At 50.0% G+C, this 72,089-nt stretch overlaps 2 protein-coding genes across 2 annotated transcripts; both read left to right on the forward strand.

The window, feature by feature from the left end:
- Positions 1–27,827: 27,827 nt before the first annotated feature.
- LOC128723917 (dynein axonemal intermediate chain 3-like) lies at positions 27,828–30,151 on the forward strand. The gene is made up of 2 exons (XM_053817682.1): positions 27,828–29,058; positions 29,127–30,151. Exons 1-2 carry the CDS (start codon positions 27,828–27,830, stop codon positions 30,149–30,151), a joined length of 2,256 nt encoding a protein of 751 aa, XP_053673657.1.
- Positions 30,152–31,579: 1,428 nt separating this feature from the next.
- LOC128723918 (protein Cep78 homolog) lies at positions 31,580–33,310 on the forward strand. The gene is made up of 5 exons (XM_053817683.1): positions 31,580–31,862; positions 31,933–32,123; positions 32,181–32,758; positions 32,818–32,970; positions 33,046–33,310. Exons 1-5 carry the CDS (start codon positions 31,580–31,582, stop codon positions 33,308–33,310), a joined length of 1,470 nt encoding a protein of 489 aa, XP_053673658.1.
- The last annotated feature ends 38,779 nt before the right edge of the window (positions 33,311–72,089 follow it).

Genomic DNA, 72,089 nt, shown 5'->3' on the forward strand with positions numbered 1-72,089 from the left:
CCCTGCGCGTGTGTGGATGCAATAACGAAAACAAAGCAACAACAAGAACAAAGAGGAAAAAAAAACACCCAGAAGAACCAAGCATAACAGGCCAGCGCAGGAATGCGCTCGAATGTAGTTTTGTTTCTACTATTGCCCCCCCAGTTGGGGTTGTGGGGCGGTTGGTCTCGTTTATTCTCACGTGTGCAGATCTGGGGATGACACTACGCGCGCGCTCTACCTGACTACCACTTAACTATTCACTCCCCCACCCCAATGGGGGGGAGGTGGGTTGGGTGGCTGGAGAAAGATGTCAGCAATGTCAGCTTGAGCTGGAAATGGACACGAGCGAAACATGGCCAATTTGGAATCGATTGCTGTGGCGTTTTCTGGGTGTAGGTGGTCGTCCCAAATAGATGCAAACCACCATTCGTTAGTTGATGATGTTTGTTACGAAATCGTAATCGGGTATTGCATGAGTGCATGCATTTTTGACAGCACGCAACATGCAGCCATTTGCATCGACTTGTCAAAACACAGCCTACTTAAACTCTTCTTCAGCAAACGTCAAACGAGTTACTAATGCACCGTCTCACGTGGGTCTCCCGGGAAAATGCGGCCCATACGAAGAAAGACGCCTACTAGATGCAATTGCAAACGATCAATGTTCCCGTTTTCGCTGGCCTGTTGCGAAACAACCCAGTGGAGAAACGCGAACCGGTGGAAAGGAACGACCGCGCAGTGTTATAAATATTGGCCTAGCGCGCGATGTATCGCATTTTTTTTCCTCCCGATTCCACGAGCGAAAGCCTCGAGCAAATGGTGGGGCGGGTATGCGAGCTGGCTTATATACCGGACACCGGAAAACACCGGCACCTCGCACCGGTGCATGATGAACAGCGGTCGGGAGGCATAACGACACGAATTTGCGCATACTGACACGATCGTGCATCGTCCCGGCCCGCCAGGAGCAGCCCGGCCAACGCAGCAGGTGAGTTGAAGCGAGAAGCAGCGCGGGAGAGAGAGAGAGAGAGAGAAAAGAAAAATGAAAGAAAAGTGGCTGCCGTCGACGGTCGTGCCCTTCCAAAACGGGGCCGTAGCTGGATGCCGGAGGATGCCGTGCTCCCGGATCGGTTCATATCACGGTGGCGAATCATTTCAATCTTCCGAAAAGGAGTGACTAGTGGCCGGCTATTGAAATTCAACCCTTGCGAGTTGCAACGAGCCCTTTGGCCGGCCGCAAGGGATGCTTTGTTTTGCCCGGGCGCTGCTTTCAATTGGTGTTTGCAGCATAAAACGCTGATTTGATCCACCGTAACATACTCCGCCTACTGAACCGTGCTTCGTGGGCTCCGTTACGCGTGGCCCTTCATGGGGATGGGTGGTTCCGGAACCCCGGTGTTGCGGTTGCGGATCGTTTGCTTTACTGCTCCCCATTTTCTGCGCCAGCTCCTGGTGCTTTCGTGCCTGTGGGCCGTTTGGGAGCGATTTGTAGCGAAACCGGGACGGACGGAGGTCCACATGTTGATGGGGCTACGAAGGGCTTTGGATCTCAGGGCTAGCAGAGCTTCGTTTAGTGGAATGATTTCCATAAGCTGTCACCGGTTGATCGGGTTGTGGAGTTGATTTCGATCTTTCCGGGCAGTAGGATGGTACGCCTACGGTACTTTTTATATGCTACGTTATTTAGCCATTACTAAAGAAGGTGGGAAGATACGTGAATGTTTTTGAAGCTCAAACACCTTTTCGATTTAAATATGATTAAATGGGCTACAACAGTAGTTTGTGTTTCACAAACAAGTTAAAGTTGCCTTTTTCAGAACCCCCGTAGAGGGCATTCAACTACAACATGGCGGCTTCCATCGATCGACAGCCTATTGAAAGATTCCTTCACGGGCGCATGTCCCTTCCAGGCATGTACCAGAAATCTCATACGTTTGTCAGCCCGTTCGTGCCCTTCCCAGTGGCCCTTTTTACCAACCATTGCGCCCTTCACACGCAGCGATGGCCATCGGCAGCGACCTCCCGCTTCTTCGACCAAAGCTCACTCCTTGCACCGGTGATTATGTAGCTATTTATGCACATGTGGCAGCAAACAGGCGCATCTCAGACTCGCCCGGGTACGCGATCGGTCCGATCGATGTGCGAGCCTTGGGGCGAGGTAAAATATGTGCGCTTCAACGTTGAGTGCCATCAAGCTGTTCGGAATTAACACCGAATCGCTTTATAATAACAACCGTATCTTTTTCGCATCTTTTGCTCACTCTCTCACTCCTGGGGCTAATGGGATCGAAGCCACCCCAAGGGTGATGGGGGCTTCTCTCTCCCTTTTTTCCCAGACTCGCCGTGTAACCGACCTTCGGGACAGGTTTTCTTGTGTGCACACTGTCGACGCGTCGGGCATCTGCATCTCGGCATCTATCGTACAAGATCCTGCAGCTTCTGCGACTTACGCGCCCGAGCCCCCGGGTGATGGTATTTCTCTCTCTCTCTCTTTCGCTCACTCATGTTCCCCACGGAAACACCGATCGCTTGTCGTCGTCCTGTCGATCGGTTCCGTTCTAGGAATGTCCGCGGATCGGGTCGGGGTCGATTTCGGTCGACATTGAACCGCGCCACACAAATCAACCCCTTCGCGAGGATAGCGACCCTTTTCGCGTTGGGTATGCAACCCAACGGCGGCAGATCATCTCGCGTTCCACGAGCAGAAGATCGCGTTGTACGATCGAGTGGCCGTACGGTGGTTTGACGCGTTCGACCCTTCAACCAGGCCTTCTGAACGGATACGGACACTCTACATGCTAATAATGATGGGTTTGAGATCGAGAGAAAGAGAAAGAGCGAGAGACTTCCGCGATCGAGCCCATCCCAAGGTTCGTCAATCGCGGGAGCCATTTTCCCACCGGCCCTTCAGCAAAACAGAAGGTAATGTGCCGTGCGCGATTGGTGGTGATGGGGACAAAACAAAGCGCAGGAAAAATGAAGCCAAAAGAGTAGCATAAATAAATAAGTGACACCGAACGAAACGAAAAACGACACAACCCACCATCAGCCAGGCTGCCTACCATCGAGGGGAGGAGAAAATATACGGAATCGATTGCAATAAATAGCATAAATGCGTGTTTATCGTAACAATGCGATCGGTAAATCTCCTGCCCTTCGCTCCGATATGGCGTTTTTGCTGTCCAGACTCGCGTGGAAATCCCTCCGCCAATGGGCACCGTGTGCGGGAGAGTGGGGATGAATTGTTACAGGGCGCGAGGGTCTGCTGATGTTACACGTCGTCCCGATTCGCGTACGCCTCGAGTCCCCGTCTTGAACCCGCACAATGGCTTACCATACGCGACAGCGAGAAGCCTTCGATTGTTTTAAATAATCCTACCGCTCTGGCCTTCCGCAGGGAGATCGGTGTTGAATTTAATGTTTGCAAAACCTCACAAAACCCACCCCGGGGTTTATTTTCATCGCATCCCGACCACTCGATCAGGGGGGTTTCCTCTAGGACGATCGGTTTTTCTCTCCCACCCCGGAGCTGCCGTGTGTTGAACTGATTTTGTGATCGCGAAAGCTCAAGGCGCTCTGCTTAGCCACCGGGAGCCCACCGAAACAAAACCCGCCCTACCGTGCTTCGGCGATCTGACGGGCGGCAAAGGGACGATCGGCGAATATTTAAAATACCCACCACCACCGATCGATTGTCGATCGCGCGGTCCATGGAAAAAAAGCCGCGGTTCGATGCGACCCGCAACGGCAGCAGCCTCGCAGGAGAATGATGTGTCACGATTTTCGGTATTTCAAGGCGATCGGTAAGGTTTCGAACCGACGGACGGGCTTCCTCGCGATCAAGATGGGAAACAGGGGACCCCAGTCGAACGACGTCGAGGACGACGGCGATCGACGAAAATCGATGGTGCCGCGCCGGTTTCTTGGTGCGGTGTGGTCCTTGTTGGCCGCGCCGGGGTGTGCTTAAATTACAGCAAAATTCTGACCACGGACCCTCGGTGGCGGTGGTGCAATCTGCGAACGTGCGCGAGCGCGCGCTACCAGCATTATTTATGGAACAAAGGGTGCAGTTTGTTCTGAAATGAGGGAGAATTATCTGACCGCGTTGGAGCTTCTGAACTGCACTGTTTTGTTTCGTGCCGTTTGCTGATTTTTTTTTGTCGCTGTTGTTGTTGCCTTCCACTACACGCTTTGTGCTGCTTACCGCATCGAGCGATCGAACGGTCGAAGGGAAAAGGCAAAAAAGGACGATCACACACACAGACACACACGCATACAAAGGAGATCATTACCGGTCTCTCATCCGTGGGGTCCGTGATGCGTACCGTGGCGTACATTGGATGTGGGGAGGATGGGCTGTTTATGCGCGAATTTAACCGACCCTAGCGTGAAGCCCTCCGAAGGACCCTCTGATCGGTGTAGTGCGCGATGGACGACAGCGGTGGACAGCAAAACACACCAAACAACGCGCATTTGCGATGTATCGATTCCCGGGCAGCGTTTGCGCGCGTCGTAAATGGGAATAAATAAAAGATTGTAGACGAAATAAGATTTTTCCAGACCAGGAGTGTGTGAGAGAGAGAGAGAGAGCAACAAAAAATGATACTCCACCACTGGTTCCACACGAGCCCCCGATAAAGAGGGCCTGTTTTACAACGAGCCGGAGGACGCGGTCCAAATGCCCACCGAAAGACGCAGTCCCCAGCGTAATTAACTGGAAAATGTGGTGCTGTTGGCGATTTGGTGCCCAGGTTTTTTTTGTTTTTCTCTTACGGCCTTTGCTTCTGTTGGTCGTGTAGCGTTTTTCATCGTGCGCGAGAGCGCGTGTTTGCTTTGTGGCCGAGTTCGCGGGGAATGTTATCGAAGGTTGTCAAAGTTTTTGAGAGAGAGAGCGAGCATAAAAGGACTTCTGTCTTTGTCAGAACGCTCAACACCTTGCTCCGTGGGAGATCATGGCACCGGTGGTACTTTTTTTAGGTACATTTTCCTGCATGTAATTCGCACATTAATACTGCGAATGTTTTCGAACGAAGCCTTTGCCCCAATTATGACGTTTCGCTTTGTCTTGGTGCATGAGCCCGCGTCCACCCGGGAGCAGTTCCGGACAAATTGAGGACATCCGCGCGGATGCGTATTTACGATAATTAAAATTTATTTCCATTACTTTTTAATGATTTACATAATTATAATTGATGGATAGTTCGAGCGGATGCACGTGGCCCGCTTTCGGTCCGTCAGCACGGCACGGGGGTCGATGAAAAATTACCACGTCCTGACGGAGCGAACGTTACAAATATATTTTAAAACAAAATACATGGCGGCTCGTGATGCGTTTGTGGCTGATGTATGCGCTTTTGGGTAACAATTTATTGCCACTTCATCAAAGCCAAACGAAAAGGGGTGGGTTTTAAGCGCGAGGCAAGATGCTAATTGAGTGATACGATGGTAATTAAAAAATATTGCCATGTTTTACTGACAAACGAGAAACGCTGCAACGCGAGATGATAAGCTGCATCGTTTCAAGCGCTAATTATGAGTGCATTGTTTGGCAAGTTTCATCACCAAGTTAGCGCCACCGGCCGCTAAACATTCCAGCAGAGGTCCTTAAACATCTCCTGCGGGGTAAAACACGCCAAGACTCGTTTAACCTGAGCCTGCGGGTTTTGCGGATGGGTCTCATTATGATCTCCCGGAAACCCGGGATTGACCGGTTCCGTTACCTTCGATGGCAAGTTCCCGCCTAGCGCCCGGAACCGAGCCAAGCAGTGAATGACGATTTTCCTCATCTTGCGTTAATGTCTTCATCATGGTTCCGGCGTGCTTGTAATACCAATTTCCCTCCAACCAACTGCTGCCGGTGAACTCCGGTGTGGCCGAGTGTCGCTAAGCTCGCCAATCACGCGGTACTCCCGCCCGTCTGGTATGTGAAGGGACTGCTCCAAACGGCGTTGATGGTGGTGGATGGATGGACAAAAAAAAAGTCATCCCGCAAGTTCGCCCGAAAGTATTCTGACGAGGCAGCAGAAAAATTCGGAAGCGAACGGAAAGAAAAACACACCCTCACATACACGCTTACACGAGGAGAAAACCAGCCAATGCGAGCAAAACTTCATCATGCACAAGATGTTGACTTTAATCACGTTCATTTAATATGAAGATATTCGCCCGTCCTTCGATCGTAAGGACGAGCCCGGTCTCGGCAGTTCCTTCGCAACACCCATCGCAATCGGTTGACCGTTCGCGCTTGACGGAGTCCGCATTAGACTCCGTGTCTCGTCGTCGTTTCCATTCTCCGTTCGTTGGTCGAATTTCCAAAGTCCTTCCTTTTTTTGCTTCCCATCGAGGAAGAAATCACCGGCGTCGACGTCAGGACACGTTTGATCTCGCGATGGCGCCGGGAAAGATGGCACCATTTCGCCCGATATGTGACCGATCCGGCGAATCGTAGGGAAGGTATCTATTTTGGTCAGCTTTTAATTAGGACCTGAGTTCAGCAGTTCGGGATAAATTGCCTGCACCCTTTGTCCCAGTTTCCCAAACCCACCCACCACGAGATCGTAACACCCTCGATAGCCGTGTGCGGGAAAGTTGTCCTTTAGCATCCCAACCTGCCCACGTTCGGATAGTTTCCATCAACGCCCTGGGAAACGGAAGGACATCCGTACTGAGACCCTCACCGCACACACCTCACATCTGCTGTATCAATATCAACAAAGCCACGTGTGGGACCGATTTTTGCAATCTTCTGCCAAATAGCCAAAAAGGACGCGCTGTTCCAACGGCAAACTTGGCCGGGTTTTGCCGCTTATCGTGGCGTTGGCGATGACCAAACGATGGTGTCATTAACGGTCCCACCCCGGGGGTGGGAGTTTTCTTCACGTAAAGCAATCACGCAAACCAACCGACCCGGAGACGGATAAGCGAGGGCATCAGCAGAAAAGTATCGCGATTGGAACCAGCGGGCGCTGTGGTAATATCAATAATTTCTCTGATTACGGTCAATTTGGCTTGTGACGGTGACGGAATCGGTGATGGGGGAAGATTTGATACACGAGCGGGCGGTTTTCGGTGAGTTTTCGAACCATCCAACCATCTGCTAGCCAGTACGGACGCTTTCCTTCCATATGCCCACGGGTTTTGGAAGTGAATAAGAACCGCCAAGGCCACGTACTAGCTTTCGAGCGACCCTTGGCACCTTTTTAGCCACGCGCGGTCTTCGATTTCGACGAACGACGACGAACGACGACGACGACGATGGTAATTAAAACAACGGCTGAGGTATAAAGTTGATAAACGCAGCTGCTCCGGGGAACTGCAGCGCTGCAGAATGCAAATGGCCCATTGGCCCTTCCCGGTGCCGCCAGTCGGAGACCGGTCCAAACATTCCGTCGGTTTCGCGCCAGCATTTACGACCGCGATGGCGGCGAACGTGATAATTACTACCGGAACTCGGGACTCGGCGGGGAACATCGCTGGTTCGCCGGTCTAGAGGACTGACTCCTTCGGAGATGGTGTGCCGTCGATAATAAGGCGACATTTTCACGGTTGCGCGGTGCCGAGTCTGAAACCACGGCCTACTGCTGCGTGTGCATCGAACATCGAGTCCGAGTCGTAAAAGCGTCACCATCAAAGGAGGCTTCGAAATGGCACACCGTGTGTGTGTGTGTGGTGGCGTCTGTTCCGATCTTCAGTCGCGCAAGGATCGAGGAGGCTTTTCGGACCGATAAACGGAATGAAGTTATCATGCGCACCCGGGTTATTGTATTTATTCGCGCTAATTGATCAACCGGGCTTGGCGACAATTACCCCGAATAAGACGGATTAGCGAGCGGTTGAAATCGATCGTCGGCTTGAGGTTTCTGCTAGTGGCTAATTGGTTAATTACGATTCGGCACATTGCATTTGATAGGAGAATATTGGATGAGTTGAAAATGGTTCGGTCTAATACTTTTAAGCACCAGATAGTTTTTAGTGTAGTTGGAGCTTTTTAATGCTTCCTCAAATGCGTTCCTTTCATCAACATAATTGGTAAAAGCATTGTAAATCAAACATTTTAATAAAATATTTTTCATTCTACCTCCAATTAAGCGTCTCAAAGGATATCATTTATTTTAAAAAGATTTAACATGGGTAAAACAAAGGATTATCATAATTTCTATTACATGATAAAAGGGCTATGTGTTTCAAACCCCCATTAGTGATATCTCTAAGGGTTTTAGTAACAAAATCATCTTGAAAAACAAAACAAAAATGCATATGTGATAGGAGCACCGTACATCAAGTGCACGCTCATGCACCTCAACTATGCAGCAGTGCATCGAATGCATTTATAATAATGTACTGAACGGGTGAGGACGTGACAAGAAGAGCGATGTTTATGTGCGGCTGTATTAATGCTTCCCTTTTTTTTTTGTTTCATCCCCATCTCCCAAAGCAAACTCATACGCTTCCTTCCCACGTTCGATCGGAGTTTGTGCTCCATTATCCCGCCCGAAGCAGCCCGCCGGGCGAAATGTGGCCCCACGGAGCCCGTGAAATTGATTACCGGCACCGCGACCGGACGAAAGGAAAAATCCCGGACCTATCACTATCGACTATCATCAAACTAAAATCAATTCCATGTCTTTGTCTTTTCCATAAATTAAAGCGCTCCGCTGTCGTTCGTCCGCGAGCGTTCCAAGCGAGGCGTCGATCTAAAACCCATCGCAACGGAAGATGAACTTTCCTGGCTGTGCCGGGTTTTGCTGGGAGCTGCGCCTGATGAGCCAAGCCGCCGGTACCGTCGTTCCGGCCGTGTTTTCTCGGTGCGGTGACAGAGCTGGGCAGGGAGAGCAGTTTGTTTGCAGGGCCGATGGCCCACGGGTTCGGACGGTTCACATGGCCCCCGTGACATGCCATCTTTGGACATTATCAGCGTCTAAAGATTCCGCCGTAAATTTTTTCCCCCGTTCCGACGAAATAATGTGCATGTCCGTCCCGCGTGGACGTGGCGGGAAAAAATGGGGAAAACATGCGATGGTGGGATGCGAGAAAAGGAACGAAAAATACGAGCAACAAAAATGAACCTCCCCAGAACAGCACCGCGTGTCCGCTGGTGGGGCCATTTTCCGACACGCGCGGGTGGAACGGAAGCCTGTGACGGTTTTTGCGGAAGAAGACACGGAAGAGCAAGAAATCGCACCCCCAAAGTGACGGGTGCAGGCGACTGCTTTGAAACAATAAATTTTGCGATAGCTCGATAGCTCCCAGGGCCAGTTTATATTGGGTGACGTGGACAAGGACGGCAGAGGGCTACTTTGTATTTTTGGGGGTTGGCTTTCTCGTCCGTTTCGTCCGCGAACGGCTTCCTTGGCGGGTTTTCTCGCCTTTCTTTTGCGCACCACGCGGCATTATGTGGCCATGTTCGTGCGGTGCAGCGGCAGCGGGTTTTTTTTTTTGGATGCAGTCGGAGATTTACGCGAAATCGCATAATGACTTGGAGGGGAATAATTGGCTTTCGAGCGATTACGATTGACGTTGTCTCGAGCGGGTTCTTCACCGTGCGCGAGTCTCATGAGCAGGTTGGGTATTCCATGTTTTTTTTTTGGGGGGTCGAAGTGAGTTAGAGAGTGAAACACAAAAAAAAATAACGCAGAATCCCGATAGTGAACGACATAACTCATGACCGGGCGCATAGCGAAAACGGCGAGCGAAATATCAATATCCGCCCGATTCTCGTCCCGGCCCTTTGTTTTTTCGAATGCCAGCCGAACCGAAAAGATGAAAGATACTCTCGAGGTTTTCCAGCGAAAAAGAGCACCGGACGGGGGATTTGAATTGTTTCAAGCAGCTTCTAACGCTCGGCCCCGAAACACATACGGCCATCGGCGCCCCTGGTACGATACATATTTTTAATTAATTTTTGATTTATTTATGCAACCACGATACGACTCGCAACGCGCGATAGCGAATGTGATCGTTTGGAAATCATTCGCCCCGTATCAGTGGTGGTGGAATTTCCTGGGTGTTTTTTTTTTGCTGGTACATTTGTGCCGTTTTTTTTTTTGAATTTTATTCCAACACCGGCCCAAATCGGTGTGCCCGAATCACGAAAGAAAGTGTGCGAACCGGGGAGGGACGAGCAAAAAGAAACTAATTATTTCATGTCCGTTTGAGGTTTGGCATGGGATAAATTTATTTCGCTCCTTCGAATTCGAAGCGATGGCGGGAATTTGGCGATTTGGTTTTCAGCGATCCTCGAGGCTCGAACGAAGCGGCTCAGACCATAAGAAGGACGGGGTTTTCGCGTGTGCAGCATCCCTTCGTGAGCGGCTGGCACATAATGAGATGAGTGTGGAATTCTCACCGAGCTGAGCGAGCCAGTTGTTGCAGCTGTTCCAGCGTACAAGCTCGATCATGTTTGCTTGCGGAAAGCTAATGGTTTATGTATGTTGCGGCGAGTCAACAAGCGGGAGCCTGCTTGCCGTTTCGTAGGCTTCCCCAGCAGGTGGTACACTGGCCGGTTCGAGAAGCCAATGATGAAGTCTCTTACCAAAATACCTAAGCGAAGGAGCGAACGAGAAACAAAAATGAGATAAACCGTCTCAAAGATTCGTTTCCGTTTCGTGGGACCGAAGGATAAGCCAAAGCGCCGGCTACGGAATCGAAAGAAAAACTCCGCTTGATGTGATGCTGGACGATAAACACGATTATGAGCGGAGGGGGGAAATAAAATCAAAACCCGTCCATTTTCATAAACCGTCCGGCGGTGAATCTATCGGTTGGGCAAATAGGGTAAAAAGCGAGAAAAGCAAACAAAGTTCGTCGATTCGTCGACGAATCGATGCTTTCCATCGGCGCTGGTGCACTTCGAATCGTTACCGCTGTTTTTAAACACAACAAGCGGATCGTCGCAACGAAACGATGACGAAATGAAAGCAGAAACAAAAGACACATAAATATTATTCCACGTTTCATGATTCATTGCTTTCTTCGGCGAAGGGATGGGCGACGATGAGAGCACCCACCGTGCGCGTGGGGGTGAATTTCAAGGAAAACTAACCACCCTCGAAGCACGGCTAGACGGTGAGCGTACGACCGGAAGAACGGTGGAACCGAAAAGCAGACACATTATGCGGATCAAGCTAGCGAATTGCGAGGAAAATGTGAGCGAGTGTGGTTCTGGTTTGAATTTGTAACATTTCCGTGAACTGACCATGCAGCTGGGTGGTCGGGTGGGTCTTTAGAATCGCCAAGCTCCAACCTAATGGTGATCAATGGCTGGTGAGGAATTTCGCAGCCGGTCGATGAACTTGCTGCAAATTCGAGAGAATTGTGTAGCTCATATTTGAGCATTCACCGGAATAGAGCCACTTTCTCCCACGGTCAGCTTGCATGCGCAGGAAACGCGTCAACATAATGATGATAAACCCGGGGATGCAGCAGTAAATTCTCATTCTTCGCTCCATCGCCATTGACGAGATGCATAAACGGGGTTTTCCCAACGAAATTGTATCCATAATGCGGGACTGTAAACATTTTCACCGCAATTTCAGTCTCCGTAAGCGGACAAATGCCAACCCAGCACACGATTATTGTGGTTTTGATGTTAGTCGGGGCCTAGTAAAGATCTGACCCTTCGCAACAGCTCATTCGTGTACTTTGTGTGCGGTTTTTGGACGTAATTTTTGGACGAGCGTACAAGCATTTGCTTCTGACTCTCACCCAGCCAAGGGTTTGCGCGTGAATACATTAAACACGCCACCTTTTGGTACGTGGAATATCAACCTTCAAACTTTTGTTCTGTCAAACCCATTTACGTGTGGCTCGGGAAAAGAGTGAAATAGTGCAACACGTTGCGTGATAGTAGCACGGAAAAACGGTTGAACATGTCGAGCCACTCGAAATATGATAGTGGGGGATGCGTCTATGAACTACAGAACGGTACAATTCCATTATCTAACCTTAAGATGGGATGTACTCGAGATGACTACACTCTGTCGTCGAGTAAAGTGTTGTAAAACAAACAGAGACACTGATTTGAGGTCTCATACTCTTACGCAACGTGTTACACGTAACACCAAAAATCATATTCCCTTCAACAGACGGCGTATTACTTCCAAAAACGAATGTCCTTACGGCGTTGGTGTTCTCTGAATCACACATCCCTTACCACCAGCCAAACGTTGGCAAGCAAAAAGGCACACGCGCTCGCGTTGACTAATGAAATGAAACGCAAACTCTTCGTCAGGTTAAGTTTCATTATTTTGGATTAGAATCCGCCACCGAAATCACGAGACGGTCACGTGGAGACACCATTTGAATCCTGCTCGTCGTTTGTGTTTCTTTCTTTATTTTTTTTTTTTGCTGAAGCGCTCCTTTCTCTTTTTAATTTGCCAGGTTTTAGTTTCCGAATGGCTTAAGTTGGTCGCCCCCTCTCGGGTGGTGAGGAAAGGTCCTTCGTCCGGGATCTGGGGACCGACGGGTCGAACATGTGCTGGATAGGTTTAATGCGGTTGCCGTGTCCTTTCTCGCTGGTGCTGCTGCTGCTGCTGCTCGTGGCTACGAAGACGTGCTGGTGATGGCTCGCACGGAGCATACACAACACGGTTTTTGATGAGTTGTGCCGGCGACTCTAGCTCTGCTTCGTGTATTTTCGAGTGAGAGCGAGAGAGAGAGAGATATTGTGTGGGATGGTGACAAGCAGAAGAAGAAAACCCAACAGCAGGAACAACAGCAACAGCAACAGCAGCAGCAAAAAAAAAGGAGCCAAACCGAGTCCTTGGCGTGCAGTGGAAAACTCGTAAAAAGCTTGCATATGTCAGTGGAGTCGTTGATTCCGGGAACGGTTGAAATGAAACCGTTCCAGGATGCCCTGGCCGCAGGTCGAATGGGAGCTGACACTGGAAAAGCGGACGATGGTGACCGAGGGGAGTCATCACGGCGCTTCCAGTGCTGTCAGGGACGGAGATCGCCGTTGTCCTGTTTTCTGCATAATAGATTCTCATCTCAACTGCGGCAAACTAACAAACACTGACAAGACAGCTTGACGCTCGAAGGAATTCCCGACCGGAGTGCGGGTTCTCTGGCCAGCTGCTCGGTGCCCGGGCTACGGAACTCGCTTCGACCGGGCGTGCTCCAACCGGCACCGGACATGTGGGCTAGCGCAGTGTGACAAATATAAACACTGTCGTATCATTAAGATTTATTTTAAATATTGCCCGCAAAGAACCCGGCCGGGGTTGGTCCACGGGAAAAGCTCGTCGCTTTCCACGCTGCGGCATCGCTGCGAGGACAAACGTGGCTTTCGGGGGCGGCGAAATGAAACAACCGACCGTGAACGATGACGGGAACGATGCCCACAGGACGACGACGGCAACAGAGCGGGAGCGCTAAACAGGAACATAACAAAAACATTACATTTTATACTTATTTTATTTCTCGTCCACCCGGGTTGCCGGTTGGCGAGTTTGAGGTGGAAGCACACGAGAATATGACCGAGACAGACGTGTGGAATCGTCGCTGACTGCGACCGTGTCCATGTGAATTTGACGTTCTTTTATGGCGCGATTGAATGGACGGTATGGTGCTGCTGCTCGTCCTTGGGACGATCGCGAATCGCCTAAGTATGGGGTGGGAAATTTATTCGGTCTGGAATTGAATGGACACCAGGCGTCGCTAGCATGTAGGATGATCGCAAGCGCGCGTGCGAGTTCATTGACTAAAATTTAAATGCACAAGCCAGTCGCGTCCATTTGTGAGGGAATGAAAAAAGAACGAGCAATTGGTGGCGGTTTTCTATTCTTCTTTCCCCAAATAGGTTAACAGGTTGCGATTCGAAAGAGAAGCTTTATGCAGATTCCTTTAGCAACTACATAGAGAATGTTTCCATCACATGCAAAAATGGTTTAATTCGAGCAGCTTTAGATTTAGTTTAGACAGAAGTATAACAGTATGTTTGATGCTTCTGTAGATACTTGCTTTAATTATGATCGTTGACTTGTTCAAGTCAAATTAAATGCAAGGGATCTATTTGAATGTGCTATAAGACTTTGGCAGGAGTTATATTACCACCTCAGTGGAAAGTGATTTACATTCTTGTCGCCAGATTGTCGCCTGATCGCGTAGACCAACACCTTACCACACATGTCACACAACTGCTACAGCCCATGAGCATAACTCAGCATTAACACCGTCCTAGCTTAAGCAGCATAGCTGAAGGAGAGTTTCCCCACATCAGATCATTTCACAGACGCCTTGCAGAGGCCAAAGTGTTGCAAAATAAAACTGGATAACCTTATCGTGCTTTGCCTTTGCTAACGCAACCGATCGCAAATACCGCCCTACCAGAGCTTCGCATATGTGTGAGTGTATGTATTCGTCTCACCAACCGATCGCACCGTCGTCGTTATCGAATTGATCGATGCCGGGCGGAAAAACGGACCAGACGAGTACCAGGAACTACGATCGGCCGACCGATCGGTAGCCCGCGATAAGCTAATGAGGATACGTCGGAATCATGTCATCATCGCACGGGTTTTATCGTGCAAACGAGATCACCGATCACCGAAGGACCTCGTATCGCGGTCCGATACCGCGTAATCGCAAACGTTTTCGCAAATGCGGACACGTTTCACATGAAGTGCCGATGTTTGCTCCCGTAGGCACGTGAAAGTGATACGCGCTCGATCGCGGCCGGTCGATCGGATAACGATCTGGATGGCTATGTAATTGAAACATACCACATGCGAAAGAAAAAAAAAGGTCGATTCGATCGGTGGACACGTGATCGGTGGATAAGCGCCCGTGACTCGAATACTCACGTAATGGAAGCGGGCGAATTCCGGTCATCGTTTGAAACTCGTTGGATGAAAATGTGAGGAAAAGCGAAAAAACATGCGACCAGCACTCAACGCGAAGGGTGAAATACGCATCTTAATCATTCGTGCGTCCCGTTCCACGGTCGAGGTTGATATGATTTGGCGTGAATTACCATTGTTCGGCTGGAAAAATGATCTCATTATACAAGGCCCCAGCTCACGCTCCGACAAGCCACCGATGGGCCTATTTACATTCCTAATTAATGCTTCAACCCCTTCAATCGTACGGTGGGCTACACGATGTTAACGACGACGCCAGGTATTTAATCATCTGTCAAGTCGAACAGCGAAACATGAACGGCGCAAAGTCGCCGTCTGCGTTGATGTGCATCATAATACACATCGCAAAATTAGCATTACGCTGCCGGGTCCCTGTTCTAGTGCGACCGAGAACGAAAGCATTGGAAAAATGCCTCCAACACGCACCGTGCGAGCGAGAATGAGAGGATGTTTATTCACGGCCACGGTTCTGGAGGCTCGACACTCGGATCCTGGATGGATCGTGCCGGCGTTCCATCGATGTTCCGCCGTCAGCAACGTGTTTGCGAATTTCCCTCTGTCCTGGTGCGCTTTTCGCACCTCGAGAATGAGGATGGGGGGGATTCAAACCCGAACAAAAACAAAGCATAAAAAAGCGAGTACAAACGGAGCATTCCTAAACCTGTCAGCCTGTAGCTCGAAAGAAACGAAACCGTCTACCATTGTCACTGGCGTCGTCGTCGTCGTCGTCGTCGTCGTCGTCGTCGTTGTCCTCGGTGTCAGCCTTCGAGAGTGGTTGATTCCGCTCCGGTAAGCGAGAGGGAAAGCCATCTTTGACATGCTAAACAAATTACATTAGAGTGCTGGGAAATCAAAGCCACCGGAAACCAAACATACATACACACACGCGCACGTTCACAACTGCACCGTGTCCTGTGGATTTCTCCGGAGAAAATTGCTGGCCGTCCACGTACCGATGCGCACGATGTGTCGGAACAAAGTTAAGACGAGCCAGGGCCAGGGTTTACACAAAAGGCCCATCACAGTGGCCGGTTTGCGCAACAACGCGGGAGCTAGGGTCGTATGGGTTGCCCTTGGCAAGGCCACACACCGAAACACAACCCGGAATCGCCGCCAGGGCATCGATGACGCCGTCAACCGTCGGAGTTCGTCCTTCTGCATTGCGCTGCGGCGAGCAAAATGGGGTTGCGCCGACGAGCGAGACTGAATTTACATTTTGACAAATGACAAGCAAGATGCAAATCCTAATGATATAGTTAGCCCTTGACAGTCTGTCAATTAATCGTCCTCAATTTACACTGCCGCCTGGATGCCTGATGGCATGGTGCACTCTCTCTCGTCCTGGTAGTCCTCGCGATTCGTCCATTGTTCTGCCATCTTCAGCTCTAGTCGTTCGGTTCACTTGCATCGAACTTAACCGAGAAACAGCGCGAGAAAACACACCCGATAGCATGTGAACCGCGTTGGAATGTGTGGTGTTGAAATCGTCAGGAAGTGGGGCCACAAAAGCTTACGCAGTTCTAAACCACGATCGGGGTTCCCTGTTTGGGCGTCTAATCAACCGAGCAGCCGAGATTTAATGCCTCCGTGATAGAGGCTCCATCGAAACCCATCGGGTCATATTTCCATATATAGTGCGACCGGTTCATAAATCACGCACTTTTTTGTTTTTTTTTTCGGCCGTCATCGTGTCCCGTGCGCCCGTCCTGGTGAATATATCAACGGACCGAAATTAATTTCTGCCCTGCTTTCGGAACCATCGCGCCATCGTCCGGTGGCGCTCTCGTCAGCGTACCGAAGAATGTCTGTGGGAAGCCTCCGAACAGCGCATCCGACCGATAAACAGGCTGCTCTCGATATCAGCGCCTGAACTGCCCCGAAATTCGAAAGATAACCATGGAACGGGACCACATCACGGGTCTGTCCGGGTTTTCGGGGCAATATTTCCTTGCTCCGTGGTGGATGAAAAAGCGTACGAGAGAGAGAGAGACAAAACGAAGCCCCGACGAAACACGGGCGACAGACGGGTCAGCTTAATTAAATATTAACGGTTCGGGCTTAATCAAAAATCCATCTCCAGCACTCAGCCGCGATAGGGGTGCGCGAGCGTTTCGCCAAGGTGCGGCGGATCGAAGATGAAGCGGACACTTTTAAAAATGATCGCACATGTCTGCGGCCCGGGGTCCGGGATTCCTGGCTCGCGCGATGTCTCGTTGGCGCTGGCGAAAGATGAGGCGACAGCGCTGGTCCTGGGTGACAAACCTTCAACCCGTCCATAAATCACGGCATATTATTTCCTGTTCGAAATTGATAAACCACCGCTCGCTTGCGCTGCTAAAGAAAGCCGGCCCGGGAATGGACGAGGCGAGCGCGAGATAACTGCTCCGCATTACGAGACGGAATCTCGACCGCAGATTGGTAACAGGAATGCCATGCCGAGGGGATATATCATGCGCCAGGCGTCCCAGGGCTACTTAAACCGAGCGCCACGTTTATCATTCATTAAAAGGTGATCAGATGCCTGCGCTATCCGGTCGGTCGCTTGGACGGCATCGATCGGACGCCAGGACGCGTGTTCGAGCGAATGTGCACGCCTGTTATCGATACCCGGGACCGTGGTTGTGAGGTTGAAACCGGCCCCGGGCACCAGTGAGGCAGGGGTCGTAAAATGCGAACCATGCGAGGACATAAACACGTGAATAGACTTTTCTCTTGTTCCCGGGGGTTCCAGAGAAGGCTGCTCGTAGGGCGGAAGAACACAACACACACACACACACACACACACACACACACCACAGACACAAAGGCTTTTACCGTCGTCGCTAGATCATAAATGAAATCTATCATTTCTTCCCCGCGGAGTTGAGGAATGCTTCCTTAGTTTCTTTTTATGGCAGAGGAGGTTTCATTATTATTAGTTTTTTTTTGTTATGCCATTCCATTTGAGTCTCTCATTAATGCGCTCATTTGCATGTGGACTTCTTTGCTGCAGAAGTGATGCTGTGATGTCGTTTTGAGAATATTCATGTACAAGCTGGTTTGACTGATTTTATTCTGGTTGATGTTCTTTCAGAGAGATACTGTTTCGTTGAAACCGCGGTCATAGTATTTTATGTCCTAGGTCGTTAATTCGCATATTAATCGAACATTATTCCCAAATAATAATTTGATGTTATAGAATGATAAAAAAGGAAGCAAAATATGTTTGGTAGAACAATGAAGCAAAATGTATAATCTTACATATATAATCGAATGAGATCTGCCACATGCTAACGGATTGCAGCGAAACTATAGCATATCAAGTTGGTTTACGAGTAAAAATATATATTTAAAACTTTACAACAACAATAAAATTTCACAATATCAATTCTAAAATATTAGTACTAATGTTTTTGTGCTTGAAAAGCTTTTGAAACGTATAATAATTATACATCGACGGCTAACTTTCATACTTATAAAAAAGCGAATAAATGTGTTTTAATGCTTATGAAATGACAATTGAATATGACTTAATAAAAGCGTTAGTAATGGATGTTGCTTGTATGTACTTGGATCCAAAAATCATAAAGCATTATCAAATAAAATTAAACAAAATAATTTGAATATGACACGCAGTGGTTAGCGCGTGGACTCGAGTTATTTGGCGCTCTGGAAGACAATAGACAAAGTAAATAACGTCGAGGGACGTGATTGGACCAATCGATCAATCGTTGCACTATGGACTAAAACGTAATTCATCAAAATCAATTATATTAATCGATATAATTTCCCTTGTATTTGTCAAACAAATACGCAAAATTGAATGAAGAACTTTATTTTGATCCCCAAAGATTTATTGCAAACAGTTCTCTTTTTAATTTTTGTGTTTAAAATGAATCTTATGTGCGATCTAAATAATTAAAATCAAATTTTGATCTTAAAATAGACGGCTATCAATAGCCCAAAGTGCAGCTAGGATAAAGCGATCTATAACGAGAGAGAACGCATGCGAATAATCACGCGTTAGAGCAGACGACAATATGTGCTGATAACGCTATATGGTGATAGCTATGAGATTTGCACATACGTCTGAGCGAGAGAGAGCTATAAGAAACCAGTCTACCTCTTTGAAACATGTTGACTGGTATCAATGCCTGGTTTGTTATGTGCTAATAACGCTATATGGTGATAGCCATGAGATTTCCATAACGTGTGAATGAAGGAGAGAGCTATATAATACCAAGCTACCTCGTTGTAACATGTTTACTGTTATCAACGTTTGGGTTTGACTGGTAAAATCGGCTTCGAAATCCTACCGCTCGACGACGTCTTTACGAGTTCGTTGGACCTTTTCTGATCGGGTGAAATTGCGCTTCCTGGGAGTTGTGCGTGATTACAAGTTTTGTTTTGGTTTTTTTTGAAGGAGTTAAAGGAAATTCCATCATTTTAATACAGCGTTCACAGAGTATTGTCGCATGGCTAACGGGACTGGGCCTGATGGTTTGCTGTTCTTAGCTCGTTGTTATTGAAATATTGAAGTTTATGGCCATCAAATTATATTTCCAAAATAAAGAAGCAAATTACATTCTCTACATTAATGGTAATCAAATCGTAGTACATTAACAGTAACCGACCAATAGTATAAAATGCTAGATATGAAATTGGACGAAATTTGCCACAAACTAAATGATTGCGCTGAAACTACAGCATTTCAAGCTAGTTTGCGAAATGAAATACGCGATTAATGCGAAAAAAAAAACAACAGCAACATAGCTTTTGCAATAATGAAGCTCAAGCAAGAATACTCAAGTAACCCATGCTCATCATGCTTTCTGAAATTAAAATTGATTATACAACAATCGTTTTTTCTCACTATGATTGAAAAAAACCTATGAAATTACATTTGGATATGATTTCAAAACTCGTTTTTCTTTGGATAACTGAAAATATTTATTTATAGCTTGGGATTTAAAAGCATAATCAATGAGACATTATAAAGATTAATTTGAATATGAAACGTGGCTGGCACGCAGGCTCGAGTGAATTGGCGCTCTGGAAGACAATAAACAAAGTAAATAACGTCGAGGGACGTGATTGGACCAATCGATCAATCGTTGCACTATGGACGAGGCCTTGATACACCAAGACTGTTTTTATTCAAGGCTGTAATTTCCGTTGATTTCGTTAAACAAACACGCAAAATGGTATAAAATACAATGCAAATATGATGAAGAGATTTATTAGAAACAGTTTACTTCATTGTTTTGTTCGTAAAATGAATCTTAAGTGTGCATTAAAACATTAAAATTCGATTTCTATCCGATTTATTCTCAAGATTTTTGGCCACCAATAGCTCATAGTGCACCAAAAACGATGCGATCACCGGCGATAAAGAAGGCATGCGGATGTTAACGCGTTAGAGCAGGCGACGGTATGTGCTGATAACGCCATGCGGAGATAGTAATGAGATTTGCACATGCATCTGAGCGAGAGACAGATATAAAATACCAGGCTACCTCTTTGAAGCATGTTCTCCTGTTATTAAAGGCAGGTTTTGCCTAACAAAATCGGCTTCGAAATCCTCACGCGAAATGACGTCGTTATGAGGTCGACTTTTCTGATCGAGTGAATTTGGGCGGTTTCGGGAGTGGTGCATGAAAACGCACGAAATGCGAGTTTTGTTCCAATTTTTTGGGGACAACGCTGATTTTAAGGAATTTTGTATTTTAAAGAATATTTAATTACAATTTGATTTGACTTCAAAGTATTTTGTTTGTCGATGTTGATCATATTTAATTGCAGTACCGAATCAAAAAGCATAGCCGATAAAAATAAAAACATTATTTTGAATACGACACGTGGTGACTGGCACGTGAACTCGAACTATTTTGGCGCTATTTGGCTGAAAAACAATAAACTAAGTATATAACGTCGAGGGACGTGATTGGACCACATGATCTTGAGTTGCACTATGGGCCACATCGTCAATCAATAACACTGGTTTTGTTTATCACTCTAATTTCGTTACATTTCGTCAAACAAACACTCGGAATGGTATGAAAAACATTATTTGAATCTTCAAAGATTCATTGCAAACAGTTCTCTTCTTAATTTTTGTGTTTAAAATGAGTTTTATGTGCGATCTAAATAATTAAAATCAAATTTTGATCTTAAAATAGACGACTATCAATAGCCCAAAGTGCTCCTGGGACGAGGCGATCTATAGCGAAAGAGATAGCATAAGGATTGTCGGGCGTTAGAGAAGGCGACGGTATGTGCTGATAACGCTATCAGTAGATAGTAATAAGATTTGCACATGCGTCTGAGCGAGAGACAGATATAAAATACCAGGCTACCTCTTTGAATCATGTTCTCCTGTTATTAAAGGCAGGTTTTGCCTAACAAAATCGACTTCGAAATCCTCACGCGAAATGACGTCGTTACGAGGTCGATCGGGTGAAATTGCTGTTTCGGGAGTCGATTGCGTTGAAACGCGTAAATTGCGAGTTTTGTTATGATTTTTGAAGATCAATGCCGATATTTTGATAGATTATAGAAAAAAGAACTATAAACACGCTTTATTTGCACTTTTTAACGAGGGACTATATAAAAAAATCATTAAATCACATGAAAAAGAACTAGTTCCCATAAGATTTAATGCTGGCATCACGTAGTGGATCCGCATGGTTGGAAGGACTTGCCTCGATTATTTGCTTCTCTAAGCTCTTAAATCATAAAATTTAAATCTATGATCATTAGTTAAATAACACAACATGATATAGGTTTTATACTACTGTAGGTCATTACAATTTAAAACGAATATGATGAAATATAAAACATAGATAGTAAAGGCAGAAAATAATTTGAATTTGTATTTTGATCATGCTCAAAATCATGCACTTTTAAAATAATGAACTACGTATCAAAATTTAATGAGTAAAATAAGAAATTTCATTTCAAACGTTGCAAGAAAATCATTAAAATGAACAAGGGCAGCAAATTATTGCGAGCCACCACTCAAAGCCATCTTCATTGACATTCTTAACTGTTTGCATATGCTTCTTTTAAACGCATACCGTCTTTTAGCGCATCTATTTAACCGGCGTTTCTTCAACGGATGACGAATTAATTCCACCGCTCATAACGCCCTGTTTTAAGAGGAGGAAAAATCCTCAAACCAAACACCGCGCTGCTGTTTGGGAATTGAAAGAAGCTTCACAAACATCTCTCCCCGCTCGTGGCGAAACGACTTCGATTAACATAATCGCCCAGGTGAACATCCAAAGCACCGTTCCTGCCCCCCGGGGAAATGGCTGGCAAGACGGTGAGGGGTTTGCAGGGGGGCAAACGGAATTCTTTCGTTCCAAATTTCGCAGCCATTTCCACGTCCCCTTATGGTCGGCCTTTTCGTGTTTTTGCCAATGATTTCAATTTGCCCACGGGAATGTATGTGGTACTGAGCTCTTCGCTTTGATCAAACCCAGTCGAATTGTTTTTAGTTATTCGCTTTTCATTAACTCCCCCACCCACGACCAGGAAAACCCCCACACCACGCCAACGGGATGAGAAGAAGAAAAATTCAACACACACACGCACGCACACGGCACCCATAAATAGATAGACAGGAATTACCGTGGCACGGAGAAAAGAGCAGTTCATTATGGCAAGGGTTGGTACCGACACCTGCCACGGCGTGTGTGTGTTTCTAGGGATGTCTGAATTTTTTTTTTCTATCACCTCCTGCTTCTTTTCAGTCTTTGCTTTTTTGTTTCTGTCCATCTCCCCTCAACACGGGTGGATTGGATTTTTCCGATACGTTTTCAAAGCCGTTGTCGTGCCATTCAGAAACGCGCAGAGAAACACACGTCGGCCGCCGTTTCCGTTCCGGATAGCCCGGTAGGCGAACCGTCGCCGGTACAGGACCCTTTTGGTCCTTGAAACACCGGTCGCAGAGCAGAGCTGAAGGGTAGGGGCCCTAGTGCGTGGTTGCGGTGCGACGAGCCTTCGATTTCGCTTCACCCCTCTTCAATTAAATTAATTTAGAGCGCATGGAAGTCGCCGGGTGACGTTAACCGCAGAACAAAACAGGGCGCCGGCGAGTGGAATCAGGACGATGAGCTCGTGAGTGTGTGTGTGAGTGTGTGCGTGAAGGAGAAGGACACCCTGGCACAGGTCGCGTGTGTCTTTACATTACGCTCGTTAGGAGCATACATTAGGCATAAAATATCTGCCACCATTACAAGAGGACGACTACCCACCGGTGGGAGGAAAATCTCATTTGGAAGCGTGTCTCCTGATAAACAAAATATCGGTTCTTTCATCCTCCGGCCAGGGGATCGTCCTTGCCAGCGGTTGCCGGCTCCCTAGAGCGACGTTTTCGACGTTCGAGATCTTACTCGGGTTGGTTTTGTGCTGGCGAAGTACCCACGAAACGAAGGACGAACCGGAAGGACTAATCAGGCAGCTCTAGCGGTGGGTTTCGGAAGGTAAAGTTAAAAATTAATTGGATATGATCATAATTGGGCTACATTGGGCGTGATCGGGGATGAAGTTTTGCAGCAGCTCGGTTTCGATGCTAATAAGAAATTACGAACGAATCGTGCAGAGGTAAGCGTGCAACGGTCGGCCGAAGAAGCGGATAATTTACCTTGCGCTTGTGTTGGCGCAGGTTTTGCATGCAATCAAATCAACCTCCACGCCGTGCTTTTGCTGGAATCAATTTCAAAGTTTGCCGATTATCAAACCAGCGTCACTTGGCTTCTGTATAATGCACGCTTAAAGCCGTATTAAACACCCGCGTAATCGTCAAATGCCACAAAGCCAAAGCGTGCGATTCTCACAAGCTCCCAAAAAAAACAAAAACCGCTCGCTTGAACCCGCGCGTCATCGCCCTTCGCGAAGGGTGAAGCGTGGATTGACGGATTCACCCTGACAGTGACATGTTTATTCTCGCACGGCCAAGAGTTCTTAAGCGACGTGATCCTGCTGAGAGGATTTTGGTAGGCGACGGCCCTGGCAGCCGGCTTTCTAATGGCCATCAATCGGTTTCCGGTTGTTTTTGACTCCTATCCAATCAGCAACGCGTCACTCAGAGCAGTCCCGGCGGGACGATAATGGGGCCGTGTTGACGAAGATGAAGTGAGAGAGAGAGAGAGTGAGAGTGAGCCATTTCCTCCCACCGTGGAGGTGGTGGTGGTGGTGGTAAGAAATTAGGATTTCATACGGATGCGTGCGGTGACGCAGCCAAGCGCCCTTGAGGCTTATGTCACCGGCAATAGGTTTTCTCGGCGATCCGTCGTTCCAAACGACGATGACGACTGTCAGCTTCGTTGGACGCGGGTCCTGGCAGGAACCTGCGGAAGGAGAGTCCGCCTGTCTCATCCCCATCAAGACGCTGCATACACGAACAGTGAGTGCCAATAGTCGAACGATGGACGATGTGAGGTGCAAAACGAGATTTCCGCAAGGACAAAAAGGATGTTCGAACGTGTTCGTGTTCTTATTTCCTGCTCTCATTACGCGCAGTCCCATGGGGGCTCGCGGTTTCAGCAAGTAGTGTCTGTTTTTGCAACGAACTGTTGGACAACAAAGCACGCGCCTACACACCCACACACACCCACACAATCACGCCCACAGGATAATGGCGTAGATTAACCGAGTTCCATTGATTCGCTGGCACGGCTCGGCTCATTCACCGTATCCCGATAGCGAAGATGTCCTTGCTGTCAGCGTCACCGCCAGCGATGCGATGTCTGCCTGCCCGCGAGTCCTTGCCCGGACCGGTTTCGTCCCGTCGAGGCGTCCCCGGTCGCCAGGGACCAAACCAGGGCGCAAAACCGCGCACTAGTCAAATCATCAAACGAGCGCGCTTCTCGCACCCCACGGCTGTCCGGCACGAGGGCGTGCGGGATGAATTTGATGTTGATATAAATTAAATAGGGTTGAAGCAGCAGCAGCAGAAGCAGCAGAAGCAGCAGCAGTTCCTCATGCCTGCGCGTGACATTTGAATCACATTTCAATCAATGTGCCGCAGCTGAAGCATTCGATGTCGCCGGGAACCACGCACGGCGGTTACATTCGTCGTCCTTGCGCGGGGGATCGCTTATCTGCGTCCTGTGTGAGTGTGAGTGCGTTTCTTTTTCTCTTGCTTTTGTTGGCTGTGACATCAGTCGCATTTACCTGGAAGGGCAGAGAATGTGCGCAGTTGTGGGATTAGAGTCTGTTGTGCGCTGATAATGACAATTGTGACAGTGACGCGTTTGAATTCGTGTCCTTCGATCCTTCGTTCTGATTTTTAGCTGGCTTAGGTATGCTTTCGCGTACGTAGGGGAATCATTTACAAGAATAATAAAAAACCATTTTTTTTGGCTTGGCTTCGTAAAAGCCACCCGAATGCTACACATTTTGCTGGGTTTTTGGTTGTAATTTTATTCTGTCCGTTTTTTCAACCGCTTTCCGCTTCCCAGCGCGTATGCATTCCTTCAGGTAGCGTATTCCTTTAAATTTACATTTCAATTTAAAACACATCAGCAACGGGCTGCCACGGGCGGGGACACATTTTTTCCCTCCCCACCCACTCGCTCCCCCTTTCAACCCCACCGCCTGGTGGGGATATTCTTTTGCAATCTCGCGACATTGTTTATGCTGTGTCGTAAATTAACTCCCCTCGGGCTTGCGCCCCCAGCAACACATCTGGCTACTCTGGCAGCCCAAACAAAACGAACGCGAATCCAGCACCCAAACGAGAATCCAAGTGCACAACCCAACACCACAGGGCTAGTCATTTGCTCATTTGGACAGCCTGACTGCAAGGGTGCAGGTGTGAGTGGCCCTTCGTGAGACCCCAGCGATCCGGCGATGACAATTCCGCTTTCCCGATGGCACGTCGATTGGTGGAGTGCCGTAGTTCGATTGAGCCAACCGCGGGAGACCATAACTCCGCCAACGCGCGACATCGCTTCGCTTCAGTATCAATCGCTCGAGAACCCTTCAAAAACCCGCTGGCCACCTGCCAGCGGCGTGTGACAAGACATGTGCTGGTTAATTATCATAAAAACACATGAAAACGACACTTCATTCCATCTCGTTTATTATCGGAATGGCTCGTTTTCCGATGACAAATTGTGATAACGCGCCGCGAACGGGCACCGGGCCACAGGGCACGGGGTGGTGGAAGGAGGGCGCCGAGGGAGGGCGGTGGCTCATTTTCCGAGCTGCCACAACACGAACCGGACAGCGCGTTTCATATCAAAGTGCATAAATAAAACGAGAAAAATGGAAAACCGTGTTCGATTGGAAAACAATTGGAAAAATAATGCAAAAAAAAAGAAACACGGGGTTTCGAAGGGGTGGGAAAAAGGGCACACCCGCGAACGCATACACATGTTGTCCGCCGCGAGCGAATGCACCGGGCCAGGCACACGGTGACACTGGAAGCTGGCACTATCGAGGCACCGGTGCACCGGTTCGACGTCAGATTCCGGTCGAACACGGCGCTTCTCACCGGGCTCACGGCTCATTAAAGTCGCCAAATCAATTAGATAAATAATCTACATATCATTAATTAAATTTCATGCCGTCTGATTCGGATTCCTCCGAGTGTAATTGAAACATCAATTTAATGTGTATAATTTATGGTACTTTGATATGCGGTGGCAATCAAAACATGATATTGTGCCTCGAGGAAAATCGGCTTTTGACAACTCGGCCTGCGCGGAAAAAGGCGGAGGAAAATCAGAGACAGGTGGCGGTGGAAAATGGCCACCGAGCACTTGGGAATTGTAATGAGCCTTGGCGGGGAAAAGTTGCATTATTTTAAATATCGCTTGCCTAAAGTGCTCTTTTTGACACTGACTCGATTTTTTTTTTCGCAACCGCATAAAAGCGTATGTAACTTAAGCGAGAGAGCGCGTCAAAGTAGGCTGGTTGGTCGGGAAAACGTGACGTGACGTTAGTTCGTGCTGACTGTCAGCATGGGTGAAATAACGCAAAACGTGGACCTTAAGACGGGGTTTTACGACGAGGAAGATTTTGAAGTCATTTTTGGGTTCGACGACCAAGCGGCTTGGGAGCGTTTGCATTCCTTTCCGAACACGGTCAGATTATTTCTCAGGTATGTCGCGTGAATTGGGTGGAATTGTATGCATTTTTACGGTGCTGTGTGTTCTCTCTCTCTCTCTCTCTCTCTCACCTTTCGGTAGCTCCCATGTGCAGGCCGTGGTTGGAATCGAACTCGGCACAAACACCTCCGAAGAGCACCCGTGGAAGGAAGTTAAAAAGGAGAAGCTTGAAAGATGCCTCGGATTGGGCTCCGAAGAGGAACTGAAGCTGACGGAAGCGCTCCAGAGCCTGGAAACCGGCACGTCCATTATCATCGAGTATCTGCCCGACCAATCGGCGGAGAACGATGCGTTTCTGGTTTACACGGATCTCCGGGAAATCAAGGAAGCCAGCGAGCTCATCCGCAAGCTGGAGCTTTTCGAACGCTTGAAGCAGCGAATGTTGACGGAAAAGCGCTCCCGAAACGCGTGGATCGACGCGGGCACGGAATCGGAAATCGCACGATGGAAACGAACACCGAACGAGCCCGTTCTTAAGATGGAAGTTCAGACCGTGCTGCAGGTTTTGGGGAACAACCAAAAGCTGGCTCCCAGAAACGTGGGTGACGTGCGCGACGGTTACGCCGAGCTGATGCCGTTCAAGTGGAAAACGATCAATATGGTGCGAAAAATCACCACTCAAGGAACGCAAGTCCGGCCGGTGTCCTTCGGTCGCTTTCAGCAAACGGAACTTCCGTTCCCGACAAACGCCGCGACCCAGTATCGGCTCGCAGATGCCGCCGGTGAGTTTGATCCATCGACGATCCTGGCGTCGCTGGAATCCCCGACGGAGGCCATCACAAAAGAGGCCAAATTCAACGAAATAAAGCTCTACGAAAACGACTACGACAACACCGAAGGGCCCGTGCATGCCCACCGTACGCCTGAGGTCAACGAGGTGTTGTCGTTCATGAACCGATCGCTGTGCATCGGACGCAGTGTTTGTGCGATGGATTGGCACTCGGAGCAGTCGGGCATTTTTGTGGCCTCGTACACGTTCGAGACGCTATCGGATCTCGCCACCAGTCTGCAGAAACCCTCGGAACGACCCTTTGGAGATAATCTCAATAGAGCGACGTTCGAAGCTTGCACTGTGCTGCTGTGGAGCTTCGAGGACACGCTCGAACCGCTGCTCGAACTGAAGACGATCCGCGAGGTGACGAGTCTCTCGTTTTGCCCGTACGATGCCAATCTGCTGGTAGGTGGGCTGTCAAACGGCCAGATAGTGCTGTGGGCCGACTTGACCGACGAGATCGAACGAGTAGAGCGAGCCAAAAGGGCCTCTAGTGGGTCGAGTGAATATCGGCGTCAAATTCGCGCGATCATGGAGTACCCGATCGAGGAGAAGATCGATCGGTTGGTGAATCCGGCAGCCGTAAGTTCGCTGCAGCACTCTTCCAGGGGTGCGATCACCAGCATTAAGTGGCTTCCACGAAATCACTACTGCACCACCACAGGACACGTGAAACCGCACGCGGACAAAGAGTTCCGTTTCATGGTGACGGCCTCACTAGACGGGAGTGTGTGCATTTGGGATTTGGATTTCGCAACGCCTGCCCTTCAGAAGCTGTTGGCGTCGGCGAAAGTCAACAAGGCACAGCAAGCCGAAAGGACGATGTACCAGCGCGTGAATAATCTGTTCTTTCCGAACTTCAAGTTGCTTTGTGAGGTGCCTATCATGGCGCTGGTAATCGATGAAGCGATCTATCTTTCGACACCTCTGGACGAGTGTACGACTTTAACAAAGCGTGTTAAGCACCGGCTAGAGCCAGTCCCGATGGCCTGTGAGATGAGCATTATGTTGGGATCGCTCACTGGGCAGATCGTTGAGGCGTCCTGGGAAGGATACGATTTCGAGCAGTGCACAATAGTGACGGATGAGTCGGTGCAAGTAGCTCATGTTCGCGGTTCTATCCACGATGGTCCGATCCTGGCGATGGAACGCAATCCAATCGTCCAGAGCGTGTTCCTATCTATCGGTGGTCACGTGCTGGCTATTTCGAGTCAGGACGACAAGAGTTCGCCGGTGTTCTGGCGAAAGAAGAGCGCAATGGTGACTGCGGCCCGATGGAGTCTCGATCGCGTGTCCGTTTTCTTTATCGGGCTGAGCAACGGTGACTTCGAGATCTGGGATTTGAATCGTAAGTGCTAAGGCTTGGAGTGGGTGTGTTTTTTTGGGAACAAATTTCATCCACCTTTGGCTTTGCAGTGAGAACATTTCGTGCAAGCATTTGCATGAACCTTGGGGCGGAAGCGCTCACGTCCATTTCCCAGCACCGGTTGGCGAGTGCGCGACACTGTTTGGCTGTTGCTGATCATAACGCGAACATTCGCATCTTCGCGATCGCGCCCGGGTTTGTGAACCCCGTACCGAACGAGGAGGAAACGTTCCGTGGCATGATACAGCGAGAGCTTTCGCGCAAGGCTGAGCAGATCGGTTGGTGTAAGGCTTATTACAAGCGGAATGCGGCCGCCATCGAAGCCCAGCTTCAAGCGGAAGCCGAAGCCAGAGAGCTGAAACTGCAGGAGGACGCTGAACGGGTGAAAACTGACGCCACAGAAGGAAAATCGGAAGCCTCGGTGAAGGCAAAGAAAGCGCAAGAACTCGACAAACGGTTGCCGTTGAGCGAACGGTTGGAGCAAAAGTACCAAGCTAAGCATTTCCAAACGTTGCTGCGCCAGTTGATGGCACGCCGAAACGTCAGCCCAGAGCGAATGGCTCGGCAGATGCGTCCGGTAGTGGAACGTCGCCGGTACAATGCCGAAAAGCGCCAAGCCATCGATGCAAACCTCGCGCTTATGGAGGGCGATTTTACGGGCGTACATAAGTTGTTGCGTCCCGCGGAAAAATCCACGGAAAATCGCAGTACGCCTGATCCGAATCGATCAGAGCGCGTGGAAAACCTCCGGCAGCATATCGCCGACTACGGGCGCGTCGAATCGGAAGCTCAGGAAGCGTTACGGACGCATTATCTGCCAACGATGGAGTCATTTACGGAGGTGCTGATGAAGAGCAAAGATCGTCGCGATAGGGTTAGCATCGTCGTCGGGACGAATTTGCACCACTTGCTGGGTTACGAGAACAAGCGAAGCCTTCGTAGGCAAGGCGTAGCTCCAAGGACACTGCTGGAGGATCTTGAACCGATTGGTGAGGACGAGGATGCCGCTAAGGATCCTGATCAGGCTGAAGAAGACGATCAAGCTAATGTAAATCGCAAAAGCGTGAATAATTAGACACGAAGTGAGACTTTTCGGAAGTCTCCCCATGATGGTTGTGTAAAAGATTGTATGATGTGATGGGATAAATTTAAAAACCATAGTAAAATACATTCGACCATTCACTCGCTGGCTCCGAATTGTCCTGCCGCACGACGCGCACTCGAGATAAATTAAAGAGCCCTGGTTGTGCACCGGTACCGTTTCGACATGACAAACATTAAAATAGTGACCGGCGGCATCCACACGCCCATTTGGGGCTCACACATTTCGTGCGGTTTCGAAACCATGCCACAGGATCCGGATCCGGAATCCGGAGCACATGGCCACGGAAGCCCCGGGGAGTGGGCGTGCAAATGAAAAATTGAAACAATTTTTGATGGATGATGCTCGGTAGGATGTCGACATGGCCGCATCAAATTAAGTGAGAGTTAAATATACTGAATATCGTGATTTGTGAGATTTTTCCCGTAGTTTTCCCTCGCCCCTGCGCGGTTGGGATGTGCTGTTTTTGTCGCTGGTTTTTTTTTCTTTGCTAGTGAATGATTCGAAGTGATTAAACCGTGACAGACGAAACCGGTGGGTGGCGCACGCGGACGATAGCAGAGAGTATTTACGGCGAAGCGCTATAGGTTTCGGTGTTGTTGCATGGTTGTTTCTTTTGGTTGAAAAATTTTGGGCTGGTTTATTTTTTCCTCATCTGTTTTGGCGCGTCCAACCGACGGTCGGCCGCTGAGATTGTTGCTTTTCGAGCGTGTCAAAAAAGAATGCCGCTCTCCCATGGGGGTGTGATGGACGGTGCGCTCTAGAGCGATGCACTTCACACGAGAAGGTTCGCAACGGGAAAATCTCTTCGGATCGGAAAACTCGCGCGCGTACCGAGGTGCCACCGCGTGCCGAGGTGGGTGTTTTCGTGTTGGGGCTCGTCTCGCGAGGAACACACCTTGGGGCTTGATTAATGGGTGATAATCAATTTGGAACCCCGGTCCGGCTGAGATGGTCGGTAATTCGTGTCTTGGATGGACGTGTGACGTGTTTACTACGGTTCTATTCTTTAACGCGCGTTCACGATAGATCAGATTGTACATTGCGTGGTGTTTTTGAGCGAGAATCCCGCTTTCAGGGGGTTTAATAGGTGTTATTTTATGTACGGTGACAGGTGTTTTACAGTTCGCTCAAAGACCAAAAAATAAAGAGAATAATGCAGAGTGTATATGTGCTTGTTCGTGTTAGGCGTACAATAATTTCTTACGATGACATGTTAAGCATGCCATGAAGCGTGCTACCGTCATCAAGAACGAAGCCATTGAAAGTGTATGTTTTTTTATACCATCCAAGCACTCGCTGGTCGCATCAGTTTCACTTCCCAGACACTTGTTACCGTTTGCAGAAAAAAAACCCGCAACGACAAACGTGATTCGAGAGGCCATGTCAAACCCGTCAGAAATGTCCACCGAAACGAGCAGCTCCAAAGCAAATGGTACCAACCGGAACGATCGTCGCAACACGCAGCGAACGAAGAACTTTCACCATCGCTATCTGGCCATGTGCCGATCGAAAAACTTCCAACCACTGCCGGAGATCGTGAAGCCGAAGGGCAAGGATGAGTTTCTGGATGTGTACGGCGATCGGTTCAAGGGCTGCGACTGGCAGCTGATCGTGGATGCCCTGCGGGACGACAAATCGCTGCAACATCTGGCCTTGCGGTTGCGAAAAACGTACGCTGAAGGTATGTGCCGCTGACGGGCAGGTGGATGTGCAAAAGCTCGTGGTTCAGAGAAGGATATTTTTCGCTGCAGGAAACGATGGAATCGTGCCTCATTACTTGGGCGATGGACCCGGTGCCGAGCGAACGGCCATCATGAACAAGCGCATGTTTAAACGGCTTATCGACACGTTGGCTGTTTTTCTGAAATCCAACAGAACCATTACGAGCTTCACGCTGGAGGGCTTTCCGTTGGTGGGCGTTCGTTTGACTGCTCTTATAACGGTGGGTATTTGGCCATGCTCGCAAAAGCCATCTGTATGATAATCGTGGCTTTCCCAGGGTCTTCATCTGAACAACTCACTGACGGAACTGAATCTGGCCCGGTGTTCTATCCGCGATGAGGGATGTGAGGCAGTGTGCGCGGAGATCAAGTTCCTTCCGAACCTGCAGGTGTTAAACCTGACCGCCTGTCACCTGACGGCGAAAGGTTGCCAGTCGATCGCGGACGTAGTAAGGTTCCAAAAAATCCAACGCTACGCCTCGAGCTGGGAACGATCGCTACGCTACCGAGACACCGATGGAGATAAGGTGTTGGGGCTGCGGTATCTGTACCTGAGCCACAACCCGACCATCGGAGACTACGGTTTGCTGGAGCTGACGGACGTCCTGAAGGAGGACGCCTGGGTTCGCCAGGTGCACGTGTGCAACTGCGGGCTAACCGATGTTGGGGCACAGTTCCTGATCGAGTGTCTCAATCTGAACGGCACGATCGAGAAGTTTGACATTCGCGAGAACAATAAAATCTCCAACGATGCGTGTCACGAGATTCTCGTCAAGTTGGGAGCGAACGATCTGGATGATGGTTCTGACTCACCATCCGGGCCCAAGAAGTGCATTAAAACAATGGCTGGTCTCAGGTGGGTACTTGCGAGTGAGGTAGCGAAACAAAAAAAATGTTCGATATCGTGCCTTTCAGAGAGCATTGCGAAAACCTGGAGCTGCAACTCGAAACGGAGCGCAATCGAAATGCCCAGCTGGGAACGATGGTGGATCAGCTGCACATGCAGCTGGGCGATTATGCTACGCACATGAACGAGCTGCAGCGTGAGCTGAATAGTCTGATCAAGGCGTAAGTAATCGCTTGTGTTCATTCGTTAACACTCTTTCGCTAACACACTAAATGTCCACTTCTTCCCATTCTCAGGAGAAACGAGCTGCTGGAGAAAGTGAAGAAGTTAGAAGGCAAATCCTCCCGAAAGGCATCCACGTGTGCGCTGCGTAAAACGCAGAGTGAAGCATTCGCACCGCTGGAGCAACCGCCGGCAATGGCTTCCAAGTCCGAAATGATCGTCAAAAAGGATGCACATTCGGCACACACGTCCCCGGCCGGGCGAGTGATAGAGCGCTCAATCGGCGATTGGGACGCTGGTGACGAGCAGCAGGAAGATTCTAGCTGCAAAAAAATGTGAAAACTCTCCTTTCGGTCCGGAAAACGTCCAACCAAATCGTTCCTGTCATAGCACGTCCTTGTGTGGTTCTTAGAAATGTATTGTTGCGCCATTAGCAGTTGTGTTGGCTTTTGGATCCACTCCCGAGGACACGCATTCCACACATCACACCACGAGGAGAATGTTTTCTGCCCTGCTGCGACGAGTGCGTCCTGATGGATTCTCGAGCGCATTCCCCATCACGCATCGTGCCGTGGAGCACGCCAAACGCACGCAGCAGCGGCAGATGTTTATCCTAATCGCTTAAACGCTTGTTTGCCTCGACAAAGAGCAGAAGCAACAGGATCTCCGTGGCACCCGTGCCAGCAACCGAACGACCAGGGGGCATGATTCGAGCGCAGATTGTCGAGTAAATCGCAAACGCAAAGAGATTGACGATGATACATGATGCATCATGAGTGCGCCCGACCGACCGCCATTTGTTGCTGCACGACCACGTTCGGTTCAGGACGGTTCGGTTCGTCCTTGGCGCTCTCGGCCTCTTTATCAGCTCGCCTGATTCACCGCTTTTTCCGACCTTGCACTCGCCGGCACTACACGAAAATCTCGAGCATCAGCCGGTGTCAGTCAGCCGTTGGAGGGTGCGTGTTTTTTTTGGTGTGTACGTGCGTACGTGTGTACGTGTGTGTGTGTATATCCTGCGATGCAAACCACCCTTAGCCGTCATCGAGGCATGCACGTCCTAGTCGCAGGTAGCCAACTCACAGCAGAACGCCGAGCTCGACTGGAACGTTCAGTTTCCGGCCCTTTTTTGCTGAGTGGCTCCATGACTGCATCGTCCGTCCGTGCGTTATGCAAACGCAGCGTTGCACCGTACCACACCCGAATGTACCTCCTGCGCAAGGACGACACGATGCATAGTTGCATACGAGGTCTCTGACGGAAACGACCGCAAGCATTCGTCACCGGGGGTTTTTTTTTTTTGCGATGGCCACCGTCACGGGCCCTGGTGCTGCTGGTCGTTCATCGTTCGCTCGGAAGGGCGACGCCACCAGCTCGTCAGCACGGTATTTATGACGAACGGATTGAGTGCGAAAAGGCGAAGCGTTTAAGCGAAGGACGCGACACGTCCGTGCGCCGTTGGCGTGTCTATTTGTTTTTCCGCGTCAACATGACACCTGGGCGTTTGAGAGCGACTGGGTGGTAGGCTGTTGGCCGTTTGGCCACCTGAACACGGGGCTGCAAGGGCAATGGCTTAGGCAAACATTGGTGCCAACTAGGGAGTTGATTCGCCCGCCCGGCCAATCGTGCTGACCACAGGGACTGTGTGCACGTGCAGCACGGATAATCGTCGGCACGCGAGAGCACAAAAAAGTAACACAAATTTGCTCGAACCAGCGCTGGGAGGCGTGAAAATGATAAACCAAACCACGGTGAAGGACAACGGATGGTTGGGTTTAAATTGACACGCAGGCGGGTGAAGATGCAGCGCTCGAGTCATTGCAAGCTCGGGCGATACAAAAGTGCGACTCATCAGGAGACCTTTTTAGAGCTCTGTTCTCTCGGAGTTCATGTCACGGTTGAAGGCTCAGCATCGATTCCAAACGGCGGCATGCAAACAGAACTCGTTGGGTCATAGCTTTTTTGCTGCTGCTTCTTCTTCTTCTCCTTCTTCCGGACAGCCTTCAATCACACGGGTGAGTTTGCGTTCGACCGCACGCGATCTGAGAGTGTTCGGTTTGGTTACAGGCGAGCTGCTGACAGAACCGCGGCACAAAAGATCAACATGCGGTCGCGCGCGAAAAGACAAAAGAAAAACTACACCCTCAACCCCCTCCCCCCGACAGCGAAGTAGGCGCTGGTCAGCAGCTTGTTGTACCGAAAAATCAACAAATCATTTTGAGTTATGCAGCCTTTGATATGGTCCCGTGGCAGTTTCCTCCGGTCGGTGTTTCCTGCGAGTGGCAGGAAAGGATGACACCGTGTTGAAGAGAGTGAGCTCGATCTCGCAACTCGATGAATGAATGTGAGGGTGCTGTGTGTGTGTGTGTGTGAGCGAGAGAGAGAGAAAAAGGAAAAGGGCACATCCACCCAACCCAATCAACCCTCGAGGGATTGCAGGGGACTGCGAATCTGCGTGGTGTGTGCATTTGAAGGATTGAGTGACTTAACCGTCGGCCTGCAGGATGGATTTGTGTCGCTCGCGGTCCACCAGCGAGTGGCATCCATCATTCAGGACAATGCCTCGATGGAATTGGGCGCTTTGGGGGGGGAGGGGGGAAAGGTGGAATGGGTTTTCCCGCCTGACCGAACCATTTTCCGCCGGACGGAACGCACCGGCCCATTGTCCATTGTCGCTTTTCCACAAGGGGATAGGGCTCGATGCAGCATTCTCGCTGCCACAACCGTCGTCGGTGGACATCTGTGTGGACCTGTTCCACCCACTCACCCACCCACACACACACACACGTGCAGTGTCGGGGAACATGAAAATATCAAACAAATGAATGATGGATTATTCATTACACGCCATGAATACTTAGTCCCATCGTTTCGGGCCGAAAAGGGCGATAAAGGCGGAAGCGGAAGCGGCCATTGTGGTCGCAAGGGGGCGGTGGGAGTGTGGAAAGGGACGGGACCGCTCTCGAATGATGCATGGCGCACGGTATTTACCCTCGAAAAGCCCGTGCAAATATGCGTGTATAAACGCGTGCATTTACATGAAATAGTGTCCAAGTTTTGTTGACGTTTTGATGCGGTTTTTGGTGCATGGGGGGCTGGGAATGGGTGGCCGCGTTTGGAAGGGGTGTAGAATTTTCGGGACGTCCCATTCGAAGGGTGCGGGTTTGTTTTGAGGTTTTCGAGCCAGGCCATTCGACCCGTGGATAAGCGAGATTGCCGCGTGATGGTGTTTTCTGTGAATCGTGACATTGAAAAGCCACCGTTTTGGGAAGGCTGGCAGCGATGCATTGTCGTCGGTTTTGCAGCTGTTTGAATTCCGCAGCAGCGCGTGATTGATTCACACAAGTTGGTCGTACTTTTGCTCCTAATTTGGCTTACCGGTGGGCGCACTATTTAAATTAATTTCAGCCCCAAACACGGCGGTGCATCAAATCGTTATCCACCTGTTTTACAGTTCGGCTGGCGGCAAACATGATCGAGAATCCAATTTATTTTAATCTCGTCAATTTTCCATCACTCGTTAAACTGATTCATGTTGTCTTTACGAGCCGGCGAGTGGGAAAGGGGGTGAGAAAAGTGAAACAGAAAAGTGCACTGATTTTGGTTGTCGCTGTTTTGTTCGTTTTGGTGTTGGATTACTCTTTATGTGGCGCGTTTTTTTTATTCGTTTTCCACTCGCAATGGGTGCCCTCAGTCGCCCCCAGTCACGAACTCCCTCCGCTCGTTAGGTTGCTACTTTATTTATTTAAACCACGCAGCCACGAACCGAACGCATCAGGTGCATAGGTTAATTGAGTCTATCACATTCCATCGATAACAACCCGCGCCCAGGCAGCCACATGCTGGGGGGGAGAGTTGAAAAAAAAACCACCCTCATCCTCATCCCTTGCGTGGGTGTGTGGGTGGTAAACAATCACAATCAACCCCCAACGATCTGGTGGAAGTGCCGCCATACATTTTGTTTTCTGTTCCTCTTCGTCGAAAGCGGGAGTTTTTCGTTTTTCGCGTCCCGCGTGTCGTTTGTGTGTGTGTGTGTGTCGGTGTTTTTTTATTCATTCTGTCGTGTTGTTGTTGCTGCTGCTGTTGATTCGCACCACCATCCAATTTTCCATCGTAATCGATTTGTCAAAAAGTGGCCTTGCGTTGCCAACGGAAACTAGTCCACCCGGACTGCTTGATGAGGAACGTGAAAGCTCATAATTTTGACAACCAGCGAGAGGTGCACGTTCGTGTACACACACACACACAAACACACGCTGGCACACGCTGGCATGCAGGATTGATAGGCCGAGGGTACACAGAGAAGAAAAAAAAATTATAATCCCGCGCCTAGCAGGATATCACAATTTCATGATGGCCATCAATGTCGCCCGTTGTCATCGTTGCTCACTATTAACCACCGTTCGGGTGCGCCCGGCCGAGTGCCGAGTAGGCCATGATGACACGGGCGTATTGGAAATCATAAACGAGCGAACGATGGTCGACATGACACTGATCGGTTTGGGCCCTGGCGCGAGAAAAACCTTCGCAGGACGTGTCATCGTGTGAGTTGAAAAGTGCAAGAACGGTCGGCGGATGGGTGGCCCGGATTTGCACAGTCGTGATAGTTGCTCCAGCACGCCCCCCGGCAGCCGGGTGTTCGTAATCGGAGCGGGCTTTTGCTGATAATTGATTTAAAATTTTGTGTGAAGAAAAAAAACAGAACGGCCCGTTAGTTTTTTTTTTACTAAACAATCATCGATCGAGGGAAACTCGCTCGCGCCGATTATTCGTTTCATGCAACGGAAAGCAGCGACCAGAAGCGTGATGCATTTTTGTCCTTTTTAGGCCTGCCTCGTCATGTTTAAAAAGTCAATCCTTTAAGCCGCGTCTAATGGACGTTTGTGTGCGTGTGGGTGTGTGTGGAGTTCGACCATCGACGCATGATTGACAAATTGATATTTTTAATTAAGTTTCCATCACGGGTTGTGGATGCATTCAACTGTTTACACACTGCACGTTTCACCCGAATAGCGCAGAGTAGCTTACATTGAAGAAAAACACACGGCCACGGGTTGTCTAGTTTCGGGGAGCAGTGCTATATTTTTGGGGCTGTTTTTTTTGTTTTCATCCAAAAGCAGCACAAATAATTGGAAACTTATTTCGCACTCGCGACCATGCGCCTATCAACCGATCCGTGGGTGCGTGAAACCCGATCGTGTGTTAAAATGCAGGTGCAAAATGTGCCTTTTTCCAGTATCCTGTAATGCCCCGCCCAAAGCACCACCCAACGACTCCATCGCGCCAGCGAGAGCATCGAGGGCGTGTTGCGCAAAACATGTGTTAATTTGAACATTTTTGATTTCGAGATTAATTTGATTTATATGTTATTTTTATCTGGCGCATTAAATTGATATTGATTAAATGTCCGCGTTGAAATTTTCGGTGAATCCGTAATTGCTGCTGTCACACCGCTGTCCCTTTCTCTCCCGGGACCAGGTCGCGACACGTGTGACCAAAACCCGTGTGGCGCCCGTGCGTTGGTTCGCTGGTGCGCGGCTGTCACGGGTTGTCCCTGCTGGGGCCTGCGTTTCGCGGGCTGGCACTTTGCCGTGGCATCGACGTGTCGCGATGGGTGCGTCGGGGGCGCTTGAGGGCTTCCATTTTTGGTGGGGTTTGGCGTGTCCCGAACGGAACGGGATGCGCATCGCACGCGGAATCGGGCGGCTGTGATTGAATGTGTACATTAAAAATTTTAATTCATTGTCCGCGGTGATCCCTACGTTGGGGTGGAGGGGGCCACGGATGGGCGAACGCGTGGGTGATCGGGAAACGACCGGGGCTATAATTTAAAATGGTAGCTTATCAGCTTTTATGCAATTCATACACGTTGCAAACCGTTTCGATCGATTTCGAGGGGTCTTTTGGTGCTTTTTCACTGACGGGTATATTTTACGCCACGCTGCATACTGATCGGTGACCAGCACGGTTTCATTATTGAGTTGAAATCGCCGCGGGACGATGGGCTGAGAGAGAGAGAGAGAGAGAGAAACGCTGCTTCCTGGGACCTGCCTCCACCGCACAAATCGCTGACGGCCCAACGAGCTGTCGATCGCCATTTGATACGTTAAATTATGGGCGGTTGGATGCGTAAAATGCGTGCCCCCTTGCGAATCATTTATCGTGATTCAAATTCCTTTGGCTGGGTTTGGTCGCCTGACCACGCCACGCCAAAAAACCCGGGGTCAAAAGTGTCAGTGCCGGTTAATGCGAGATAATATATATTGGGCATCGCGATGCCATTTCCGGCTGCACCCGCATAAAGGGCAGTTTTCGTTCAGTGCCCTTTAATTTCTTCACCATCTTAACGAGCGCGTTGGAGGACTAAATTAACTTTTCGCCTGTTTTCGCAAAGGAACGTTTCGCGGCTCAGGTACGCCACCTCACAGAGATCACTCTTTCGATGGTTTCTTGTTTTTTTTTTTTGGTTTTGTCATCTCACCCAAACCACCCCGTTGTGAAGGCAGAACACTTCCCGTCCCGGGGTCCCGTTTTCCCTGCCAGACCGTTGGACACCACCCGGCACACACCATTAATCTTGTCCAAGAAAGCGTGAAGTCATCAACGCACACGAGAAAGTGAAGCCAGCTCATCGCACACCGATGGCATCGACGGATGAACGGAAAGCAGAGAGCAGATGGGTGGCAAAATATATTGGTACATGGTTAGCAATATCGGACCGAGAGTACGGCCCACCGGGATGCATTCCAGGATTGACAAATTGTGATTTACACCGTTGATCCGGGGCCACGTCATGTTGATGGCGGAAGCCGCATCGTCACCCACTCTCTGCTGGTCTGTTGAGGGTGGTCAGGGAGAAGGCTTTTGGGAAGGGCACAGAGAGAGAGAGAGAGAGAGATGAAGGGTGACGTGGGCGGTGTGATAAATTTACCATCGCATTATACCTTTATTCATCGTCATATATTTTATTATTTATAAACAGCACTTCAGCATTCTTCGGGCTGACAAATTGATGGTCAAGCGTCGCGAATGATGGATGATGGACATTCCCGTCGGTGGTTGACACTTTTCACCCCTTGTTCCTTGTTCCCGGTGGCACATTTTCCTGCCCGGATGTAATGGGGTATTTATTTTCCAAACCTTCCCTCACTCGCCGGATGAAAAACGTCCGCTTTTTGTGATGCAAGCGAATGCGTTTCGCGGTGGCTCGGGTTTGACTAACAAACAAACAAAAAATCAACAGCGCTTTTGTGCTGTTCGCGCCAAACTCAGGGCAGCCCAGCCCAAACGCAACATTTTTATCAACCTTTCGCAAAAAGCTGCCCAACAAAACAACTTCCCAGGCGCAGAATGCAGCTCGAGCGGACGATAATACCCGGGCTCGCACGCATCTGATAGCCGATAGTATCCGATTGCATCGCGCAGCAAAGATGACAGACGGGACAATAGTCCCAAAAAAGAAAAGGAGAGAAAAGAAAAGAAAAGTGCAACCATAAAGCGAATCCACGCCTGTCCACGTCCAGGGCCGGCTGTCCTGGGCGCTTAATCTTGATAAGTGGGAAGTGGGCACGATTGCGAGACACAAACACCAACAGCAACCCCGGGGAAATCGATTGCCATCTACTCCTCCTCCCCCTCACCCCCCCCCCCCCCCCCCCCAGGGGGCGACTGCAGGACTCTCCTCCTTACGGTGTCACGAGAAATTCCGAATCGTCAATCACTCCAGTTGCGCTTATGATCACATTTTTATCATCATCTTCCAAACCACGATGGGTCGGGTTGGGAAAGCTCATCCAGCTCGGAGGGGGGACGATTTTTCATTCCCTGGTTCCTGTTCTCTCCCCCCCCCCCCACCCGTTCGTTTCGATAGACTCGATTCGATTATAGGCGTCCTCCTGGGCGCAACGGACGGTTCACGTCTTTATCAGCGTCGCGTCATCCAAGCGAAAGATGGACGCAAGATGATCCATCGATCTCCCATCGAATGACGACGACGACGATGACGACGATGACAATGACGCCGGTGACAGCGACAAGCACAACGGCAACGGGGTTGCTTGTTGTCAATCGTCTTTTCGTCATTTTTGTGCTTCCTTTGGCCCGAACCGTGGGCTCGGAGTTGGGAGGACATAAATGCGCGTGTGCTTTCCGAACCGGGGTGGCTGATGAATCGTTCGCTCAGGACAAATTTGATTTATTGCCGGGCCTCAAGCTATTGCGCCCGCGTGTGTGTGTTTGTGCAGGAGTTGCAGCAGTTGCGAATTTGCGGATCGTCTGCAGCACGACGCCGAAACTAGCGTCCTAATTGGGCACAATTAATCACGTGTTAGAGTTCACGGGCGTGCTAGCGGTGAAAGGATCGAGGAATGTCGCTCCTGTGTACCCGGAATGCGACTAATCAACGGCATCCGGGGCGGGTTGCGAGTGCTTGCGGCAGATTTTTCATGTTCCAGCTCCATAATGACACGCCGTCATCGACGAAACGGACGAACGGGTCAGGATATGAGACTAATTGACTTTCGATCGAACCGATCCAAGGAGTCGGCGGGGTTTTCTTTTTTTTTTCTCCTTGTGCCGGCAATTATGAGTCATGCGAGGCGATGCAAGCGATCCAAGCAGGCGGGTTTGGCTTCGAATAATGACAGAAAAAATGGTCCTCCCGATATAACAGACGTCACTTCAATTAGGCGGAAAATGTGCTGAGAAAAATGCTCAAAAGCACGCCACGACACTCACCGAAGGAAGCTGAATCCTTTCGGTGACCTAATCACTTCCAGCTCGAGCCTTTCATCAGCCGGAACGCGAATCAGACGGACGCTGGATCCCGCGTGGACCACAAACATATTTATTACAAGGCGCGAATCACGTCCAAGCTCATCACACCAGTCAGCGGGATTGTCATTCACGGCGGCTCGTCCACAGGCGTGATAGATGGCCCCAAGCGGACAGTGAAGCCATCCCCGGAACCTCAACTGCTCGATGGGCCGTTTTGGGTCGCCCCATCATAGGCCAGGTCGCCTCGGTCCATCGAGCCATCTCGTTGCACATCGCGAAGCTGTTCCGCTGGTCGGCAGATGTGTCCTCCGCAGCGGTTCATAACGTTGATTGATACTAATACGACGGAGAGTTATCTTGTCAATTATTCACCACCGTACCATATTTCACTGCTCCGCTCCATCGAATGGGGCGTTTTCGGTGTGACCGCGTGGTCGCGATGGAACAGAGAAACCTTCTCCCTTTTTCTCGAGTGCACGAACTCGCCTGGTGCTGGGGGAAAGAAATCCTCCACCATCGGACACCAGCTCAAAGACGGATTGACATCGGCACCATCGGAAAACCGCACTTCAGCCTGTTCGCAAGCACCTCACGCAAAGGGGTCACGGATGGGTTGGGAAAACCTGGCCTCCACAAGAGCCGCCCGGTACTCGCGAGGCTCAACGCAGCTCGATGGCGCGTACGATTATGGATGCATGACACGATTAAGAGGAGCCCTGTCAATCGAACTACGGGGTGCAAGTCGGTGAAGTGCAAGTCCATCGGTGTCAATCACGCGGCTGTCGGTGTCGGTACCGACTCCACCGGTTAATTTGGCCATCGTTTAGGTGAAGTAGGACCACCTCCTTTTCGCAATCATCCACGTCACCGAAAGTGGAACCCCGATCGCAGGGCGCAACAGGTTTCACCGGTTGAGCAGGCGTTCGAGTGAGCTCGACCGTTTAACGCCGCTTTTTGATAGTTTTTGAGTGGCCGGCATAATTACCGCGCGTCGAATAAATTGGGCACACGTCGGGCAGAAGTTGGTCAATCAATCGGCATCGATAAATAATCCTCTCTTTCCTCGAAAGTAAAGGCTTCTTTTTTTGCAATCAACCAAACGCGTTATCACTCCACTCCACAGCAGAGCTGGCCGATAATTGGCATCCGCAATTGAACTCCACTCCACACTGGCGACGGTTGACGAGCCTCCGAGTCTCCCGGAAAACCTTCATCGAACCGTAAGGCCTCGCTTTACCACGTCCACCTCAATGCTGGCAGCGAAAGCAAACACTCGCGGTCCAAACGAAGACGCCTGCCCGTAAAGTAAATTACCCACTCGCAGCGCCCTCGGAAACCGCGGTTGCGCATCGCGCCTTCTTCACGCTCACTCCAGACCAGTCCAAACATTCTGACATGTTTACACCAACCCCGTTTGGTGGGATGGTTGATCGCAGGGAGGTTCGGGAGGATTGGGAGGATCTGGAGAACCAGCAATGTTTGAGCAATGTGGGCAAAGCAAGCATTCATCGACCTACCCCCGGTGTGGTTATGCTGCGACCACACACGATGGGGCCCACCGGGTGACGCCTTTTACGAGACGCACAATTGGCATTGTGTCCTCGGCACTTCATCACCCAACGGGGAAGTAGGAGAGGGGGAGATTCCGGAAGGGGTGGGTGGGTTCACGAGGGGGCTTGTTTGAGACGAGTGTCGAATGGGACAAAACGAACATAAGAAGAAAGAAAAAAGTCTCAACTCCTTCCGTGGGTGCGCTTCCGAAACTTCAAAAGAGGTTTTTCGCGAGCATCGTTGCCCAATGAGCCGATGATTTGTGCCCCCGTTTATGCGTGTGTGGGTGGGTGGGTGTGTGGGTGATCATTTGCCTCCCTTTCCCACCCCTTTTCCGCAACAACAATGTTGGTTGTCGACGCCAGTGATCTTGGCTTGGATTAACCCGATCGTGCGTCGCGGGGAATTAATTGTTGAATTCGATATTTGATTTACGTATTTATTTACATTTCGTCGAAGAATAATTGGACTCCAGCTCCGGAGGGCCCTCCCGGTCTCTCTCTCTCTCTCGCTCACTCCCTCCCACACATCCATGCCATAACTCATTCGATTCGTAAACAAACACGCCAAGATTTATGAGTCTTCCTAGCGCGGGAATGCCACGGGATGTGCCACGTCGCCGATCGGGCGCCCGATATCGCATGGAAAACCCGGGCAAGTGTTACGTGATCGAGTTCAGCCAGCCAGCGAACAATCATTCGCGGGTCAGGCGGCATCGAAAACCGCGATCGTTTAGCACCACGGTGCCTGATGACGATGATGTCACGGGTGAGTCGCAGGTGCTGTTGCCTTCTAGGAAAAGAAAAAAACACCCCAACAACGAGCGCGTTACGGAACAAATGGGCAATTTGTAGCGAACGGTGTACGAGCGCATGCCATACGCAAAAGCACGCGTGATAAGACGCCGAGGCCGATTTACGCCGCTACTTGGGCCCGTTGATCTGAGAAGGAATTATGTCGAGATAAAATATGCGACCTCCGCAGCACCCGCAGCCCGATTCAGGAGACCCCCTTTTCGTGGGGGCCACTCGCTCATAACTAGCGCAAAACGGTAATTAATTAAGGGTATTATTTATGGCCCGACCGGACGTTTGACAACCGGGCATAAATTACGCAGGTGAAGCGTGAGGTCCTCGAACGGCCGGGCACAATCGAAAGCGTGATTGATGGTACGCCGGGGCCCAACGATTGCACCACGTCGTCTCGCAGGACGCGTACTAACTCCCGCGTTACTTAGTGCCGGGCGACATGCAACCATCATTAATCTGGTTGGAACGGTTGTTTCGATTGATTGCTCGAAGAGCCAGGCGAACAAAGTGGGATTGCGAGTGCGATTTTATCGTGCAAAGGAGTCAGCCAAGCCCGTGGACGTCTGGTTAAGGAGGTTCTTTTTTTTTTTTTTGATTTTATGTGATGCTTATGAAATAATTCTTTGTGTCTTGCCAGGTTCATGGAGCGTTTTGCAAAAGGAATCTGCTGGGAAACCTTCACTCAATGGGCCTGCGATAAAAAGGAAATTATTGTATCTCATCGTCGAATGTGTGGGAAATTTCTCAAACCAAACTGCTTTTCTTTTGTGCCTTTTTCGGGGTCTTATCTCACAACAGACGTGTTTAATTTAATCTCGGTATTTTGTCGCTATATCGCAGATTGCACTCGGCTGCATTCGACCAATCAACCTTGAATTGTTCCCAGAGACCAGCGGCAGTAAAGTACGAGTTTGATGGAAACGATCACATCCCAAGCTGATTTCGCTCGGATTTTTCTTCCTCTCCGCATCATGTTTCAAAAGCTCCTCCAACGGTCAAACCGAAAAGCGTGAAATCAACCCCGAGCCAGTGACGTTCTCGCATAAATCCCCGGCTACTGAGATCCGCAATCGGCACAGACCCGTCACCAAGGGTGACGCGTTTCCGCGTGGTTCCTAAAAACGCCATCTTTTTTTGCTTTTTTTGCCCGCGTCCGCTGACAGCATCGCGAGCGCATTCGGAGGCGCTTATCGCCTGCTATGATGAAGGTATATCGCTCGAGCTCGAGTGGAACAGAGAAATAACGCCACAAAGTGACGATAAAGCCGGTCGGCCCACAGGCGTCATAAATTAGCGGCGAGAGCAGCGAGCGAAGCGAAACCGCGTGAAAAACAACCCCCACAGAGAAAGGTGAGTGCATGTCGGACGGGGATGGGGGTGATCTAAACGAAAGGAAAAGAGTGCGTAAGAGAGAGAGAAATACCGACACCTCGGCAACTCGCGGTCTTCATAAGGATCATAAATTTCGCCTTAAGCTGACAATTATCGAGTACGTTGACCGCATTTGAGCGGACCGCGAGAACCGGAGCATCACGCGTGAACTTCACTTTATGAAATAGTTCGCCCCGTCCTGGAACCGATCTCCGATCAATCCAATGTCAATGGCCCGTCAAAATGGAGCCAATGGAGTCCGCGTGGCCTCTTTCGGGACCTGCGGTCTTCCTCTGAACCAGCTTCAGCCCGGAGGTTGGCCGGATGATTTCGCCTCATGGAACCGGTGGTCGTAAATTTTTAAAACCCGAATCGTAAAATTTTATAACAATTTTATTAACCCCCGGTACACCTTTCGGGGCGCGATGCAAAGGCGCTTCGCGCTCGCGGGGTGAACCGGCTGCGTGATCGCGGTCCAATTTGCGGCCTAATTTGGCGATGCGGAGTGCGAGATCAATCTGCGAAAGGTTAGCCGTCCAATTCTCGCCCGGTCGGGGGGGTTTTTTTAATGTAACAAATTCATTTAAATTCCACCAAAATCGAAAGGTCCTCCGTCCTTCTCCACCGAAGGCTGGAAGCATTGAAAAGCAGACTTCCAAATTTATAGTTCAAGTATGCGTTATGTTGCTTTTATTTCATCAATCGCGTCCATTTGCTCCGGTTTATGACCCGAGTGCATTTGTTTTTTTTATTTTTGGACTGCATTCTGCATACAATCAAGTTCACCAACGCTACGTGAGTGTCCTCGCACACATGTCCCGTGGCATTGGCGTCCGAAGGCCCCACCACGAGGCTCAACTAAATGGCCGTCGACATCGGAAATCGTAATTAATTCATGAATTATTGTCAACTTCGCCTTGTCAATCGCACGCCCGTGATAAATCTCGTCCTGCGGCAAACCGCAACGCACCGGAGCTCCGGGGAAGAGCCCATCGCCTCCGTCTAATTAGTATTTTCAGCGTGTAAATCTTCCCGATTTTCAATTAGATTAATCACCGAGCAACCCAGCGGTAATCACGTAACTATGTCGAACAGTTTCATCGACTTGGCGGAAACGCGCGCGGTCCTGTGCGGGCTTTCCCATCGGGAAGCACCAGCCGGCAAAACCCGGGAGCCACACGGAACTAAACCGGACCGACGACCGCCATCGGATGCAGTCGATACGCAACACGGAAATCTTGCACTCAGACTCGATAAATTATCCAGCGCACAATTGAAATGCATTCTGGCGCAATCGGCCCTTTGCATCGTTCGTCCGCAACCTCGGGCCGCTTCTAGCCAGGCGGATCGATCGGCTTCGGTTGACTTTATTGGGGCGGATGTGTTTAGGGTAATTAAGTTGGGCTCGTATGGGACGGCCTATGTGAAGGCTGGCATCCTTTCGAATCTTAGAAGGCACGGCCGATAGACGGTGCATCTTGTACGTGCGAGACGCGCACTCGAGACTTGTTATAATAATCGTACGACGGTCGAGTGCCGTTAAAACGCAGCTCGTGTATAATCCTCAGCGTGGTGGGGTCGTAAAAAAATAATAACGATGCAACGGACTGCAAAGCCGACCACAGAGAGATCCTTTTATTCCGCCGAACCGCACCGCGTTTCGGTGTAAAAACAGCGTGATATTTACCACGACTTGCATCACTCACCAGAAAGGCCAGTTATTCGGTCCTGATCGTGCTCTCTCTCTCTCTCTCTTTCCCATCACCACACCAACAATTATACGACCACGCTCATGCGGAACGGACATGCACATGCGTCTCGTAATTTTTAGCTTTATTTGCATAATTAGCGAATTGATAATCGATTCCATTAATTCCGATTAGCCTGCGGTCGAGCGGCCGAGTTTCTCCTCGGTTTTTGGTGGTGAGGCGCCCAGCCCGCCTGGTTCTTTATTTTAATTTCGGTTACGTCGTTCCCGGGACCGCGACATTAAGACGTCGAGGACGGATCGAAAATGTTAATGGAATGCGGGGTGATTTATTGGAGTCAGTTTTTTTTTTTGGGAAAAGGGGCGAGGGCACGAAAATATGATGTGATTTCGAAGCGAAATCCGCTCGTCCGTTCGTCCGTCGTCGTCCCATCGAAGGGGGTCACACGGTGGAAACCAGATTAGATGGAAGGAAACCCGACGCGTATAAATCGCGCTCACATAATCCCTCCAAAAGAAAAGAAAAGGGAGAAGGAGAAAAAACCACTCCAAAAGCGATCCACGATCGAGCGGCGATCGTGCGGCGATCGAGCGGCGAGGGTTCAGCGTGTCGCCATGATACGCGACCCCATCCGTCCCGGGCACAGGAAGGAGGTTTGGTGAGAAAGCAACAACAATAGCAATGACAAAAAAAATTATGATTCAAAAATTCAAACCCACAACTCGTCGTCCCGCCGGAGGCCCAAATCCGGCTGACCGCGCGCGCGCGCTGGTCGCTTTAAATTCGGACAGCGTAAATCACGATAACGATTATGATCCCAATCTCGCGCTGATGGGTAGGCCAGTGATGCATATGTAGATCGATACCTCCGTCCCGGCACGAGGGATCCGTCGAGCCGTCTGGTAGCCTCCGGTTTGGCCGTTGAGTAAACATTCCGAACGGTTTGAAACAACATCGGTTCCAAACATAAAGATGCGCGGAGCGACGGCGTAAATCTTTCCACTTGCCACGTTCGCTGGCGCAGCTTCCTGACAAAATGAAACGGACTCGGGTCGGGCTGGTTTCAGGGCGGCCATAGCGGCGATCTGGCAGCGGGCGGTCCGTCCCTCTTGGGCAGGCATTAGCATTCGAAAATTCGAACACGAATAGTTTACGTGCGGGCTGGAAGTTTTGCTTCACTCGATCTGGGTGACAACGCAAAACACTGGCGCTTCGCGTTCGAGTGCCCGACCCCATGGCAAATGGAAGCTGTTGGCGCAACGAGGGTAGACAGAGAGAGTGAAAAAGAGGCTAACCCTCGATGCGACCGTAAATCAATCATTCGTGATATATTTACTTAATTACACCGTGAGATTTCAAGTCCCAGTCGACACCAAATTGATTATGTAGATCAGCACCGTTTTTTGGGGGCCGAGTTTTCGTGTGCCATAGTGGTTGGTAAATGGAGCTGCTTGACCACAACACGAACAGGCATATGAATGCTGTTAGCAGCGTTATCAACAGCATGTTAAAACTGCGTATCGACCCTTGTAGAGCGTGAGAAGGACAATAGACGTTTCTACATCGCGTGAACGAATCGCTATGACAACGCATTTCAAAGGAGCGCTATTTGATTCATGGCCTACTGGGACCAGTAACTTGCATTATTTGTTATTTTGTGAGCAAATTTTAAATTCATTTTAATTGGTTAAGCTTAGGTTATGGTTAAGGATGGCAGCAAATGAATTGCAAAAATATAAATTACATATTTAATCAATTTTTGCTTGAGTCGATGATAGTTTTATTCAGCTTGATTTTAACGTAACTGTTTCATCCCTTGTAAAGATATTCGACATGTGAAATTGTTTCCAAAAACATCATTCTTCATCGAGGAATCCACATAGTTAAACTCCTTTTATTTTCTTCTTCTTCTTCTTCCTTCGTTCGCTGCAAACACCATGCGCCTCCATTTGGGCGATATTTTAATTAAAAAATTCCTCACTTCCACCTTCGACGTCTAATGAGCCAGAGACATGCGATGCTGCCACACCACACGACCTGCAACTACTGCCCGTGGCCATTCGCCAGAACCAGAAGTCACCCGCAGACGCGCCCGATGTGCAAAAAGGCCATTCATCAACACAAAACCCGTACGTCAATTAGGCAAAACATTGTTTCTCCTCGCCGGCAGCGCGCCGAGAACCGCAATCAAACAGTTTGCGCTGCAACATTCACCATGCATCGATTGGAAAGGAATGGGAAATATTCACACAATCCGGTTAGTGGCGTAAATCATCCATTTCCGCTTCGGCTGCACTTTCTCCCGTCGTACCGTCGCACCGTCCGCGTGGAGCGTTCGTCCGCGAAGAGCCTTCAACCGTCGCAACTCGACGGGGGTGAGCGAAAGAAAAATAAAATAAAAAAAAGCGAGGAAAAACATACACGCTCCCATCCAGCACCCACACGGTTTGCATTTTATTAAGTTTTCAGCTCACCATCAGCGAGCTGATTCGCGCGGGGTGATCGTCAGCGATCGTTCGTGGCTTCTTCGCCATCATTCGTGGGACGAATTCCCGCTGGCTCAAAGGAAACCCATTCCTCATGCCAACCGGACCGGCCATTGACGTGCCACCGGAGGACCAACGAAAGCCCCTACTGACCATCGCGCGGTGCTTGTTAATGAATTAAACCCGTGCAAAAGGTCGACCAGAACGCGGGCAGAAGAAATCTCCATTTGGGACCAGGAAGGTTTGCCTCGGGGTCACTTTGTGACGATGGATGAAACCGGGCCCGAGAATTGGGAGGTTTGCATTTATCGCTATGCAAATCAGCGCCCACCATCCTGCTGCTGGCCGCGTGTCAATGGATTGGCTCCTGTCACGCAGACAGATAACGCCCGGTGAGTGTCTTGAGGCCGCACAGGTCCGTGCCGAGGGCTGATTTCGGGCGTTTTTTTTTTTGGGTGGAAAATTTGCCTCCAACATCACGCGATTAGTGAATGTGGTTTATTCGATTGCGAAGAAAGGAACGCAAGCCCTCCAAACGGCAACAGCTGGGAGCTTCTAAATAAGCACATACCTGGAATGAAATGAGGCCAATTTCCATCGCGTCTCATTTACTGCGCCACTTGCCAGGCGCCACGAGAGAGTGTTTGCTGAGTGACATTTAAATGGTGCATCAACCGGAGGGTACCCTGACGATGATTGATCCCAGCCACACGAAGTTGAATCCTTCGTTGGTTGGAAAATGCTCCCCAAACCCACCAAAACGACCAACCCCCAAAAAACCATTGCTCATCACGTGGCACCGAAAACAACACCACAACCAGGCGCAAAAAGGGTCGCAACCGGGAGCTAGAGGCGGAGTGATGGCGGGGGTTCCGTGTCGACAGGACTCCATCATGAACGTCAAAATTAGAAAATTTATCCTTTGCCACAAATTGTTATTTATTGCTCCGGCATGGGCATGGAAACCTCGGGCCGGGTGAGGCAGACAAAGTTATGCTTCCTCGCGCTGTAAGTTTCGGTTGGAAAATTAAAACCCACCTCGGTGGAGCTTATGCATGCATGAGTGCAAACGGTTGCCAAATGCCAACGCCCCCGTGCGGGCCCTTTCACGAGCCCCTTCGCGAGACCGTTGCGTGTTCGGGTGTAGTTTATATTCGCTTAACAAACCCGTTACTCACTTGCAAATCACCGCGCACCGTCGTCGTGTCCTCGGGGTTTTAGGGGGCCGATGTCTCTGCTTTCTCGCTTTCTTGTGCACCGACACTCGCCGGGGGTGGGTAGGGTGGGTGGCGGTTTATGGGTGCCAAGAGGTCCTGATTTAAGTGCCGCATACAATGAACTTGCGCTCGCACGGTGGCGTTCGTATCATGAAATTGTCGCACATTTCACCCGTCAAGGTTGGTGCGCGGAGGGGGGGATGAAAAGAAACGTGACGCTCAAGGAGAAAGGCAAAAGGATGCCGTCGACGTGTGGTCAGGTGGATTTGAGTCCACGAAGGGGCGACTTCCCGGATAAAGAGGTACCGTGTTTTGTTTCTAGCCACCATCAACACACCATTTGACAGTTCGCATCTAATGTCAGTTGGGAAGAAAATAATTGAAAAACAAAATCTCAAACCTCCCAAACACAAAACGCAGTGTGCCTTGACATCGCGTTCGGCTGACGATCCTTCAACGAGGGTGACTAATTCTGTCCCCAGTGAAGCGACGAACTAGCAATCAACACAAACGGCAAGAAAATGCATGTGACGTGTGACGTGTGGAGTAAAAGATTGCCTTCGTACGTGGGCGGAGGAGCCCCCGGGAACCACCGGAAGTGCCCAGCGCCCGAATAACGGCCCAACACATTGGACAGACAAGGACACGGACAAAAACGTTCGCCCGTCGCACAAAAGGAAGCCCACCCGGTGGCACTCATTGGTCACTGCAGTCGGTACTAAATAATTGTAACTCAATTTGAATGCCACCGTCACGTGGGTTTTAGGTTGGGCGAGGGAAGACGACGAGGATGCAACGTGCCCTTCCGAGTCAAGACATTGGCCAAACGAGCCGTGTGGCCGGTTTCTCGACGCAGGACGACGCTTCTGGCAGTGCGGAACCCGACGGACATACTTTGCATGCATCGTACATCGCTTGTAAGTTATCGAAGCAGTGTAACTGCTGCTCTCCAACCAGCAGCAGCAGTCCCGAGCTGATGCGTACATGTGGCTCGAAACTCGAAAAGGAAAAAGGAAGGACACTCGGTGACGAGACGCGCCTCGGTTGACGGCGTATTTATTGTCCCCCTTGTTCCAGCAGCAGCTCGAAGCCTCGAAAGAGCGGTGTTCGTTTCGGTTGACAATTGACAGATGCTGAATTATTGAGCTTAGAAAACCCGGTCCGAAGTGATACGATCTGCTCTCGATCGGTGCATCGGCGTGGTGCATTCGCATCTGCAACTCTTGTGCCGGAATCAATTGCCCCAAGCTGAGGGCTGAGGCTCACGCGTTTCAATCAAAGTAAGACATCCCAATTTACCTCAAAGTGGTCAGTTGATGGATTTTCGGGCCCGCAAAGGAGCAAAAACGAGCGACGAAAGACGACCGACAACGGTGGTCAAGCGCAAGCGGGAGAGCCGGGAGGATTTTCGGACGAGAAAGACGGCACCGAAGTGGACGAAAAATTGCCAAGTCCTGCGAAATGTGTCGCCCGGTGACATGTGACCGCCTGGTTCGTTTCCGCTTTCCACTTCGACCGGTCGGACGCCCTGAGCTCGCATTGGGGCCGGTACAACTTTCGGCCGGTGACAATTAGGAGTGACTCCGTCGTCCTGCGCCCCTGGGGCGATGCAGTCGAACGGGAAAACGGGGGCGAACAAACGCAAACCAACTACTGCCTACTGCGGCCTTTGGAAACGGACGGAAAGAATCCCGGAAAGCTGACAGGTAAAGTGGTCACAAAGTGACGTGCACATGCAGACATGTACGAATCGCAAATTCGTCTCCGAAGGAAGCAATAATTTTCCCCCAGACTTGCGCTGGTGTTGGGAGTGTGGCGATTGATTAATAGAGGGTTGATCGAAAAGTAACCTCTCTGTGTTGCTTTTGCGTTGGGTCGGTAAAAACGAAGACATGCTTTATCCTTCGCTTTACACTGGAGTTTTAAGGCAGTTGTTCTTTAAGGGTTTCTCACAGATGAAAATCTCCCTCTCGAGCGACTGAAAAAACTCTTCGTTCCGACCTCATCCGTCACTCGACAGGACGGGATCAAAGAGAGACATCACCGTGACGGACGGAGCGAAATCGTCTCCATCGCCGGCTCTAATTGGACGAACGATTTAAGGACCTTTCGCTGACGGGCCGGATAAAAAGATACGACGCGTCCATCCTGCGCCAAAATGAGCGCCGAACTGATCCACCTAAGGGCAGCCTACTTCCTGGAGCAACCCACTACAAGCAAGGACATTGAATCTCGCTTCCACCAAGGCACCACGTGGCAAGGACAAGGAACACAGTCGGGTGGGAAATTATTTATTCCGTTAGTTTTATCTTCCCGTCACGCCGATGGTGACCACGGTGGCTGGCTGGTTGGCTGAGCAGGCACAAAAACAGTATGAAGCGATGGTGGAAAACTGCACCCTCTGCAACGCAGGGAAAAAAGCTGACCCCAAAATGAAGCGTGTGCATGAAACGGTGGCCGGCAGAAATCAAACAATCTGTCACAGTCCGTCTACTTAGCAAGGTGATTTGCTGCCACATGAGGATAATCCATCTCGCCGGCATTAGCATAACGTGACGCAGGGAGTTGCATTCGCCCTCCTTTTGGTGCTTTCCAACCGAGGGCTGATACGCTCGGAAGCCTGGAACCTAACAAGCCGGCTAACGACGCAAAAGCTCGCACGGTGGGTATTAGATTGGCAACATTTTATGGATCCCTGGTGTTCCTCCCACACACGCGCTCTTTGCTTTCTCTCTCCAGACAACCACCCCCCAAACACACACACACACATGCTTGAAATCATTTTTACGATCGATGGCGTCACTGGGATGCATTCTTACGCGATTCGCCAAGCACGGGCTTGAGCGGCACCGTATTGTGGTCGTTTATTAATTTTCGAAAATTAAGAAATTTTTCATCGACCTTTACAAAAGGCAAACATGAGCTTTATAATTTTATCACTCACATATTTCATCTTCGCAGTGGGTGTGAATAAACGGCCGTAAACGGGTGAATGCAACTCGCCGGTGCCGGCAGTCTCGCGTGGAAAAGAGTGAGAGAGAGAGCGAGAGAGAAAGAGAGAGGGCACAAAGCGAATGCAGCTGGGAGGGAAAAACACCGAAAACGCTCTAAACCCGTGTGGCGGCCCCCAACAGCCCCATAAATCTCGTGGGAATATTATAAATTTTTCCACCCCGAAACCGGCGGAACCACCTGCGGGGCGCCAGGTATGTTGCTAAATAAACTTTAAGCATTATTATTATTGCGACGAGCGGGCGATGACGATCGTGTAGCATGTGCCAGCAGCAATGCACTTGGCGCTGGTGCTGGGCCGAGCGTTGCAATGGGCCCATGCAGGGCGCGCGAATGTGGGCTGGTGGCCATGCACACGAAACGACGCGAGTCCTCAACAACAACAACAAAAAAACATGGTGGCAAACCCTTTGGAGATGTGCGCGCGAAAAACGGGACGTGTGTGCAGCATAAGTAGGCGCTGGAATATGAATTTACGATTTCGACTGGTGGAGCTTCAAGGGAAGACGTCTAGTCGGAATTCTGCAATAGCAGGCCATGAAAAGCGTCTGTTGTTTGCAGTGAAACATTTCAAAAACGCCAAATTTATAACGATAAATGGTCACACGATTTTAAGCTACAATATTTCTTCCTCATTTTGCCGCCATATCAGCATCCTCGGAGAAACTGTTTTCAAGCTCCCACCCAAAACGAACCGCCCGTGCGCGAGATGTAAATCCAATCACTTACTCTCGAGGACTCACTTCGCGTTCAATCAATAACCGAAATGCTTCATATTTCTTCCCGACCTCGCGATCAAAACCCCGATCTGCATGTGCCAAAGTGTCCGGCTGCCGTCCGGCGCAAGTATCAATCACTGTCATCTGCACGGAACGCACCGTTGCACGTTTGGCGCTGGCCCTGCTGCCCGGAACAAATCGGATCTCCCGGGCGCAGGGTAACGTCCCAATTCTAATAAATCTTCAAACAGCGGCGCGCAAGACAACTCTTCACTCATCTTCCATCAGTCTCCGTCGCAAGGGGTTTCCCTGCAAGGAGGTGCTTTTTCCTTCTGCCCAACAAACCAAACGACGTACGTGTGCTGGCCCCGGCATCCGAGACCGGCACCGGCAAACACGGAACCGTCCGGCTGGGTAGCAGCCGGTTTTGATTGAAAGCTAAGGGATTTCACAATCAATTCACACTGCACCGCTGACGGTCGTCGGGCGTCGAATCAAGACAATTTTCTTGACGTTCCGTCCCCGTTCGGGTGCGCCGACGGATGACCGTCCCCCGTTTGTGCAGCGCCCCAAGGATGGTCAGTTGCCCGTAGCATAGCCCCAGTCGTGTGTGTGTGTGGGCGTGGGTGTACGTGTGTTTAGAGCTGCCTGCGCCGGACGGTCGTAATTGGAAGTACGTCTGCGAAACGTTTGCCAGGGACTTTGGACCACACGAAATTGACACATCGCTTTATGGATAGTCGATCGGATTTTTGCTCCGGAACCGGACCGGGCGACATGGCAAGCAGCCTGGCTAGACGAATGGCGTGTGTGTGTGTGTCCTTTTGCCGCAGGACTTATCCCGGGGATTCCTCGCTCCATCATCGGTGCCGATTGGCAGCGACGGGATGGACGGTAAAAATTGGAGAAATGAATTTCTTCGATTGATTAGTATGTCAATCACAGGTGAAACCGCTAATTAAAAATGGGATCGTACGTGGCGGGGACATTTTCCGATTCGGCTCACTCTGGCAGGTTGCATTTTGTTCGTTTTAGCGCACGTGTTTGATGATAGTAATTACTAAAGTCTATTTTTGGAGAGCTAGAGCTTAAGAAAAAAGATCGCAGATGTTGATTGAAATTTTAATTATTGCAAAATGTCGATGGAATTACTAAGGGCTGGTATTTTAATAAAATTAAATGGATTTTAATTATTTTTAACATTTTGCCAAAATCTAATCAAAGGCAACTTTGATTGCCTATTGTGGATTGTAAGGATTTCAATCTATTTATAGTACATGGTCGAATAATTCGAATGAGAAACGAGTGAAGGATATCGATAGAATATTTTTCACATTTCTTGGCAAAAAGATTTTGAAAGCTTGTTTGATACAACCAGCGAGTGATATGCGGAACCGATTAGAGCGATATTTTAAACCTCACCGGAGTGAATAAACTCCCTTCACGCCGTTCAACCAAGCTCCGTATGGTGCACTGGAACGCGATCTATTCATATCATTCAATTATTCATTAGCCCTCCCCACGTCGGTGAGGCGCCAGAGCGTAGAAGCATTTTGCCCAGCGCCAGCCTCATTTTCACCAAGGACCTTTTTTGGGGGCGCGTTTGCCTCAACGGCTACCACCTGACATGTGATTATTTTCGTCCATTGCGACATGTTTCTCTCCTTTTTTTATTCCTTCTCTCCCACATTCCATCGGCATCGTCGTCGGCGTCGTCGGTGGCGTTGTCGTCATTGTCCTCGGCCACTCTAGGAGTGTTTTGTCCGCCTCCGCACCATATCCCAGCTCGAGACCCGCGTTTCCCCGGTCCTAATGCACCCTTCACACTCGGGTGTTCTCGGGAAAGAACGGCAAGGGTTAACGTGGTAGAGGCGGCTCGAGTGGGCTTGGAGCAAGCGCGGTGTATTGTTATCCTTTCGGACGTATTTGACGATTCCCAGGGGTGTGATATTGCTTCACCGGATGTGGTCCTTAGAGTCTATAACTCAAATCCAGACAGCCCAAACCGGACCAGACGACGAAGCCGGCCAATGGCTCCTGCGCTCCAAACTTGGCACTGCACTCGGGGGTTTTGTCCGCCATCTCCACCGCCGAAAAACCCGACCCGTGTCCTGGCCGTGGTGGAAATTCAGATGAATGACCAATGGCTTCAAGATATCAAAGGACACAATCCTACAAAAGTGTGTGTGAGAGAGAGCAAAAGAGAGAGAGAGAGAGAGTGAGCCAAATCCTGTGAGCACACCCCGAAGAAGCACCCGTTCGACCATCCGCTGAGGTCCGCACAGGACGAACATAATGACCCGGCCTTGGGGATGGGACCCTTCAAGCCGACTGCCCGAGAGGGTGACCGGGCCCGGGTTGGTTGGCAAATTTATTAAAAGTGGCAGACCGAACCCTACGGCGAAACTTTTGACGTGTTTAAAATAATGGAAACGAAAGGAAATTAGATTTTGATTGGTTTGCCGGACATTGACACAGCGCGATCGAGCTCCTGTGGGGGGGCTTCGGGCGTTGGGAAGTTTTAAAACCGGCGAGAATTTGACCACGTCAGTGGGATGGTTGGGTGGCAAGCAAAATAAGAAGAAAGCGAAAAAATAAACTCCCGACGATCCGCTGGCGGGTGGGCTTTGGAAGGATAGCAATCGATACCCGGTCAGGCTACGATCGGTGAACGCGAAAATTGAGGGAAATAGATCCTAATACCCTCGGGAGGGGGAAAAGCTGGGCCCTGATTCGTGATTTGAATGCCGCTGAGTTTGCCACTCAGTTTTGTGATGAGAAAAAGGGCAACGTAAAACCCGATGAAAAACCCCCACCAAATAAACGCAAGAAAATGAAAGACACATGCTAATGTGTGGTGCCGTTTCAGCGCCACAAAGCAAAAAGGTTACAAACGCTTTCGGCTTGCCAAATGGTTGCGGATACAACCGGTGGTGTATTTTCGCCTGCACGCCACCCAACGTCAAGGTAAATGTCAGCCCCGATTCACGTTCCTTTTCCAAGCCAGCTTCGTCAGCGGCCTGGCCCGACTCGCTGATACAACCGCCGCAACGGCGATGGCCTCAAACTCCAAACGCTAAAACCGACCGCTCGCTCGCTGACGAATGGTGTCAAGTCAATGTTTAGCACTTGTTTCGAACTTCTCACTGACGCGCGCCGACAAACGCGCGGTTTCAAGCCACCATTCTCGGCCCGTTTCGTCCTGATCATTATCACCGCGATCACCGCGACAACCGAGCCAGCGAAGACGATGAACGACCGAGACACCGGTCGCACGAGTTATGCTCAATTTTCGGCCACCAGGGCCACCCCTATTTGATGCACTCGCGTCAGATGCACCGTCGCGTCATCGTCAACGGTCGGAAAACACATCAGTGTCAGTCGCGGCAGCACGGCAGCACGAGAACGAAACCGCCTGAAGATGGATTACGGCCGCTCGAGGTCCGGGTCTGGGCAACTTCATCCTCGGGACACTTGATGAAGAACTGCTGACAGGTGTGTGTGTCAGTGTGAGTGGGCCATGATACACCGTCTTTAGCGCAATGCCGCCATTCACCCATAGCAGACGGGCATCCGATGGTGAACTGCTCGCGATCCGTATCATTTTCTACTTACCTTTTGCACCGCGCAATTTGTGACCCGTCCGCGACCTGCGCGACAAGGCGCAACTGTCACGGTTGCCGTTCAATCTCGGTCCCGCGGGGACATGTTAGCCCGTCACGGGGTTTGCCGTGTGGACGTGTGTATGGAAATTACCCAGCCAGCGGTACTTGGTGCTTCAACAACTTGGTTTACTGGAACTAATCTTCGTCCTTAAAAGTGTTGATGGTGATGAGAAGTGTTTTAAGGGGGTTTTAGGGCCCCAAGTGAACAGTGAAAAACAAAACTGGCTAAATGTTTCATGAAGCAAAATTTGTGAGCTTATTCGAACGGGAACCGCGGTCGAGTTTCTTACCACCTGCAAGCGAGCGATCGACCCAAAGTGAAAGAAAACCCAGTGTGCATGGCGTGTGCGCTCGATTGAGGTGCATATCAGCTCGCGAAATATCACGACGGCTCATGCAAAATTTATGATAATGAACAACTTTCACCGCCAACGGTGGCTCCATTAATCAGATTAGAAATCAACAGTGGCACCGGTGGACCGTAGGTACGGAACGCCCCTTGCGGAAAAGCCCGTCCATTTTCCGCGTCATCGAGTGTTGTGTGTGTGCGCGCGCAGAGAAGCAACCAAAGAAGCCATCCGTTAGCAGTGGCTCGGTTACAGCTGGGTTGATACGCCCGCCGAAAGGGTGGTGGACGATTTGTAGCATGGACAAATTTGCTGGCCGCGTGGTGGAAACTGGTGGCCGTGCGTTTCACTCGATTGATTGCTCGGGTGGTGGATTATTCATGTTCACGTATAATTTCATCATCGGGCAGGTTGGTTCGGGTTTCGAGGGGATTTTAGGGGTTTCCACGGAACACAGCTCTCGCGTGTGAGTGTGTACGGGTTTAGAAGCCGTTTATGTTGGAAGAAGATTGACGGATTGTTTTGAGCGTATCCTAGCGCTGCTCACCGTACCGTCTTTGAAGTAGATTTTGTGCTTCAAGCTAAGACCAACAAATCATGCAAATTGTTAGAAAATAACAAATGGAATTGAAACGGTTGTTTACGTAACTAAACCTCGAGCGTTTTCCCAACAATCATCTGATGAACAATAAGATACAGAAATCATTCCTCCTTGAACGAAGGGAATGATGCGAAAGCAAACCAAGCGAAAATAACAAACAATCAATCGATTTCTGCACAATTTCGCCTCCTCTCAAAGGACTACTCACTCGCTTGATCCACTTCGGTGGCACGTTAAAAAGGGCAATCCCTTCCGCAATCCCGAAGAAAAAAGCGTAACGAAATAAAAACAATAATAAAATTCTCACCATCCTCTCGCACTTTTTTTTCTCCATCGGCGTATCTCTATTTGCAACACATATTTATGGGTGCCAAAATCGGCCGCCTTTCCGTCAGTCAGGGTGGGATCGGTGGCTGGTTTGCAGAGGTAGGTTAAAATACAAAATATATTGCCCTGCTCGCCGTAATGTCCAGGAGTTATCAAAACTCGGGCCTCCCCAGGATACCGGATACTATCGGTGTACGGTGGACGGACGGCGTCTTGGAGCCGTGGTTCCTGCTAGCCGAAACGAGTTTACGCAGCCCGGGAGAGCTGGCTGGAGAAATCAAAATGATAGATTTATTGATGATCTCCCTTCGTTATTTGAGGAATTTATGTTACCATATGAACCCATATCTTTTGGTTCGGCCTCACATAAAACGAGCGGGAGTGATTCATTTCGACGTTGAGGAACTGCTCGACTGCAGGATCATCTTTCTCTTTCTCGCTCTCTCTCTCTCTCTCTTTAGGTGGAAGTTGCTATCGGATCCAAGGAGGCCGTGTTGCGTCCTTCCATCACTGATTGAAGGCCAATAAAGTGAGCAAACCAAATGGATTGTGCTTTAAGCATGCCGATTGTTTTAAAATTTCCACTACAAAGCAACGGGTTTTCGATGAGTTTGTGCGTGCCGCCATGAATGGCACTGCACGTTGTGAGTAGTGTCCATAAATCAAGCGAGCTGAAATAAACTTTAGCACGTTTATAAACAAATCCACCAGTGCATATAAATCTAAAACGAGCTGACAGCCCCGTAAGGATCACCGAGTCAACGGGTGTTCAGCCTCCCAGGGTTAGGGTGTTTGCATTATGTTTTTCCTTCCCGTCTTCACGGCGATGGGAAACCAGCTCGTGGGGGTGGGGAAAGGCTCGATTCCGCTCGATTTGCGAACCGAGGCACACAAGTTAACATGATAAGGCGAAGATCAAACCACCCGGAAGAGATAGGGTTGCCGGGTTTTGGCTGGTTGGCGTGAAGGCACGGAACGAAAATGCTAGCAGGTGGCAGAAGACAGCACTTTAGGCATCATTCAAAGCGGCCCGCTTTTGAATCTTGCGAACGCGTTTTTGGGGGGTATACTTGGGAAGTTCATTTTACAGAGGAGAGGCTCGGCTACTCGTCCTTGCTGGCCTTGAAAGGGAGCCGCTTTTATCCTTTTTTATTTTCTTTTTTTGAGAAACAACCGGTACCAACTCTTCCACTGTACCGATGACAGCTAATTCTGGTGACATGATATGATTGTGCGATAAAGCTATCAATGTGACAGGCAGCAGTTTTGTTTCGTTTGATTTTGAGCCACATCCTGGCATATCCACTGGCTGGTGACAGTTGATTCGAGCTGGATGTGCTGGCGTGAGGAAACGGACCGGTAAGCGGCATGTCAAGCTGCCATGTTTTCTGAAATGTGTCTCACAACGACTCAATGCAAGCCATTGAAAGTACATTAATGTGCTGGCAGTTTTAAGCTATTTTCGTTTTAAAAACGATCACTAAATCACTGAGCACTGAGTTTTGGATGATTCATCGAAAGAATTAAACCACTTCTGCTCCGCACCCATAATCAATACGGTTGTTATCATATTTTCTCCTTGTTCTATATCTTCATTTCGTCCCTTCCAACCCACGCTGCAGTTGTGTGATATGGACGACAGTTTCACCATCAAGTTGGCCATGGCTCGAAGCATCGTATTCTGACAGCTCCGGCTTCATCACTCATCTGTCAGCGCCGTACCGCTCCATTTCACAGGCGACTAGATTTCGTCGCTCGTATGTAAAACTATCCTTGACATTTCATTATCCTTCCCGTGCCCCAGCCCGAGCTGTTCCGCCATAACTCTTGCAAGAATGGCTCTGCCGGAGCATCACCCCAACAACTGGTCGGAAGGGAGCCTTGGAAACTACGCCCTGGTCCCTCCGATGGATGCCTCACGACGACAAATCATATTTATCTCATCGACCCCTCGCTCGCGCCAAGCGAGATGGAGCGACGCGAAAGGATTTTGGCCGTTTATTTTTACGAGTGAACATAAAAAATAATGAGTTACTTACGCGCGTTTCCACCACCACCGGGGCCCGGTATTCGCACGCTAATGGAGGCGATGACGCCGATGGCCGGGCTAGCGCGGTAAGGACGCATATCAAGGAAGCTAGCGCAAATCCCTAGATTAAAATTACTCCACAGTGGGATGAGAGTGTGCTAGATTTGCCAAGGCGAAAACATATTACTGTCGAACCGGCGGGACCCGGCGTCATTGTTGTCTTTGAATGACTTCTCGCAAGTGTCACCGAATAGATTGAGGAGCGAACGGCACGGCAACCGATTTTGGGGCACTCGAATTCGCCGCGGCGTGTGAGGGCGTCCTTTTTCTTTTTTTTTTTTGGCGCACGAACAACGAGTTTAACATATATTAGAGCTCCTCTCCGTATTTACATATTCATTACACCCACGAACCGAGCGAGGGCGAAGGGAAAGACCAACCGGCACCGGGGTTTTTGGGGTTGCGGTGGGGTGCACGCGCATGTTTGTAAATATTTGGCTTGCGGAAGCGACGGAGCGATGCGGCACAATCGAGAGCACGGTTCGCTCGAATGCATATTCAGTTAATAAAATATTGGATAATTTGTGAAGATTAAGCAGGAAAGATAACTACTCGTGGTGTTGGTGGGGGTGGGTCGCTTCTAAATTACCGCGAAACGGAAGTCGCACACAGTCGAGTCCTGGCAAAGGAAAACGAAAACGCCGTGTGTTGCCTGTGCACGAATCCCGTGGAAGACTCTTCAGCGATTAAATCGATAATGACTACTTGCACACCTTTCCAGTGGGGGTGGCGGTGGTGGTGAAAATTCTTTTACTTCACGCCTTCCGGGGATCGTGAGAGAAGGAAAAAGAGCGGAAAACTAAATAACCTTACAGAAGTGATTTGCAAAATAAATAAAGGTAGACGATTTAGGGGATGATTTGGTGGGTTTCAAATAGAATAAGTAAAGGAGGATGTTACACAATCTTATTGGTTGTAACTCATGAATATATATGATACATTTTAAACGCAATTCTCTTATATTTTTTCATGAATGAAATCTTTTATTATACAAACATTTTATTCGTTGGTGTATTTTAAATTGTGTGTTTTAAAACACCAAAGTATTATTATAGCCTAAAATAGCAGTAGCACCTTAATATTGAGGAAATTAAATAGAAAATTTTAATGGAAGTGATGGATGTGTAGGCGACTCTTGTAATGAATAAAACACCCACCGTCAAATGGTAATTCATTGCAAAATCCAGTCCGCTCATTTGTGGCACTAGTTCACGGGATTTCACGTTCGGCCCCAAAAAATCAAACCACTACAAATCCCCGGCAACTCCCGGGCACAATCAGCCTATAAATCAGGTGTACAACTCCGAAGCGCCGGACCGCCGGAACCAATTGAAACACCCTCCAACCAAGCACACACATATGTATGTATTTTTTTTTCAAGAACTCCAAATACCGGCCCAGTTCTCTCCCGATCGAGACCGCACAGGACGAGTAGGACGTTTTAAATTTCTACCTCCCTAAGCGTGGCGTGGTTTGGGCTGGTTTATGTTCCCCGCATCTTGTTTTCTTTCGTTTTTTTTTTGTTGTTGCTTGCTCCTAGCTTCTTCCAGCGCCACCACTCAACAATCAAACTCGATGCCAGGGACATACGTCGCAGGCTTCGGATAGTGTGGGGCGTGGGCGTATGAGCACCAAAACGAGGAGCAAAGTAAAAAAAAAGCTCGATGGAAAGCAACGAGAAAAAAAAATGGAAATAAAATGTGCCGAGCAAGAAGTTCCGATACACACGTACGTGAAATAAATAGATGTACCCGGGAAGAAAATTCATCTGTCCATCTTGATTGCAGCGTGGCCGAGGCGGATGCGGAGAAATAAAAATACTCATCCACCTATCCGCAACGGCTCGCTCGTAACGACATAAATACACACGAAATCACCATAAGCCACAGCGAGTGGGTAAGAAAGAGAGAGAGAAAGAGTGAGAGCAAAAGGCGGTGGGAGGCAGGACAGCCAGGAAGGACACATCGCCGTCGCCATCGTCAGCAGCAGAAGGACGATGTCAATCGGAATAGGAAGCCCGGGCGGAACAGAATGCCACGAATCCGAATGAACTCCGGCGCACAAAAGGACGAAATCCGAATGCTATCGAAAGGGGGGCGGTGGGGAGAGAAAGCAAGAGAGAAGAGAAAAAAAAACGCTCGACAAATCCCCAACGCCAGGCTGAGGAGCTGAGCTGAAGGGCAACAGCGAATCAACCGGCGATCGACTGCGAAGGCGAACCACACTCGCAGGCTCGCACAGGACACAGGACACAACGCTGAAGGATGGCATGATTTGACCGACCGCTCGATCGTCCGAACCGTTGGAAGTGGGATGGGAGGTAGGGGGGGGGGGACTTTCACTTCCGGTGCACTTCACCGCGTCGATCCGTCCTCGCCGGCTTGGGTTATATTTTATACGGCATTCATCAAGGGCCAAAACGGAATTGGAACTTATTCTACGTGTCTGCGGCGTGGCAGCGTGTGTGTGTGTGGGTGTGTGTGTGTGTGTAGTGGTGGCCAGCGGTGGCGGTTGAGTGGTTCGATCCTGGACAACGAAAACACACACCGAAGTACCCGCTCGTCCCAGTGGCCACGAGTCCTTTCGTAGGGCCGAAAGGGAAAGAACAATGGATGCACTTTGAGGGATGGGGGGTGTGGGCGTCCGGTGGGGGAGTTGATTGCCCGGCCTCCCCCACCCATTCGGCTGAGTGCCGGTTCTTGGCGAATTTATTGAAAATCCCTTTTTCGTCCCCCAACACCATACCACGTTCTTCGTCCTTCCACACCGGTGTGGTGTCCGTGTGAGATAACTCTCTGTTTCTCTTTCTTTCTCTCTCTCTCTTTCTCTCTCTATCTCAACACGGAGCCTGGAAGATTTCCCAACCCAATCAACGATCCAGAGGGCGACACATTGGCTACTCCCTGGTGCTCGTCGTTTCTTTTTTCCTTTCTCGCAAATCCTCAAGGACGCAGGGTACTTGCTTTGCTCACGTACACCCAAAACACAGAAAAAAAACCACCCGCACAGGGGTGTACGTATCACATTCCGTTGCACCTCAGCTAGGGCCTGCACCGTTGCCCCGGGGAGAAAAAAACCCTCCCCCCCAGCTCGGACAAATAGAGTCGAAACGCGACAGTCATCAATCGATTGTCGAACCCGAAACTGGTGCGGGGTTGCGAAAACTTTCGAGACGAATAACTTCAATTTTTGGCCCGATTGCGCCCGCGATGGTTGATGGGAGCTTCCCCGGTCCCGTACGGGATGAAAGGTACGGGTTTTGTCACCGTCGTGTCGTGTTAGTTGTGGTAGCGATGCAAATAAATGATGATGTCACCGGCTGCGAGCCGGCACATAAACCTTTCGTGATGAGGATTCGCTCGCGGGTGTTCTAAAGTGTGTGAGAACAGTCGCAGCTTGTGTTGTAAAGTATTCTTCACAGCGTTGCATTATTTCATAGCTCAATTTGATGTAGCATCCTTGCACATGCTCATATGCTGGATTATATTAACGCCAAGTATGCTCTTTTGCCACTAGGGTAAGGATAATTTGACGGTTTCAAAGAGCTATTGCTCCTGTTCCTTAAGCCTAGGAAAAGCGAAAGAACTTTTTTTAACAAAAAGCCATCCCAATTAAACGCCATTTTGTTAGCAAATTTGAAAAACACAAACCCTAAAACGCACAATGCCTCCGGTGACGTGTGTATGGCCAATCGCCCAATTTACCTCGGCGTGCAACAAAAGCCCGACACGGATTCGCTTGCCCCAGGAACATTCGGGTGATGTTTACGCATCGACACTAGCTCCCGCTGGGAGCTCATCGCCCAAAAAAGAAAAGGCTTGAGCTCGCGAAGATCGCGCTTGCTTAATTCCGCATGAAATTAGTATAAATCAAAATGCGCTGTGATGGAGGTGGGGAAAAGTCACATTCCCACCTTCGCGAAGAGCCCGCACGGAGACTTTTGGGAATCGCTTGAATCGCGAGACGTGTGGATGATAAAGAATGCGCTTTGCGGGAATTGCCGCCCGCCCGAAAAGAATGGGAAGGCAAAGGCAGAGCGATTGAGGGACCGATGGCGCGGAAATGCATTCCGAAATGCACGTGCATTTGTGTGTGCGATCGTCTGTCCAGCGGCCAATGGACGACCAGGACACAAGTGCGATGGATGCAATCGTGGCAATCGCGGCGAATCGCCACAAATGATAGGCGGCATCGTCAGGCGGCTCATGATGGGCTAAAAAAAAAGACTTCAACAGCAATCGCCTACGTCCAACCCCAGCTTCATCGTTTTTGGCGGAAAAGCGGCACGCATATGCTAATTGACCAATGACAAACAAGCGGACCTTTTAAAATGTATAATTCGGAGAGTATAAAAAGAAATTGACTTAAATTTATGCGATTTCATTAAATTAAAAAAAAAACACACACACACACTCGGGGTCTTCTCCCCGACTGGGTGGAATGTCCGAGCGGAAACGGACTGTCACGGGCACGTCCGCAGGTTTGCTCCGACGAGCTTCGGCGGCACGTCAACCTCGACAGCGCGCGGGCCCAGCGTGAGTGCGTGCATCTCCGGTGCAAGGTGTCCGCTTGGCGATTTAACATTTGCACTTGCGTGGACAGGCAACGGAAAAAAAAGAAACATTCCCCACTCGAAAGCACCCTCCGAAAAATGAAAGAAAGCAAACGAAAAAACAAACACGCTAAAAAGAAAATACGCGGCTCACGAGAGAGAGAGAGAGAAAGGTAACGCCGGTTCCGACCGCCGGCAGAAGGGAGAGAATTATTTATCAATAAAATTTTCGAATATACGATAATGATAATGTATGCCCCCGCGGTTCGACTAATCGCCCTCGGTGACAGCGAAGATTTGTGGCCCGGTTGCGTGGTTACATTATGGCGATGGGCTCATGGCCTCCTGCGATCGCGGTGGCGGTGCATTCGCGCGTATCTTAACTGACCGCGAGCCGCGGATGCAGCGAGGGCTTTTGCGGTGCAAAACGCCGCGACGGCCACGGAATTAAGGCAAGTATTTTAACGGACCGAAATTCGATACACGGCGAGGGACCGCTGCTCGAGCTAATTACCTTTTATTGCCTTCGAAGGCAGGTTGGGCGTTATTGGCTTAATTTTGGCGTGCGGATGCGCTTGAGCGATATGATTGAGGAGTCACCGTTAAGTGGCGGCCTTTCGTTTGATACTGTTCGTGGAGTGAGATGCACTTTCTGTAATTATTCTACAAGGTGCAAGTTGGGGAGTATCGACTTTACCTCTCGCTATAAGAGAAGCTTAGAAGTGCATCGTAGTAGCCAATGCACGATTCAAAGGACGAAACCGAACGTGTTGGAATCGAACGAAAAAGGAAATGTATGACCACTGCGCTGTTTTGTGGTGACGAATGCCCGCCCAGGGACGTAAGAAACAACTCACAACACACACACACACACACACACACACACACACATGCCCACTACATGATGTCCATCAAGGCCGAGACGCTGTGAATCCCCGTGGTTCGTCAGCTGGCTGTAAGGACATCGCAAGATCGTCAGACCAACCTCCTTGACCGGCGCCGAGATCCTGCAGCCTCGAGGAGAGTGAAGCACCACCGGGAGAAGGAAGAGGAAAACTCCAATGGAAAATTTAATTAAGTCTCATCCAACATCATTGTCCATCGTGACAATAGAGAGACGTCTGACAAGTGAGTGGGGTTTTCACTCAGGACCGACTTGTCCGTGTCCGTCCGTGGCTCGGTGCGGCTGCGGGCGCCCTCGAAAGGGCCACCACTGCACCGGCGCACCGAGCCCGAGCCCGTGGGAGCAAGAAAGATTGGCCGAGTTCCTTGGAAAAACTACCCCATGTGACTTGGGGAGGGTTTCGTCGAGGACGGGCGCGACGAGCCTTGCGAAGTCGGACGGACTTTCGGACGGACCTCGGAATGAGTGACTGATGGGTTTTAGCATCGGACGAGCCTGATCGCACGAGACAGTGGGTGGGGGGGAGGAAGAGGGAGACGTTGACGAGCAGAGGGTGGAAAGTTGGGAGGACTGAGAAAGGGTTTTGCGAAAAGTCCTTGCTGCCGGGGTGGGTGGAATTGGTGGCCCGGATGGCTTGCGACGTACATCGTTTGTGATGGATCTGGCTCTTTGGGTGAACGAGCGGGAACGTGTGCAACGGAGCACGGCGCACTTGAGCTTTCCCCCGGAAAAGCTCCGCAAATGGGAAGAAAACCGAGCGACCGAGTGCAGAAGCGCACCAGGACACGAGGGCGGCAGCAGGACGAAAAAGGAAGGGATTCATTACACAGCTGAACGAACGAAATATAAAATTAAATCAATGTGCTGCATCATTCCGCACTGCCATTCCGTTGTAAAGGATAAACGGGGCCAAATGGTGAGCTTCTTCTCGGTTTTTCTTCTCGCTTTTTTTCCCTTCACCGGAAAAGCTGCCCGCGCAGTGAATGGTCCTGACGTTTTGCATCAAAAATTAAAAATCCCTCAAAGGAGGACACGCGGTGAAGATGCCGTCGAGTTCCTTTTGTTTCTTTAGGGGGTCTTTTTCTTTCTCCACCCTGTCATTTCGTCCTTTGGCGTCGTTTTTCACGCGCTTTTGCATCGGCGCTCTTACTGCGATGACGAAACGTCAAATGCCATTGGCCGTGGGTAGGAATTAGTAGGCCTTGAAGGAAGCTACAGTGCAGGACAAAAAAAGGTGAACCCGACAAGAAGCGCGCTGGATCTATTTCACTGTTGTTTATCTCGCACAAAAAAAACGAACATAAAAGGCCCGTCCGAAGCAGCTCGGAAAAGCCGGAAAACCCAACCCCATTTGATAAACTCCACGACCCGAGAGGGATTACGCAGAAGCGACTGCTCGGTCGGATCTGATTGCAACGCGCAAAAGGCAGCACAAAAGGCCGCCTCGCTCAGTGTTGCATATTAAAACGTGCCTCATTCTCCACGATCCGGAAAGGGCCCAGGACTCCAAAGGGCAAAGGTAACATCTTTTATGATTATACCTGGGATTGATTATTGTTACCGGCCCGTTTGCTCCGTGCGCAGCGTGTATGAGTGTGTATTGGGGCGTTTAAATTTTTATCGACTTTGAGTGATTTGACGTGTGACTACCACCCACCCTGTCTCTCTCTCTCTCTCCCACCACCACATCGTGTGATGGCAATTGTGCATTTGATCTCGCTCCACCTGCAGAAGCACGGGGAGACATTGAATCAAAACGCTACGATGGCACTCGTTCCGTTTTGCGAGATCGATTAAGGCCCTCCTCGGCGTCGGTCTGCAAAAGGGGCACCGTCGGAATTAGCATGTGAGGGGGTGAGGTTGAAGGTGCTGCTCCGAGGTGAAGGGCTCACTTTTCCGGTGTGTGTGTGTGCTTCACTTTCGCATCAGCCAACACTCCGGAAAACGGGCACGAGTACGCCGGCTCATCATGTTCAACCGGGCGGGAATGAATACGAATCACACCCCAGCACACACACACACACGATGTGGCCACCTTCAGTCGATCGGAAAATGTGCATCACTCCCCCCATTTTGCGCACGCCAGCTTGTCCGGTGCAAAACACTTGATGGAAAAAGGAAAATTGATTGCCCGGGTGCCCCAAGGTTGGTGCCAACAATGGCGCTCGCAGGGGCCTTTTCCGAAACGGACGGCGAGCATCATCGTCGTCATCGGGCGGGCAATCATTGGCATCAGGCTGGCCAACCCCCCCCCCCACTTTCCCCCCTCCTCCCCCTTGTTGCAGATGCATGCAGATGACATTCCCTAATAGAGCCAATCTTATCTTGCGCTCGTTGCCATGCCCATGCGTGGCCTCAAAGTCTGTGGACAAACGTGCCCCGCGGGCCACAAAATGGGGCCCGGTTGGGTGGATCCCGGGATGGATCCGGGACGGATTGCCCTTTGATATTGATATTTATCCCTTCGGTTGGGTTCGCAAAGTGATTGCTGCCGGTTCGGAGCGTTTTGCTCTCGCACTTCGGCCTCGGTTTCTGCATCACGTGGTGCGATTCATTTTTCGTCTTATTGCGTCCAGCGCCCGGCCATTAATATGATCAATTATGCCCCGAGCGTGTGCCTCCGCACGCCCTAATCGGAACGGGGCGAGGAAAATAGGGGGAAATGGGTTTTCAAGGCCCGAAAATAATCCACCCGGAAAACCCCCGCCCGGAAGTCCGGAAGGTTTTTCGGGAAGATGTGCAATCGTTTTTTCCCTTCCGCACCGGTGGAAAGCTGCACAAAAACCCGTGCACCATTCGTCCATTAATTGGACGGCCGCTTCCTGATTTGAGCAAATGGCCATTTGCATTCCACACACACACACACACACACGCGCAAACCGACCCCTGCATACATCAAAATCCATTCATCTGTGGGGGAGGATGGTTGGAGCGATTAAAATCTTCAATGATTTCTGATTTGATTTTCGATTTTATGCATGCAACCACGTTACCGGTGACGGCGTTTGTTTTGCTGCTTTGCATCTCTATCTGGTTGGTTCCTTTTTTTAGCTTTTTTTTGGCCCAGCCCGCCGGTGCACTCCACCGACTGACTGACGTCCGGAACGAGCCGTCAGGGGACTGGGTTAAAAAGAGAGAAAACAAAAAAAAACGGGAAACAACCCGCCTGCTCGGGCCAATCGAGGATGAGGCGAAAGGACAAACGAACGAACGAACGCCGGAAGCCACCGAACGAAATAGATTTCCGAACGACAAAACAAACAATTGAATATGTTGAAATATTTAGATGAACTTGCTCGCTTGCTTTACCGACAAGCACACACACACACACACACACACGCTGTCGTCCTTTCATCAACTCCGCGATGTCCTTATTGTGTCTGGTAAGGGGGTGTTCACCCTCCCAACCAGACCACCAGGATCAAGGCTCCGTTTTTGCCGTGGCTGGCGGGTTCCTCAATCACTCGGATTTCCATATTGGCCTCGTGGAGGAGCGAAATAAAATGAAGAAAAAAAAAAACAGACAACCATCCTCTTTTGAGCACAGGGGGTTGAGTGGGGGCGGTGACGGCATTCCTGGAAGGGAAGGACACTCGACGTGGTGATGTATCAGCGACAAGGACACATCGACGTGTCTCTTGCGTCCGTCTTGCTCCGGAATGCAGCCAACGGAGCCCCAGCGCGTACGAACGAATCCTGCTTGAAGGCTCGTACGAATCCGAACCCCGAAGAGAGCCCTCCTGGTTGGGCACATTCCTTTCAAGCTGCTGCTGTTGCTTCTTCTTGTTTCGTTTTATCTTGTTTCCCCCCGAGCCCGGAATAACTTCGAATCGTTATCGCAGAAACAATATCGATTCAAGCAAGCGCAAACCGGCCAAACAGGACGTGTCGTGGGCCGTGTGTGGGAAAAACTAAAATACACAAACGATCCGAGCCGTCCCTCAAAATCAAAATTAAAATAAAACCCTCCCACACACACACCGGGTTCATTGTGCCGAAGCGCTCCGGCATCGATAATCTTTCGTGCCCGTACGCTCGGCCGGATAATCCTGCCTCCCGGGAGCCTGGCCACGGCCAAAGGACTCCGCCAGACCGAAGGACAGGCCTGTCAGCGCTGCAAGGGGTGAAACTGGCAAGATGTATGGATTTTTCCGAGCCCACATTCCAACCCAATGCCCCCTTTCCTCGATGGGGTCTCGCTGGAAGGATCGGAAACGAAGCACGAAAAGAATTGTCCCCGATCGAGTGCAAAGAGGGAAAATTATTCCGCCACATCCACACACACACCCACACACACGGTCGGACACGGCGTATGCAAATGAAATGTGACACTAGTGGGTGGGTGGAAAAAAGGGGCAGGGGATGGTGAGCGGGTTGCCAAAATATTGAGCCCCAATATCCGTCTTCGTGGCGATGTCCAGGACGACACCAACGAAAAGGACAACGACGACGACGGCACTTTATTACCGGGCGGGATGCAATGAGTGGAAAAATAAACAAACCCTCTTAATGCCCGATTGCAAGTGCCCCGAGACGCATGTCTTTTGAATGGGGGCCCCAGAAAGAAAAAGGCCCCCCAGAAAGGCCGTTTGCCGGCCAGGTGCAGTGATAACAGCTTTTCCTTGTCCTGTGCTGGAGCAATTTACACAACGGCTAGAGCAGGGCAGGAGTGGAGATTAGGACCGATTCTTGGATTAAGCGACGCTTTCTTGTGTGCATTTATGCATTTGTTCTGCATTTATGGCCCCGCCAGGCGAAAGATTTGTTAGTTTGCTTGCATTTGACGAATTAAGATGGCGCGGCAATGATGGGCAATGAGTGCTCGTGCGATTTTAAGCCACGTTGATAATTGATAAACGGTGTTCTGTGGGGATGTGCGCATGGATTGTGGTCATTAACTTTACCACCAAGCGACCTCGAGCGAGTGAGATAGAGCGAGATAGAGCGAGAGTGAAAGAGAGATAGCCACTCGAAAGACAGACGA

This window comes from Anopheles nili, chromosome 3 (assembly GCF_943737925.1).
Source record: "Anopheles nili chromosome 3, idAnoNiliSN_F5_01, whole genome shotgun sequence".
NCBI lineage: Eukaryota > Metazoa > Arthropoda > Insecta > Diptera > Culicidae > Anopheles > Anopheles nili.

What these genes read in the sequence shown, in the direction of transcription:
- LOC128723917 (XM_053817682.1), top strand. Translation starts at nt 27,828, where the DNA reads ATGAACCGATCGCTGTGCATCGGACGCAGTGTTTGTGCGATGGATTGG. An exon ending in CGAGATCTGGGATTTGAATC is followed by an intron (nt 29,059 to 29,126) that starts GTAAGTGCTAAG and finishes TTGGCTTTGCAG; the next exon opens with TGAGAACATTTCGTGCAAGC.
- LOC128723918 (XM_053817683.1), top strand. Translation starts at nt 31,580, where the DNA reads ATGTCCACCGAAACGAGCAGCTCCAAAGCAAATGGTACCAACCGGAAC. An exon ending in GCGAAAAACGTACGCTGAAG is followed by an intron (nt 31,863 to 31,932) that starts GTATGTGCCGCT and finishes TTTTCGCTGCAG; the next exon opens with GAAACGATGGAATCGTGCCT. An exon ending in AAAACAATGGCTGGTCTCAG is followed by an intron (nt 32,759 to 32,817) that starts GTGGGTACTTGC and finishes CGTGCCTTTCAG; the next exon opens with AGAGCATTGCGAAAACCTGG.